The sequence below is a fragment of the Macaca mulatta genome, chromosome 12 (assembly GCF_049350105.2).
Source record: "Macaca mulatta isolate MMU2019108-1 chromosome 12, T2T-MMU8v2.0, whole genome shotgun sequence".
NCBI classification, from domain to species: domain Eukaryota; kingdom Metazoa; phylum Chordata; class Mammalia; order Primates; family Cercopithecidae; genus Macaca; species Macaca mulatta.
Window position 1 is genome coordinate 93,128,838 of NC_133417.1, and position 72,089 is coordinate 93,200,926.

The 72,089-nt window shown below is 36.0% G+C and overlaps 1 long non-coding RNA gene across 1 annotated transcript; it reads right to left on the reverse strand.

The window, feature by feature from the left end:
- Positions 1-14,494: 14,494 nt before the first annotated feature.
- LOC144333319 (uncharacterized) lies at positions 14,495-38,256 on the reverse strand. The gene is made up of 4 exons (XR_013401895.1): positions 38,197-38,256; positions 36,111-36,177; positions 21,651-21,881; positions 14,495-17,017 (listed from the first exon to the last, which is right to left on the reverse strand). It is a non-coding gene; the product is annotated as an uncharacterized LOC144333319 (long non-coding RNA).
- Positions 38,257-72,089: the final 33,833 nt, after the last annotated feature.

Sequence of the window (72,089 nt, forward strand, 5' to 3'; positions counted from 1 at the left end):
AAGGAGAAAAACAATAGATGGGGTCTGTGGAGGTAATCAGGAGGTTCTGGCAATAAGAGAGTGGTAAGAACAGTAGCTCTTAAATCTCAGCTCTACCACTCTCAGCTATATAAATTTGGACATGTTTTTAAAACTTAATAAGCTCCAGTTTCTGATCTGTAAAATGGGGACTAAGAACATTCACTTTATATATGTAAAGTGCCTAACACAGTGTAATGTCAGAGAGAAGGCACTATAATGAGTGGCTAATGTGGGTAACAATAGTAGAATTAATAACACTATTGGATAGACACAGTCAAGAGTCTTTTTACTAGGATATCTTCAATGATAGCTGTAAACAGCATTTTGTGTATGCATTAGTATCTCTTCTCATATGTTTAAACAGATAGCAAATATGGTTCAGTGAGGGAATTGTGACACTTTTAATTGACTGAATCTCATGTCTTTAGTAAGAATTAAATAATAATTCTTACTTATTAAGAATTATTAGGTGAATAAGATTATTATTCACCTAATAATTCTTACTTATTAAGAATTATTATATAAGTTATTACTTATATCAATTAAATGATAAATTAATTTATACCATTTTTCTTACATTCAAATTACTGTTGTCCTATGAAGTTTTGTCTGTAAGGAAGCAAATCTAAGCAAATTTACATATTTCACAGACTTTTCTATTGAGTTTTTAAAATTTGATAAAGTTATAAGTGCCATTGGTCTATCTGTTGTCTGATATGTGGCAAAAATTTTAATTACTGCTGGAAGTTACAAAATATTTTTCAATTTTATTTAATAATTAGACAATAATGACATTTTCAAGTGAGTATATTTTCTATAACACTTTATGCATTTCAATTTATTAAGTGATAAAAGTACAGAGATAAATGTTAATTTATAAAAAGAAAGCTTTATTAAACTACCATCAGGAAAAGAAAAACTAATACAATGGTTTTAGCATTGATACAAGGCAAAAATGATTCCCTTATTTCCTTGTCAATGCACACATATATTTCTTTATGCTTGTGAAAAGAGGGCTTTCCATGTCTCACAGATCTATTAATATTCATTTAATCCTGTGTTCAATTATCAGCTGTAATAAGGATTTTATTTTCAAGTTCTCAAAAGTGATGCCATGCATTGAACATTGAACATTTACAATGTTCAGTACGATAGGAATTATATATTTCGAATCGATACACCAATATGGACCTTAAGAATGGGCTTCAGCGTGTCCTTGAATTATCTGAAAACTGTATTCCAATGGTTGCGCATGTTTGTATTTTTATAAAGAGAATATTAGGATTTTAAAGAGTCTCTTCCTATGGTATTTTAAAGTAATTCTCATTTGAGACGCTTGTAGCTGAGAAGACAAATTATTATGCACTTATGACTCTAACACCCTAGAGGACACTGACAAAAACTATAAGTAAATGAGTGTATAAATATGGCTTGTTAATAATGAAAAAGCAGCTACATTTACTTTATACTCATTTATTCATTAAACATCTATTAAGAATACAACATAGTAGACTCATGTCTACATGCTGAACATGAAGTTGCGAAGAAAAAAAGGGATGAAAATGCTACTCTCGTGCTGCTATCTTCTAGAAGTGGAGACAGACAGTAAACAAAATTAATAAAGTAAATATATCATATATTAGGAATAGATTAGTGCTAAAGAGACAAATTAAATAGAATATCAACCTAGAAACTGTTTGGGATGGCAGTGGAAGGGGTTAGAACTTTAGACTCAATGGCCAGGGAGGATCTCACTGAGGCAAGGCTACCTGAAAAATGAAGAAAGTGTTTTAAAGCAAATTATTAGATATCTGAAGTATAAATCAGAAAAAGATAAAGAAGTCGAAGGTGTATACATGAATATACTCAATTTATATTGCTGCCATGACAAAGTACCAGAAATTTAGCTGTTTTAAAAATGACAGATGTGTTATCTTACAGTTCTGTATTTTAGAAGTCTATCAACAGTCTCACTTGGCTACAATGAAGGTGTCAGCAGGGCCACATTCTTTTGTGAAGGCCCTAGGGAAAATCCATTTCTTTGCATTTTTCCCCTGATTCTTAGAAGCAGTATATATTACTTGGCTCATGGTCCTCTTCCTCCATCTTCAAATTCAGCAATGAGTTTGCATATCTTCATGTCTTTCTTCTACTGGCACATTTCTTTGACCAGAGCCCAGAAAGGTTCTCTACTTTTAGAGACTTGTGATTATGTCGCATAATCTAGGATAATCTCTTCATTTTAGAGTACTTACCTTAATCACATCTACAAAGGCCCTTTTGCCATAGCTTTTTATGAAGTAGGAGCAGAGTTCTGATTCTGACAATTTTGCCAGTATTTTTGTTTCTTTTTGAAATGGATTTATGGAAGTCTTCACTCTTCCACTCAAGGAGTGTCCACGTTGCTGCTGTCTGGAGTATGGAATAGAAGGAGTCATTGATGGAGGGAGCCTACAATCAGGTGGCAAATGCAGTGCTTCTAATGGAGAACAGTGATGCCTTGGATCAGGTAGTTGATAAGTTGTAAAAGGGAGAATTGGAGGGACTTGTGCTACCCTTCTCATAGACTTACTCTATACATCTTATAGCACTTATTTTCTATCTCATTCAATCAAAGATATAAGAGAAAGACATAAAATGTTTATGCTTTCACTTTACCAATATGACTAATTCGAGGAATAACAAGGTCCAAATCTTATGAATGTATCCAAATATTAATAGCTACTTTTAACTCAGTTGATAAACAATAGAAACTTATATTAGCAGCATGTCCGCATGTAAACCGATCCAGATTTTTATTCGGATTTCTCTTTACCTGGACATGGGCTTTCAGTTATTGTATAATACCCAGGCACTTGTTATATTCACACCTTTCTCTCCTCGGTTCAGTTGCACACACAGTGTAGACGATTATCAGCCTCTCTGTAATCCTCAGTCTTTCTGGACTAGGGAAGCCCTGCTTTACATAATCAGCTATATTTATTTTGTTCTTCATGTCCTCTAAAAGTGAAACGAATTTTGACTCAGCTTGAGTCAAAGCATTACTGACAAAAACATTGTCAAATAGATTTCTAAATATAGAGTGACCAACTGAGGGATTTTCCACTCTAGAAACACATTTTGGTACACATTCCCTTGGAAACATATTCTCAAACACTAATATATTATTTTTTAAAACCAATGCCTATTCAAGTATCATGTCATCTGTTCCATTCTCTATATTGTAAACCTTAAACACTGATGACCTCACTCAATATTAAAGACTGACACAATATAGAGAGCAGAAATAATATTAGAATGATTGTATATTTCACTACTTTTCTTCTAATTTGGGATAAAGTTGACCAATACAAGTTTTAGTGGAATTGTACATTTTTTGAATGTATGGAGAAGTCTGTTCTAAGTCAAATCTATAAATGTTCTATATACAAATTATTGTAATAAAACCTATAAGATAATTTGAATAAAAGTTGAGTAAACAATTGTTTTATCTTGTATGACTTTACATTTATCTCTGATCATGACTAGATTTCTTTGCATTAAACAAATGATTTTGACCTTACAATTGAAGACTTTTCTTCAGACAATAGATGTTAAATGAGTTATTTGTTGTAGTATAATTTTTAAAACATAATAGTTATAAATTTAATAACCTAATGCCAGTGTTTAGTAGTATATTCATTCCATTTTATAATTTGGATAAAATATTTATCCAAATATTACAGTACGTTGCTATTCTGGAATGTTCACTGAGTGAGCAGTAGAAAGGTAAAAGCTGAGAGAACAGCTGACACATGGGGCCTAAAGTTCAACCAGAGCTGTGGTGGTAGAAGCCCTACCCAAGAAACTACCCCAAAGAGCCAACATACCAAGAAGTTTTTCTTCATTTTTATACCTTGTGTGTGTCTATGCTTGACCTGACCTTTGCGTCTTCCCCATCACTCATGTCTTTGGTTAAGTTTGGAGTCCCATAGCTGGTGTCTCTCCAGGAAATCCATGAATGCTTCTACCTAATACTTCTAGAACTCAACAGAATCCAAGAGTAAAAAAAAAAAAAAAAAAAAAAAAAAAAAAATCTTCCCACTTCTTTCTACTATAGATTATGTCTAAATCTATCACTTATGATATCCAGTCACTTAAAACGAAAGGGAATTTATTTGTAAAGCAGTGGCATATAGTGTGCTTGTCCATTCACTTCTTTTCTCCTCAGAACAAAGGAAGAATATTTCATAAATTTTTATCATAGTTTTGTGGATAATTTTGTTAACTAATAATCATTATTAGTATGTTGGCAGGTAACATTTTGGGGATTAACTTGTGTGACTAAACATTACCAGGCCCTTAATCATCTTCTCAGAGAAGGCATCGTATGAAGAGCAGTAGTATGTTCTAAGCTGCTGTCTCCTACATGAGCAGAAGAAAATTTTCCAATAATTTCTCCTTTGCTCAGTATTACATACTAATAATCACTGGCCTGTTCTTCATTTATTCTTTGTTAGAAGATCATTACTTATGGACAACTTGTCTCTCTTACTCTCTCTCTCTCTCTTTGTGTGTATGTGTGTGTGTGTGTATGTGCGTATGTGTGTGAGCTTTCTGCAAATTTCCTTGTCCTTACTATTTATCTCGGTGGAGCTTTGGTACTTAGTTAATCTAACACTCATAAACTGGTTAACAAGGGGATTTTTAATTGGCTTTGTTCTTCCTTATGCATTTCCCCTACTCCCTTGAATTTTTATAATCTTTATATAGAATATTTCAAATGTTTCTCCCAACATAGGAGACTTTTATACGTTATTACTGCTCTAAATGACCTCTGAGATACTAGAAGGCAGCTATCCAGAGGTAGCTTGGAGACAAGTTAGGCTCTTTTACAACAAAAATACTTAAACGTGGACAATTGCAGGAACTTGCCCAAGTTTTGAGAGTGTATTAAGGGCAGTAGCAGGCATTGCCCTTACATCTACTTTAAAGCAATTCAGAGTTTATTAGATGACATGCCACTCAAATAACATTTACTCCAATGCCTACTCTTTAGTTAATGTACCAATTTAAAACTGTGCCAACGAACAGCAGGAAAGCATGCAAAATGTCCTCCAACAAAAGCCAGGTCCACTATGGTATGCATATGCACACTGCATGCATGAAGTGTAAAGGAAATGAGAGCAGTGTCAGTGTAACAGACATGATTGTCATAAAACCTATTTAACAAAGGAAGGTATTCCTAGAACTTTGACAAACTGAAAAGTGAAATCAAGAATAATAGCTACCAAACGTAATAAACCACTTACAGAAATGATTCACCCTAAAAGAACAGAGAGAAAATAGGTAAAGATAAAACTTCCATCAGAGTAACTAAAGCAGTCTCAGTTATCACCAGCTTTAGCCTAACCATAACAAAAGAACAATGCTGTAGCTTAATCAATTCTAGAAGTGGATAGAGTTTATAATCAGTAGCAGTTATATTGCAACCTATCTGAAGAAAAAAAATGTTACAATAAGAAGGTTCATCAGAACAGTACTATTATTTGTTTGTACTAAACTTTCTCATTAAAATTCATTACTTTGGCCTCATTCTTTTCCATATAGACTTCTTTATGAACATATCTGCTATGTTCTTTAACAGCATAAGATACTGGGAAGAAGGATCTGGTATAAAGAAGCCAGAGATTGTATGATCTATTATTTTAACCCGTGTCCATAAGAAACGTAAGTCTGTATATCATGAACAAAAATTTATTCTTCTAACAAAGAATAAATGAAGAACATTAAAGAAGAATCTTCTATTCTGAGGCACAAACAATATATAAAGTTTATTTGTTGCCTGGATAAAATATACCTAATGACTGGTCACCTCTCCCTGATATTTCCATATTCACTGTACCTGTTCACCTCATTGCCAAGTTGGCCTTTCAGATGCTTTATTACTGGGAGCACAGTGATTTGAGGGGTAAGAGGGATCATCTAGTATTCTGGTGGCTACAAAAAAAGGTCCTATTATAAGTTAATAGGCATTTTGCTTAATATATTTTTGAATTTTTCTAGCATTAATAACTTTACATCAGTTTTCTTGCAACTCTGAGGTATAGCCCATAAAATGTATTCCACTCTGCATATCCCCACATGTAAAGTCCTACACTGTACCCTTTCAGCTCCTCATAAATGTTTCCATAAAACTGCTGCAGAGTTTTCTCAAGTCAAGAAGTCATGAAATGGATGTAAGAAATTTTTAAGTGCGAGGAAAAAAAAAAAGCATAAAAAAGAAAAAAGAAAGCTGACTCTATTTATTTGTGTCTCTTAAATGCTCTCAAAACTCTTAAACTCTTTCTTTTGGCTTCCTTCTCCCTCATACAGGCTTTATTAACATGCTTTATTAACATGCTTGCCACCTTATTTGAGATGGTAAGTTCCTGGAAGATAAGAATTCAGTATTAATTTTCCTTCTTTTTCTATATTCTGAGATAATGCCTGACATATAATAGCTACAAAATAAATGCTTAATGTTGAGAAAATAAATGAATGAATCTAAGTTCCTGAGAGAATAAAACAATCCACTCTTACTTGCAGAGTTCATTATGCTTACAGAATCTCTGAATAATTGTTATCAATAACAGATTGAATGCCTATTAAATATAATCCTATTTATATAATGAGCAGTTATACTCTCATTCTCTCTGAACTAAAAACACTGTTTTTTATTAGCAAGTGTTGAAGCTTGAAATAACATTTGTGGTAATTTATTAATGAAGATACTAAAGGAGGAAGTATCTTCATTATTTTTATGCATAAATTTAAAAGATATGGGGAGAAGGGAGAAAATCCAGATATTTTTCTTCTTGCATTGGATTGCTCCAGAGTTCTGATTCAAAATGCAGGAGTAATAAATTGGAAGTTGGCCTTGTGTGGTTGATCAGAAATGTCTTGAAATTTTAAACAGCTTGCTTCATAATTAAGGAATATCGATGGTCTTTTCTTCTATTACTCTTGGACATTAGACACAGTATAATCCAATGTTGATCATTTATTGCAACATCTGCGTAATTACATAAGAGGAAACAGTCATTGTTGGACATAATAGTACTACATTATAGTACATTAAAATTGCAGACTATTGAAATTTAGCAGGTGTTTTCCCAGTAGATGTTTGTGATAAGAAAAAGATAATTTCTCTCACATTCAAGTAGGCTAATGCAATAATTAAGAAGATAGTAGTTTAAAAATGTATAAAGCTCCCATTCAGTCAAACTGCATCCTTGACTATGACTCCATAATCATGTCTTAATGGGTTTTGCTGAATGGCTGGATATCAGCTATCTGTGGTTTTCATAATTAATATTGTCTGACCATTAAGGATTTCCCAGTATTTTCATACTGCCTATCAACCTGCTTCTTGTCTTTTTTGTTGTAAAGTGACCAGACTATTCTGAGTATCATGTGTCCATCCTCCCTTTACATTCTACAGAAGGTATAAATGTTCTTTAAAAGTAAACATTCAGGAAAAGTCCTAGAGGAACTGATTGCTGGATCATTTCACTTACATTGAAAAAGTTTTACTACATCTAACAAAATAGCCATTTGAAGCTACCACAATATCAGTCCTCCTAGCTGCCTTTATGATGTACTTTTAAAGAATTTCACCACCATATTTTACATCATTGAGGGAAAATAACATGTTACAATTATTATTTTCTACTCCTTCTAGTCCAGGATCAATATTTTTACCATGACATTCTTGTATCCACCTCCCAGGTATTTTTGAAAATGTAATATAATATTTTAGTGACTTCTGTCTTTAGTAATAATCATGATAATAATAATAATAATAATATAATATCTCCAAAGCAGATATCCAAGAAAGCTCATGTTGATATAATTGAAACTGGTTTGATTTTTAAAGCAAGTTTCCATCTGGCCTAAATCTCTACAGTATCAGATAGTTGGCAGTCGTTTCCCCTACCTGTTTGGCTCAGCTTAAAAATCCAACATCAAAGCCTCAGCTGGAACAGCAGGTGGGAAAGTACAGTCTGGCATCTGTAGGTTTAGCCAACTCCAAATGCCAATGTGAACCCAAGGCCACAGTGCTCTGTTCAGATATGTCACCTACCAAACTTTAAAATTCCCCACACATTTTAAATTTAGTAAATCACTACTGAGAAAGAAAATGTTAGCCCTTATTCCAGGGCAAACTGAAATAGCTCAATTTAAATATTTCTGGTGGCTCTATTCAATTTGTCAAACACTTACTCCACATATACTTTGTGCAATATAATATGGTAGTTATAAAAGCGGTGGAGGTGGCAGGAACACAAAGCAGGAAAACAGAACAAAGCAAAGCACAAACCCTGACTTCAAGGTGCTTTCAATACAGTAGTTTCCTTGGTAGATACAGTAATAAAATACTTTATACAAAGTATAATTTGTATAATTTTCTTATTATTTGACTTTGTTGTTTGTTAGTTGAAGGCGAAATATACTAAACTATAGTGAAGTTTCATGAAAACAATAAGTAATCATAAATGATAGCTGGCTGATGGTAAGCTTTATGAATGAGGTGGCGTTTTAAGAAAAGGTAGAAATCAAGAAATCGAAAGAAGGTAAAAATAACACAGAGTAAGAAGTATAAAGCAGGACCATGAAAAATATGTGAAGGGAACATCAAGATGTCCAGATTGGCAGGAGTGCAGGAGTGCAGCATCCATGGAAAAGAATAATGAGAAATGAATCTGGAGAAGCAGGTGGAGGAATCCAGATCACTGAGTGCCTTAAATTCAGCCTGACAAGTTTGAACTGTAGGCAATGAAGAGTTATTAGCTGTTTCTGTTTTGTTTGTCTTTAGCGGGTGGGTTAAATTATCAGGGTTCTATTTTAGAAAGAATAACTTCACAGTCTTGCACAGGGTGGAATAAATGGGAACGGAAAGAAAACAGGAGGCCATTACTCTATCCTGTGCAGAAACAAGCCCTGAATTGAAATGATGGTCGTAAAAACAGGAAGGGAACTAATGTGAATAAAATTATTTCCTTTTTTCAGACCTTGAAAGAAAATCTTTTCACATTTACATGTGCAACTATTACCTTGTCATATTTTAACAATGAAACTGAGTCACTAACATTCACTGCAGTAATTTATCTTGCAGTGCACTGAAATAGTTTGCTTGCAATGTGAAATTTTATTTTTTATGTAGTCTTTTGATATGTAAAAATGTTCTGAATTTTAAAAAATATTGGAACTTAAGAATGTATTTGGTGGCCAAGCATATTCATACTCAAGGTTTTATGTTTGTTATCTTTCAAATGTATTTTTAAGGACCAGCTTTTTATCCAAAACTAGTAGCTGAAAGGATACAATAACAGAGGCCATATGTAAGTGGGATAGAAAACTACTAGTAAAGAAGAAACTAAATACTGGAGGCAACGCTAACTTAAATGATGGACTGGAGTGCTGGTGTAAACTTGTTAGGAAATTGAGGCCTAAAGATAAAGGCTAGCTATCTGAAGTATAGAACTCAATGAGGTAGAGAGGAGTGCTTCATTCATTCATTTATTCATTTATTCACTATCATCTCATGACTTTGCCATGGCCTGTGCAAGGTATTTAGCACAAAGAAAAGTGACTTTAATATATTTGTGATCAGATGTATTAATTCTCTAACATAAAGATTTTGAAATGTTTTAATATTAGAGTATTTGAGGAGTTTTATTTATTTGATTTTTGTTTTTGGAGGTGGAGTCTCACTTTGTTGCCCAGGCTGGATTGCAGTGGTGCGATCCTGGTTCACTGCAACCTCCGTCTCCCAGGTTCAATGGATTCTCCTACCTCAGCCTTCCATGTAGCTGGGATTATAAGCATGCGCCACCACATCCAGCTAATTTTTGGCTTTTGAAGAGACGGGTTTTCACCATGTTGGCCAGGCTGGTCTCGAACTCCTGACTTTAAATGACCCACCCTCGTCAGCCTCCCAAATTGCTAGGATTAGAGGTGCAAGTCACCATGCCCAGCCTAATATTAGAGTATTTATAAAACATAAGAAAATGCATCAATTCAAAACAATCTTCCAAGTAATTATTTTCACTTATAAATCTATACAATGAATATATAAACAATGGTATGCCTTAGAATAGTCTTTAAAGTAGCAAACACTTGGGTAACATGTAAATTTCTAATTATTTTAGTTATATACATGCTATTTTCATATTAATTACACCCTTAAAAATCACTTTATGCTGGTCTATTTATCAATATCATAAAATATTTAATAATATATTAGTTTTATGTTATAAATATAACATTGTTTATGTTATAAACAATAGTATATTATTAATTATTTAAGACAGGCCTAAATTTTCAAGTATGATATCTATATATTTTGTCTCTACTGTATGTATATATTTATATTTTTAAAATCTCATACATGGATATATGTATGTGTATATATATAAAGTGTGTGTATAAAACACATATATACATATATATAACATATATGTGTAAAACACATATATACATGTGTATATGTAAAACACATATGTGTAAAACACATACAGGGTGTGTGTATATATATACATATGCTATGTATGTATTGTAAAATACATTAAAGTGACCTTTAGAATCTTAACAGAAGTTTTTTCTGAATGAGTGGTTTTAGAGTGATTTTTGTTTACTCTATATTTTCTAAATATAATTTTGCAACTAGAAAAATAAATACCGATTTTAACATTGTAAGTTTAAATAACTTCCTATTTTAAGGGATATTTGAACATGTAAAATTTTTGAAATTAAATAATGTGGGCATTCCTTTAGACCAATTTAAATTTCACCAAAGAGTGAAAAGAAAGTCCGCAATACCTATTCTTACTCTGGCCTGTTTTACAGTGGGGGAAATCCATATCACATGTATAGAACAAATACAAATGAAATGAGAACATAACCATAATACATATATGACTGTCGAGAAATCCATTTCTATCAATGTACCTGGGGGAAAATGGGGTACCCAAAACTTTAACAAGATAAAGAATGAAATCTATTACGATAACAATCAAATACAATAAACTACCTGTGGAGAGCACCCATTTTAAGGAACAATGGATAAAACACTTGGTTTGGTCAGATTTATCAGAGAGGCTATAGCATACTCATGAAAATATAGTTAAGTGATCTCCAGATATAATCTAATCTTAATAATAAATAAGGATATCTCATAGTTCATTCTATAAATAGATGGAGTTTAACATTGCTATAAGAGAATTTGCCCTATTAAAAATACTTTTCCAATATCATCTGCTCTTAGAGGGTCTTTTTCTTTTTCTTTTTTTTTCTTAATTTTTGAAATGGAGTCTCGCTCTGTTGCCCAGGCAGGAGTGCAGTGGCGCGAGCGATCTCGACTCACTGCCAGCTCCGTCCCCCAGGTTCACGCCATTCTACTGCCTCAGCCTCCTGAGTAGCTGGGACTACAGGCGCCCCCCACCACGCTCGGCTAATTTTTTGTATTTTTAGTAGAGACGGGGTTTCACTGTGTTAGCCAGGATGGTCTTGATCTCCTGACCTTGTGATCAGCCTGCCCTGGCCTCCCAAAGTGCTGGGATTACACGCGTGAGCCACCGCACCCGGCCGAGGACCTTTTAACTAAAATATTAAAGGCAAAAAATAGCATCCATGCTGAATCTCCTATTTTACAAAATACATTTCATTAACAATGTTTTATTACTTTTTTTTCTTTTTTGATATGGAGTATTGCTCTGTCGCTCAGGCTGGAACACAATAGTGCGTTCTCGGCCCACTGCAACCTCTGCCTCCCGGGATCAAGGGATTATCCTGCCTCAGCCTCCTGAGTAGCTGAGATTACAGGCGCGCACCACCACGCCTGGCTAATTTTTGAATTTTTGGTAGAGACGGGGTTTCACCATGTTGGCCAGGCTGGTCTCCAACTCTGACCTCGTGATCCACCCGCCTCGGCCTCCCAAAGTGCTGGAATTACAGGTGTGAGCCACCGCGCCCAGTCTCTTTTTAAAAACTTGCTCTTTTCAGAGAATTGTAGGGTTATATGTAGTTATAAGAAATAATACAGAGCATGAGCATACTCTATAGCCTTCATACAGTGTTCCCCAGTGGCAACATCTTGCATAACTATAGTACCATATCACAAGCAGGAAATTAACATTACTAAAACCCACTGAATAGATTCCACTTGTTTTATATACAATCGTTTCTGGGCACATATATATTTAGTTCTATGTAATTTTTCGCATGTGTATATTTGTGTACAGCACCATTACAGTTAAGATACAGGACAGTTCCATCAGAGGGCTCCCTCGGGTTACACTGTTATAGCCACAGTCACCTTCTTCCTCTCTTGATTCTGACCTCTGTCAAGCACTGGTCTCTGTTCCATTTCTATAATATTGGCATTTCAGGAATACTATGTAAATGTAATTTTACAGCATGTTACTTTTGAGACTGGCTCTTTTCACTCAGCATAATTCCTTTGAGATCCATCAAAGGTGTCATGGTGATCAATAGTTTGTCCTTTTGCTGAGTAATATTCAATGGTAGCAGATACAGTGATTTCTCCCACTTCATTAACCTTTTTCAAAACTGTTTTTAACTATTCTAGTTTCTTTGCTTTTCTATATAAATTTTATAATGATTAAATCTATGTCTATGTCTAAATAAAACTCACTAGGATTTTAATAAGGAATGCATTAAGCCTACAGACCAATTTTGGGTGAAGTGACATGTTTAATATGTTCCAATCCATGAATACAGGATGTCTCTTATTATGTCATTTATTTAGATTTTTAAAAATTTCTATCATTATCATTTTTAAATTTTACCATGAGGATTCTTTACATATTTTATTAGACTTGTATCTAAGTTTTCATTTTCAGTGGAGCAATTGTAAATGTTTCACACATACTCATAACCAGTATATAGAAGTGGATTGACTTTGTATGTTGATCTGGTAACATGCACTCTTGCTTAACTCACTTATTAGTTCAAGGAGGCTGGTATTTGTTTGTGTTTTCTTTTTGTAGATTTATTAGGATTATTTGCATAGAAAATTATTCATCTATACATAAAGATGGTTATATTTCTCCCTTTTCAATGTGTATGCCTTTTTTTGTGCTCTGTTTTATTATTTTTTAATGTTTGATATTGTGGATAGGTAAGTAACAATACCAATATTTCTAACAATAATATCTGCAAAATTTAATTTCCTGTTAGAAAACACAATGATCAATTTGAATAAAATGAATTATGTAAAGGAAATAATAGTGTAAACATTCTCTAAACTGTTTTATTTTATAATCACCTAAAATCAGTACCCAAAATAACATTAGTAACATTGGGAATGGAATGGAGTTCAGTTAGCAGGTCCTGCTAAACTGTGGCAAGTGTGTATATATATTAAAAAAAAAAAACCTTTCTTCTCTCAGTGACATTTAATTCCTTAGAAACAAATCCAAATAAATATATCTAGTACTTGAATCTATTAAGACTTATAATCTTAATAAAGAGGATTTTATTTTGATCACTTCAAATAGAAGTGAATATTACTGAAAATTAATTATAATCAAGAATTTGGATCTATTACAAAACTAAAACTCTACAAATTCTTATTTTTAAATGATTAAATGAGAAAAATAAATATTACAAAAAGTTTCAGTCTGTCTTAAAACATAATCTTCAAAAACGAAATTTAATATAATCCCAACTTTGCCTTATATTAGGGAACTCATATATTGCCAAAAACTTGGAATCAGGGCTTCATATAGTGGATTTATTATTAATATGTACAGGACAGCAAGTTCCAAAATGTGGTAGATAAAATATTCATCAACAGAGATGTTCTAAAGGGAAGATTTTCATTAATTAATTTAGTTTGTAATAGATATATAAATCATTTTTCTTAGGATTATTTCTACTACTTTATTAAATTATCTACACAAACCTGCACTACTGAAAACTGTTTAACTTTCTTATAAACTTCCAAGCTACAAGAGGCCTTTACAGTGAATTAATGTCATAATTTTATGTTATTGAGAACTGTTTATTTTGTTTCTATAGAGCTGTATGCCCAATATATTATTCTAAAGTAAACTGCCATCATTAAGGGATTATTTTGAACTACTTTTTCAGTTGTCCCTTCATTCTAATCATTCCTCTGCTATTTAATTAATATTCCAAAAATCAAATTCCCAAATTCCTCTTACCAGAACATTTGCTGCATTTTCTCTTTATACTAATGAAAAGTTAGTTAATGCATCTCTGTTCCAAACAGTATCACACCAATCTTCATGTGAAACTGTCCACGTTATTGTCTTAGCAATAATCAGTTGAGTCATCTTTTAATAAAGTCATATCAAAAAAGTTGACTCAGTTGAATGCAACCCCTGGCTTATATCTCTTTTGGAATGTCTTTGTATTTACGTAGTCATTCCTAAATTTGCTAACTCCGGAACACACTGTTTCTGAATTTTTTTTTTTTTTTTTTTTTTTTTTTTTTTTGAGATGGAGTCTCACCCTGTCGCCCAGGCTGGAGTGCAATGGCAAGATCTCGACTCACTGTAACCTCCACCTCCCAAATTCAAACGATTCTCCTGCCTCAGCCTCCCAAGTAGCTGGGATTACAGGCACTTGCCACTATGCTCAGCTAATTTTTATATTTTTAGTAGAGATGGGGTTTCACCATGTTGGCCAGGCTGCTCTTGAACTCCTGACCTTGTGATCCGCCCCCCTTGGCCTCCCAAAGGACTAGGATTACAGGCATGAGCCACCACGCCCAGCTTTCTGGCTTTTTATGACTAACCAAATCACCATTTGGAATTCTAAAATATAACAAATATTAAAAGCAAAATGAATTTTCCTTTTATACATATGTTTGAGCTTCAAAATTTTTCTTCTAGGGTTTACAAAATTTCACTTTCTGCTTACATACCTCTCAACAAAGAATTAATAAAGCATTGGTGAGACATATTAAAGACATAACAAGGTATAAAGTATTACTAACATTGTTATGAGGCAAAATGCACTTTACTTAAACTGATGTTCTTCAGTTACTTAAAGAAAACTCCTTTAATCATTCTAATACGTTTTGAATTTTATTTACAGATCACATAAGATGCCTTTCCTATTAGCCAAGGAAGTAGCTGTGTTTGCATCTGAGAAATATCTAGACCTCTTAGTACGTACAGACCTAGAGCAGATCATTCCATTAAATATTCAAGAGCAAGCCTGGTAAGATTTTCAAAAATGCAGGTATTGAGACCAATTAAGTATAATGGGGATTTTGCATGAATTTGCTCAAGAAATTAAGGGTTAGGAATTAAATAATGATTAGAGCTATAAGGAAACGTGTAGATAATTCTCTCATTCTGTCATTCTAAGGAAAAAGCTATGATTTTTGCTTGGTTATTTATAAATAAAATTAGCCTAACAAAGTTCATAGAAAAATTATCTAAACATACTAGCCTAGCATTCAGCTACCTCACTTGGAACCAGATATTCAGCCACTCATAATATTCTCTGGAATTCTTGGAATCTTCAAGCTGGAAATGTGATTGGGCAGTTGAGACAATAGGTTGGAGAGGCTCTGGATTTCACAATTCCTTGAAAAATATGAAGGTGTATTATTGCCACCATGTGTAAATGCGTCAAATTTAATGCTGAGGGTAGTTTGACTCTCTTATTTGCAAGGAACAAAAATGTGTCAACTTATCTCAAATAATTTAGAAGTTGTAAGAATCAACATTGTGGTGCATACATACTAAATTCTCTTCCCAGCCAATCTATTCCAAGAACATGTGTGTCACTCCCCAAATCTTTGTTCTTCCCAAAGAATCATCAATGGTACACCTACACAAGGTAGACTAATCAAATATTTTTTCCTATGAATAAATAACTTTAAACTAAATGATAGACTGGTTTTGCACGACCTGTGTTGTATTAATGTTAGCATATAAAGGAAATTTTTATAAAATTTTGCTTTTCCCCTGCCTGGTGGCCCAACCCTTTGATGGAATGGAATATATAACAGGCCCAAGTATACCACGATAAATTCATATTTTTACATAAGTCATTTGTAACCAAAAGAATCTTAAATTACACATATGGACATGCAAATTTATAAAATACTGAACAATCAAAGCTGAACAACATGAACTAAGAAAAATATGAAACCTGAACAAAACTGGAATCTATGGAAATGCTGACTCAAAAATTTTCACTCCACGCTCCACCATTGATGAGGCTCAGCTAAATTTTGTAGTCCTTCTTTGGGTCAATTTATGATAGGATATCTCAACCTCTACTATTTATTTTTCCACTGAAGAAGAATTTCAGCTTTTTAGAAATTATGATTTGTTGTAATCCCTTATAGTCCTGACTTTCTACCTATGACTTCCTCTTAGCTTACATTCTCATTGCTAACTTGTTTTCATTTTCATAAAACTAGTTAAATGTCTAAGAAGGAAAATTGCTATTTCTTGCCTCGGTTGCCACGGATAGGTGGCCAATCAGAGGACTGACGGTCCTTAAGTTAACTGATTGTCCCTTGTAGATTCAACTGTGAGAACTCAGTGTTTGTAGAGTTCACTCATTTCACCATAATCTAGGAAATAACTGGCCTTTTTGAGGCCTGTCTAGTAAAATGGCAAAGAATTATTAACTGCAGAAGTCGTAGAATTAGAAAGAGTTGAGCTTAAAGGAAAATTATTTCAAAGCTAAAATTAATTTTGTTTTAAAGTAGAATGGCGTATAGTTCATTCCTTGATATTAGGGTTATAATAATTTTTGCACTTACCAGATGTTAAGGTTTTGACTTAGCCAATAAATATTGAATATCATCATGGGGATCCAAGATTAGATAATTTCACAGATAAATTATTCTTCTTGTTGGTTTACAGTTGACTAGCCACAATTTTTAGCCTGTTGTCATCAAAACATTTAGGTCACCAGACAACTTCTGCTCCTCTAGATATATTTATATTGTTGGACAAAACTAGGAAAGAAAGTAAAAGAGACCTTATCCTTGTGGAACTTTTGTCTTTTTATTTGAGAATAAAAACCTTTTTTAGGGTTTGTATCTACACAGCATTGGCCAAAACTATGTCATATGGCCATCTATTGCTATGATGGACACTGAGAGGTCAAATACTTTGCTTTCTCAGTCAGAAGTATAAAGGAAGATAAGAGAAAGGAGTTAGAAATGACTTTGGGAAACCTAACCACAGTACCTGCTTCAGCATTATTAAGTTCCTCAGAAAATGGAAGATTCTAGTAGGAAGGTTAATGTCAGTAGACAAATGGAGTGTAATATGAAGAATGTGGTCTAGATGTGTCCAATATTTCTCGTGTAAAAAATACCTGGTATCAAAAAAAATTATTGGGTTGCTTTTCAGCTGCATTTTAGATCTTGTAAGCTGAAGATGCATGTATCCAGGTGTCTCAAAATCACAATAAATATATTTTGTAATGCATATGAAAAGATAAAGCCTCTCACGAATCTTAAATTTATTGTTAGATGTTTGTTTTGCCTTGCTTGAAAAACACATTTATTTATTAAAATGGGTAAATATCAAAGAGTCCCATAGAACAAAGAAACAATAAGCTATAATCCAAATGTGGATTAATCAAACTAAATGTGGATGGTTTGTATACATTACTTAGTCCAATGTTGCATAAAGTGGAACTTCACATCTACACACTTCTTACAATAAATATATCATCGACTAAAATATACTACTATTTTTAAAAATTGTTTTATAGCACAAATGAGCAACTCAACGGCATGTTCCCTCTCTTAAACTTTAGTAAACTGTATAATTTATTGAATTTTTGTGTGAAATAGAATATACCAACAGCCCAAAGCAGGCTCCAAATCCTTTCAAAAATTTTTGTTCTCCAAATTTCTTTGTAACCATGCTGCCACCAAGGATTCTAGCTTCCTTCACCTTACTCATGTAGCATATGGCCTTGCTTTCTTCAGTCTCCTTTTTATATTGGATTTTGTTGGAGGGACTTTGAATTTCTCTCCACTTACTACAAAGAGTTGTTCCCCAGCTCCTATCTAATACTTACATCCCCAGACCAATCATATTGCTCTGGAAACGCTCTCCAATTAACAGTATCTACTCTTCTTAGAAAACAGGGAGAAGTTATAAATAGGATTTCATTTGTTAAACTAGAAAATCAATCTTATTATTTCCCTTTAATAATTTTCTCTTCCACTAACTCACTACCTCATCTGCATGTATCTTGGTCAATTTTCTCTGGAGGGGTAACCAATGAAATCAAAAATAGGAAACAAATAGATGAAACCGAAAGCTGACTCTGAAAAGGCCAACAAAATTGATAAATCTCCTAGCAAAATCACAAACAAAAAAGAGAAATAATATAAATTATGAATATCAGAAATGAAAGAAGGGTATCATAATTAATTCCATGTACATTAAAAAGCTAATAAAGGAAAATTATAAACAATAGTATGCCCACGTAGATAAAACGGACCAATTCCTTGAAGACACAATCTATAAAACTTACACAAGAAGAATAGACTATTGGAATATCCATTACAGAAATTGAATCAATAATGAACAATCTTCCAAAATGGAAAGCACTAGTCTTAGATGACTTAATTGTTAAATTCTATCAAACATTTAAAGAAGAAATGATTTTGAGCACCTTTTCATGTACCTGTTGGCCATGTATATGTTTTCTTTGGAAAAATGTCTATTCAGGTCTTTTAATCATGTTTTTAATTAGGTTATTTGGCTTTTGCTATTGAGTTGTATGTGTTCCTTTTATATTTTGGTTATTAACCGCTTATCAGATACACCATTTGTAAATATTTTCTCTCATTCCATAGGTGGCTTTTTCAATTTTACTGTTTTCTTGGCTGTGCAAAAGTTTTTTAGTTTGAGTTGTTCCACTTCCTTATTTTTGCTTTTTTTTTTTTTTGCCTGTGCTTTTGGTCTCATGTCCAAAATAATAGTTACTGAGACAGTAAGATATCACCTCACACCTGTGTAGGATGGTTATTGTTAGAAGGACAAGAGATATGAAAAGATGTGGAGAAAAGAAAACCCTTATACAATGTTGGTAAAAATGTAAACTGGTATAGCCATTATATAAAGCAGCGTAGCGGCTCCTCAAAACAATTAAACAATTACCATGTAATCCCAATTCTTGGTATACAGGCAAAAATAAATAAGCCAGGGTCTCATATATCTGCACATATTTCCACTCCTATGGTCATTGGCAGCATTTTTCACAATTGCCGAGATATCGAAACAGCCTAAGCATCCATCAATGGAAGAAAGGATAAATAAAATGAGGTACATATAATGCACATTATTCATCCACAAAAAGAAAAAATTCCTCCATTTGTGGCAATATGTATGACCCAGGAAAGCAATATGCTAAATGACATGAACCAGATACAGACAGACAAATACTGTATGATCTCATATATATGTAGAATCTAAAAAATTTGAAATCATGGGAGTAGAAAGAACAGTGGTTGTCAGGGGCTAGGGGGTGGGGAAAATAGAGAAGTGTTTGTCAAAAGGTACAAACTTTCAGATATAAGACGAATACATTCAGGGGAAGCTAATGTACAGCATGAGTTGATGTGTTAACTAATGTGGTTGTGGCAATCATTTCACAATGTCTATGTATATCAAATCTTCACATTATATGCCTTGAATATATACAATTTCTATTTTTCAATGAAAGATTTCAAAATGAAAATATAAATTATGCCAATTCTCTATAATTCACTTTTATGTATGCTTAACATAGAATACTGCTTGTTTCAAAAAATTAAAAGAAAATTGAAATTTTGTTAGTAATTTCTTCTTAATTTTATTAATTTCCTAAGACTTTTTGGGAATATGTATAGTCTCCCTATTAAAGAAACCTATACCAATAAAAATTTAGATATATAAAAGAGAGAAAATGAATTATATATGTATGTATTAGAAATGACATATTTCCTCAGAATACCTCTCTTTTCAAGGTTTTGAGAAACTAATACATATAATGCCTGAAAACAGAGTAAGGAGAGAAATTATTCCTGAAGTAAACATTTCTGACTTTAAAAATAAGTTTTAAAAGAGTTAGATGTTACAAAGAAAACTAAATACACTAATGTTTTGTTAAGTCACATAGAAGCTGAAAAATGTCTCAATGGAATTTTTTTTTTAGTTCTGTTACAGTAAAGTGTTATCACTTCACATTTCTGCTTTTCTCAAAGTTGATTATAGTGTGAATAAATCAATATACAACATTTCGTAACAACGACAATTGATGGAATTGCATATATTACTGCATACCATGAAAGTTCTACCATATTCAAAGTTATTAATGCTTACATAAAATATTATTTAAATAGTAAAAATAATATTTTTAGAAAAATATTGTAAATACATTGTACCTCTCAAACTATTTTTTCTCTGCTATGTGACACACAAACTCTCAGGTTCAAGGCCCTCCCATACAAATTTCAGTTTTGCTAAATATAACAAAACACTTTCTTTACTCACAAAGAATATCTGAGTGCCACTGAAGATGACATTATTGAAGAAATAACTTGAATAAAGAAAAAGGAGCATTAACCTTGACTATGCCTTTAGCTCCAGCCACCTTTTTAGGAGGAAATTGTTGGGCAGGTTGGGGAAGGCTAATAGCAGAACGAAAACTGTAAGCCAGATCGGGTGTCAGGAGGGGAGGTGATAGAAGGATTATAGGGTCGGGGAACGGAGCCTGAGGAAGGATTGGGACCTGGTTCTACCTGGCAAGGAGCAGCCTGGGGAGGAGGGGAGAAGTCAGTTGGGTCCGTAGAAAAGGAGGATTCAAAAGTCTCAGAGCTTGCGGTGGAGACTGAAGGAACAGATAGGAGAGAAAGAAGAAAGATTTGGGACGAGTCGCATTGGGAGCGGAGACTACGGAGGGACCAATGGGTAAAAGAATGCTTGGACATGGACTTCAGGCACCTCAGATCATTTGCCCATTTAATGTCAAGAATTATCTAGATCTTGTAGGATGGAGAAATTGAAAGTGCCGTTTTCTGGCTTTTTGGAACCACTGTCAAGTTTGTACTGGGGTCAAGCAGTATTACAGAAGAAAATAAGGTGTTTAGGTTTTAGGTCAGGTGTGAGTTGAAGAGGTTTTAAGTTCTTGAGAACACAAGCTAAGGGAGAAGAGGGAAGAATGGAGGGTGGGAGTTTGCCCATAGTGAAGGAGGCAAGCCCAGAGAAAAGAGAGGGTAGAGACGCAGAGAAGGGGAGTGGTGAGCAGCCCTGGGTTGCAATGTGGGTGAGCAGCCAAAGTAGGCATCCCCACAATTGACTTGCCACCAAGGGAACATGGGTGAATGATGAAGGAAGGCATCCCTGTGGTGATCAGACACCAATGGAGTGTGGGTGAATAAATCAGGCAGGCATCACTGCAGTGATTAAACACCAAGGGAAGACTGTCTTCCCGAGTCCGTGACCAGTGCCGGAGTTTTGGGTTCACGGATAAAATGTGTCTCCTTTGTCTTTACTAGAGAGGAAAAAGAACTGGAATTGGAAGGACAGGGAGATTGAAGGGTAGCAAGAGAGGCTGGAGAAGAGAGTGAAAAGACCGCTTACCTGATACAAAATTGGTGAGATGTTCCTTGGGCTGGTTGGTCTGAGGACCTAAGGTCATAGGTGGATCTCCTCATGGAGTGACGATGAGGACAGGGGACCAATCTCCTGAAGGAGTCCTCCTGTTCTGGGTTTCGGCACCAAATGTCATGGACATCCATGTGAAGAGACCATCAAACAGGCTTTGTGTGAGCAATAAAACTTTTTAATCACCTGGGTGCAGGTGGGCTGAGTCTGAAAAGAGAGTCAGCAAAAGGAGATAGAGGTGAGGCTGTTTTATAGGATTTGGGTAGGTGGTGGAAAATTACAGTCAAAGGGGGTTGTTCTTTGGTGGGCAGGGGCAGGGGTGGGAGTCACGAGGTGCTCAGTGGGGGAGCTTCTGAGCCAGGACAAGGAATTTCACAAGGTAATGTCATCAGTTAAGGCAGGAACCAGTCATTTTCACTTCTTTTGTGATTCTTCAGTTGCTTCAGGCCATCTGGATATATATGTGCAGGCTTGGGCTCAGAGGTCTGACATCGACGGGCGTTGTTTTTTTTTTTTTTTTGAGTTCTGTTACAGTAAAGTGTTTTCACTTTACATTTGTGCTTTTCTCAAAGTTAATTATAGTGTGAATAAATCAATATACAACATTTCTTAACAATGATAATTGATGGAATTGCATATATTACTGCATACCATGAAAGTTCTATAGTATTCAGTTATTAACATTTACATAAAATATTATTTAAATAGTATAGATAATATTTTTAGAAAAATATTGTAAAAATATTGCATTTCTCAAACTATTTTTTCTCTGCTGTGTGACACACAAACTCTCAGGTTTAAGGCCCTGCCATACAAATTTCAGTTTTGCTAAATATAACAAAACACTTTCTTTACTCACAAAGAATATCGAGTGTCACTGAAGATGACATTTTTGAAGAAGTAACTTGAATCCACTTAAATATGTTTAAAATACAAATTATTCACTGTATTATTTATTTTTTGAGAAAGAAGAAAATTGCTTTCAACACAATTCACAACTGATTGAGCAAAAACCTGTAACACTTAATAAAAAGATTAATTGTAATGACACTGTCTAAAGTATTATATTTTTAAAGAAAAGTGAGTTCAAATAAGACATACCTATTTTTAAAACACATATTAATTATGCATATAGAATGTATGAAAAACTGCATTGATACCAACTCATATTCCTTTCACTTTTAATTTTAATTTCAATGGCATAAGTTCTTATATTTTATTATTTCATAGCCTCTCTGATTCTATAGTCTAGGGTAGAATCTAGGAATTTGTACTAGTCCAGATTTATTGTAGGACATAGAAACCACTCTAACCATTTTAAACAGAGAGGCATTTTAATAAAATTATATTTCCAAAATACTTAGAATTAATTGAGGAGTGATAATCAGGGGGCTGCCACTGGACATGTGATTTCAAGAATAGACTATTGCAGTGGCAATCCAGTGGTTCAAATGCTGCCACTCCACACCACAGTTACCATCATTGAAAGGGGTTATTAACTAGCAGAATGTAGGGCCCAGCCACTAGCAAAATGTTTGATCTTCACAGCATGTGTGTCAATTGGCAACAACACAACTCAACAGAAATATCACTTGTCCCTCTGTTATACAGGTACACTTCATTAGCAGAGCCCAAATCATATTCAGGACCTTAGACCTTAGCTACAAGGTAGAGAGAGAGATGCAGTTAGACTTAGAGCCATAAGGTGCCACAGAAAAGGAGAGAGATCGCCTAGATTCTGCACAGCACCTTAAGTGGTTCTAAAATAGCTGACCCTGAAGACCATACTGAAAAGATCTCAATGTTCACTCATTTAAAACAAGGCTAAACCAAAGTTTGAGTTTACTGGTAACAAATGTTTCTTTTTTATATTAGAATTAATAAAGTAACATCTATGGCGGGGTGCAGTGGTTCACGCATATAATCCCAGCACTTTGGGAGGCTGAGACAGGCAGATCACTTGAGGTCAACAGTTAGAAATCAGCCTGGCCAGTATGGTGAAACCCTGTCCCTACTAAAAACACAAAAATTAGCTGGGCGTGGTGAGGCATGCCTGTAATCCCAGCTACTTGGAAGGCTGAGGCAGGAGATTTGCTTGAACCTGTGAGGTGGAAGTTGCAGTGAGCCGATATCATACCACTGCACTCCAGCCTGGGCGACAGAATGAGACTCCATCTCAAAAAAAAAAAAAAAAAAGGAAAGTAACATCTAAGCTGAGTTTAAATTTCAAAAAATTTAAATGGAAAAAAGAGATGTTGTAAACAAAAGCACTATCATGAATAAATAGTTTGGGCCCACCCTAAGAATATATGCTATTGTTATTCAATAGAAGATAGTTCTAAATGATACTTGGTGCCCATATTGTGAAGAACTTTGCATTTCCAGGCTAAATAATTTAAGTTTCATACCTTTATCTATTGGGGTTGTGCTAGCTGGTAAAACAAATAGAATCGAAAAATACAACAGCTCGAACAAAATAGAAATTCATTTCTCATTCTCATAACCATCTAAGATGGAAGTTTCTGGTTGGAAAGCAGCTTTCCTCCACATAGTGACTTGGAGACTGTGGCTTCTTATTTTGTAGTGCAATTGTCCTCTAGGGCCCCACCATTATCCATATACTACCAACCAAGGGGAAAAACACTGTGGAGATTGCACCATTCTTAAAAATCATGGCTCAGAAATGGCACATATACCTCCTTCACATTCTATTGGCTAGAACTCAGTCACATGACTTTATACAAATAAAAGGAATGCTGGGAAATACAGTTTAACCGTGCACTCTGGAAAAAATATTGTCGTTAAAAATCTGCTACAATTCTGTAGACACACATCCTCTCGTGGGTTCTCCAAGAAACATTAGTATTACGAGTTACTCTACAATAATTAAAACAAAACAAAACAACAACCAGTACCCAGCGAATAAAAGGCTCTGAGAAGTTTTCTAATAAAGAAACCTTGTAATTGTATTTATACAAAGATTTTATACTTGTTTAACTATTGAAACCCATTTTGAAAGAATGCTTCAGAAAACAATATTATAAGCAAAGAGCAATTAGTGATAATCTCTGAGTAGGGGAGTATTACTGTATGATCAGAGCTATTCCTTTGAATTATTAAGCTGGATAGTATTTGCAGGGTACATAGAAGAGAATTAGTTTGAGGAAGGCATGCCATGAGGGATGACATTTAATCATAAGTGATGACATAATAAAAGTAAAACATTATATAGCCTGGTTTAGGCTGATGACAGAATGGAAATGAGAGAATTTTTTAAAAAAAATCATTGATACTGAAATAAACAGACCTGACAACTAATTAGATGTAAGGCTACAGAAAAGAGTCACATATGTATCTACTTTGATGTGAACTAAGGATGAGGGAGAAATTATAGATGTCTCCAAGGTTTTATTTTCAAGGAACTAGAAACATGGTAATCAAAAAGAGTTGTTTTGGCAATTATTAACAGAAATAAATCAGAGAAATATAGGTAACAGTTGGTTTTGTTATGAGGCATTAAAAAGCCTTAAATTAGTGTAAATCTTGGAAATTTGAAGTTGCCAAAGATAAAGTAAGCAACAAGAAATAAGGAGGATTAAAGCCTAGTTATTGAGGGTTACTGCATTTAGATGGGAAGAAAAAAAGATTAAAAAAATAATAATAATAAGGAAGACACAATACCTAATGCTATGTATCAAAACCAAGGGAGGAAGAATTTGCAACCAGTCAGTGGTCATCCACCACAAATAGCATAGAAGTGACCAGTATTACTACATCACCAAGAGTGTGATACAAATAAGGTCACATTCCATTTAACACTCAAATTAAATGCTCCAGGCAAAATTAGCAGGACAAGCAATTTTCTTTAGAACTCTTTTTTCACTTCAAAGGCTAAAAGAACCCTGGGTCTATACTCAAACAAAACTTACAGGCCAGCTTTTTTAAATACCAGGTGAAATGAAAATTAGAAATCCATCTCAGTACCCTGGGCACACCAGTTTTAGGTTACCTTTCTTTTTTTTGCTGAAATAGAATGCTGCCATTGAAAACAAACCTTAACCAATATTGCAGTGATCACTTTGCTGGTGCAGGTCTCCATGTAGGCCACAGTTATTCTTTGAGCTAGAAAATGATTTCTTCACACTCTAATACCAAATTATATTTTTGAAAATACATAGTAATATATCAGCTAAAATTCACACAGAAGCAGACTAAGGAAAAGACTAAACCCTCACACCCTAAAACATGAAAATTAGTAACTCAGAAAAGAAAGGGAAGAATCTGGTATAATATTTCTGGGCTGTTAATGCTGAAACTATCATTTCGGAATTAGTGTTCAGACAAGAGATTGATGTAATCAAATGCTAAGAATTCTCAATAACATCCTTAAATTGGAGAGTGGTGGACAGAAGAATGCATTAGGAGTCCATAGCACATAAAGAAAAACAAAACAAAAACACTGAACTTTTGAATCTAGAAGTCCTACTTAGCCAGGACAGGATCTCACCAGAAATAGAAAGGTCAGTCAGGGGTGGCCTGCTCTTTTCCAAGGTTTTATGTGATCTGGCAGAATAGGTAAATTTAAGATTCCACATAATTGATTTGGCCTTGGTAGAGAACTTTTAGTAGGACCTCAGAGCACAGAACAGCTCCTGGATTTTCCAGAAGAGACTCAATGCTCTTAACTAGAAAAAGTATATGGACATTAACACCAAACCTACTATCTGTATCTCTGAAGGGAAGGTAAATTCCTAAATGAGGCAGATAAACATAAAACAGAATTTAAGCAAGGATATGGCCTTGAAAGTATCCAAACATGCTAAAGAAAAGACAGAAAAATACCGCCTGAATTATTGAGGTGTTGAAAGTGTAAAGAAGGAAATGTAATCAGCAAGAAACTAGGTTTTTATGAAGAGCCATATAAATGTATATTAATGTTAGTAATGTGGTTAATAGATTTCTCAACTTTTAGTATATACCTAAATACAATTATTGAACAGTTAATTATCTTACAGAATACAGAATAGATGTTACCAATGTGGTGTATTGCCCATATTGGCAAGAAGAAAAATGGGAAGAGACATGGAGGAAGCAGAAGGTCTCTAAAACCTCAAAAACAAGAAACACAAAACAAAACCAAGATGTAGAGTCAAAAGTTGATGGGAAAAGAAACAGAAGCATGAACGTATTATTTAAATTTTCAAATGTAACAAATTGTTAAAACAAAAAACTGATATACCTATCAAATTTGAGAGGGAGGAGAGGAAGTAAAGATGTATTGTATATTGCTAATAAATTATGGGAAAGGGGCATAAGAATTCTATTTAGCGCTCTAGCAGGAACTAGGAAAAGAACCAAAATAAAAATTGTTTTAAAGTGATGCCTCTGCAATACAGTGCTGATGTGGGAAAAAATAAAATGTAAGCCAATTGATTTCTATTTTAACCATTTAATCAGATTTCATCATTTACACATTTTATCATTATAATTTTGAAAGTCAATATTCCACTTGTTGTCCAGGTATTAATTGCCTGCCAAGGAATTTAAGGTAGGCAAAAAATTTCAGCAAACTTTTCCCTGAGCAATAGGCACACTAATAGTACTAATACTAATATTAATAAATACTAATACTAAAAGAGGAACACCTTAAGTTCCTCTTTGGATAACAAACAATCTGATAAAAAGTGAGTTTCTACTTCACTTTTACAGGGAGAGATCTAGAAGACTTGTATAGCTGGGTTTTTTTGTTGTTTGTTTTTGGATTTTTTGGTTGTGTGTGTGTGTGTTTCTTTTCTTTTCTTTTTTTTTTTTTTCTTTTCTTTTCTTTTCTTTTCTTTTTTTTTGAGACAGAGTCTCGCTCTGTTGCCCAGGCTGGTTCATTGCAACTTCTGCCTGCCAAGTTCAAGCAATTCTTCTGCCTTGGCCCCTGGAGTAGCTGGGACTACAGGCGTGTGCCACCATGCCCCGCTAATTTTTTGTATTTATAGTAGAGATGGGGTTTCGCCATGCTGGCCAGGCTGGTCTTGAACTCCTACCTTCATGATCCACCCGCCTCAGCCTCCTAAATTACAGGCATTAGCCACCACGCCCAGCCAGCTGTTTCTTTTAATCAAGTTTTACACACCAGGCACTCTGCTGTACAGATCACATTAAAGGAAGAAGCATGGGAGACAATACTATTGAAATTCAATATTTTGTGGGCACAGATAACTTTTGTGTTTACTTAAGCAGAGTGTTGGTACTGGAAGACAGACTGAAAGAATTTATGGAATAAGTTAAACATAAAAAATTGTTACAATATAGAGTTTGTTTACAAGAATAAGGAAGGAATAAATGTATAATGAAATATGCTTATTCAGCTCCTCCGGCATGTCATTGTACCCTCAATCCCACTCTGCTCTTTATTCCTCAAATCTTCCTTTCACACAGCCCTTACTCCCAATTTCATTTGCTTTCATTTACTCATCCTGCATGACTCATTTTAAATGTCACTTCCATTCAGAAGTCTTCTCAAATGAACCTGGATATGATTGCATTGCATGTGCGTATGTGGTACCATATGCTTCCTGTCTTAGAGGAATAATCAGACTTTAGATTAATTATTTACTTAATTGTCTGTCTCCTCTAGTTTATTCAAAAATCTTTTAAAGAAAAGCCTATGTCTACTCTGCTCTCCACTGCATTTCCAGGGCACAGAGAATGTCTGACACAGTCAATACTTACTAGAGAATAATTTTTTAATGAATAAATAAGTAAATGAATGTATGAATATATTACATTGTTTGTTTATCTGTTTGTTTGAGGGGAGAGAAGGAAGGCATTGAGGATGCTATTTCAGGATAAGAATTTTTATTTATTATTTTTTAGTGAAACAGAGTCAGCCAAGGGAGAGAATAGAGGTGCAACTAATAACTATTTAGTAGAGTAATGCCTTCAAGAAATGCTTCTCAAACCTTAAGTGCATACAAATGGCTTGAATAATCTGTTAAAAACACAGATCGGATTCAGGAGGTCTACATGGTGCATGCGACTCTACATTTTTTAAAAGCTCCCAAGTGATACTGATCCTGGGAACCAAATTCTAGGTAACACTGTGTTAGAAACAGTAGGGAAAGATGAGTCTAATTCCAAACAACAATAAGTGTGTTTAGCCTGCAAGGAAGAGAATTCCAATTTACATAGATGGGTATATAGACAGATGGAGACAGAGAAACCTAAAGGCAAAAAAGAAGACAAACAAAGGTACTCTCATTGAAAATCCTCTCTTCCCCCAGTAACTAGATGGCATACTACTTAAGTATTAAAAATTTGAGAGTGGGCTGGGCATGGTGGCTCACACCTGTAATCCCAGCACTTTGGGAGGCCAAGGCAAGTGGATCACTTGAGGTCAGGAGTTTGAGACCAGCCTGGCCAACATGGCGAAAACCCATCTCTCCCAAAAGTACAAAAAATTAGCCGGGTGTTGCGGGCGCCTGTAATCCCAGCTACTCTGGAGGCTGAGGCGGGAGAATTGCTTGAACCTGGGAGGCGGAGATTGCAGTGAGCTGAGATCCCGCCACTGCACTCTAGCCTCAGTGACAGAGAAAGACTCTGTTTCAAACAAACAAACAAAAAAGGAAAAGAAAAGAAAAGAAAGGAAAGGAAAGGAAAGGAAAAGAAAAGAAAAGTAAAGAAAGGAAAAGGAAAAGAAAAAGAAAAGAGAAAAGAAAAGAAAAGAAAAGAAAAGAAAAGGAAAAGGAAAAGGAAAAGAAAAAGAAAAGGAAAGAAAAAGTGACCTGGGCTTGCACAAATAGGAAAATGTTTTCAATCAGGTGATGTGGGAAAGGAGAGCAGTTCTTAACTTTCACCACTAAAATCACCTGGGGAGTTTTCAAAAGTTCAATGCTCAGACTACACACCAGGACAACTAATCAGAATCCCTTGGGTCTTTCAGTATCAATATACTTTAGAGCTTCTTAGGTGAATCCACTGGACATCCAACGGTGAGAACTGTACCCCTATCAATTTGACAGCAGCTAACAACTTGAAGCCAGTGGGACCTGTAGTTCTCCTCTCCTAGAACCTCACTACTGGGAGGTATGCTACCATCATAGTAAGACTCAGGCTGAATTATTACATGTTTAGAAGGTTCAAAAATAATTAAAGTCATACTAATGTAAACTAGATGAAGTCTTAGCTATTTAACCTCTTAGGCAGTCCAACTGTTGTTGACTTCACCACACAGAAGAATTTGAGAGCAAGCCCAAAGTAAGAGTAGGCAAAGTTTATTTCAAAGCAAAAGTACACTCTGAGAGGCAGAGCAGGCTGCTCAGAGGGAGAGACAGCAGCTAGTTCCTTAAGAGGAATTCCTTTTATGGCTATTGTTTTATGGGAGTTGTTTATGCATATTCATTCATAAAATACTAATGTAGTCAAGTTATGCAAAGGTGGACCTGTGGTTGGTGGAGGGCCTTAGCATCTACATATGCTAACACACATCTCATGCCTCGTTAGCATAAAAAATCTCACCTAGGGGTGTGTTTTCTACTATCAAAATGAGGAAAAGTTCACTGTAAGCTAAACCTTGAGCCTAGCTGCATGTGTGGACAAAGTCCTAGCTTCCACCCACCTCCAGGCAGGAACTTGTGGTTTCTTGGGCTTTGGGTGTTGACTGGCTGGAGAATGGGGAAGCTACATCTAGAATAAAAGGCTTTTGTTCTCTTTCCATGGCTGTACTAGGTATCAGGAACTTGTAACCACCTGGCGGTCTTGTAGGATTGTTTATCTTGCAGAAAAGTTGCTGAAGCAGGTGGGTACAAGAGAAAGGAGCCTGCTGTGAAAGGGGCTTCATACAAGGGGACAAGTTAGGATCATCTAACTTTGTAGTTGGATCAAGAGACAAACTCTCCTAGCAAGTGAAAGGGACAAGTCTTAACGGGTCACTGGAACTAGTGTGCTTGCTGAGCTCCTCAGACTTTTAGATCTCATTAATGATAACTGTACTTTTTATTTTTAACCCATCATATATGTTGTACAACACTCATTTAGATAATGAAAATTTATTTTTACCATTCCTTATGTTAATTAACAAATTCTCTAGTGTAGATTAAGATAACACTAATTGAATGGCTTGCTATACTTGTGGCTGGTATGGGCCTTTGATTAAAATCTTTCAAATGCTAATCAAACACCCTTGAATTGTAAACAACTCATTCTGTTACTTAAAATTTAAACACTCCCTAAAGTGTTGATTGAAGTCAGTCGCAGCAAGTATCATTGTTGAGTGCTCAGTGATTGAGGGCCAGAGTTGCAAGACTTAGGACAGTATCTTACAAAGCAGAATCAGATTGAATCCCACACAATTCCAAATGATCTATCAGACAGACAATTCTCGTGAGAGATTATCTTATTTATACATATCTGAACCCAGGTTTCATCCTTGCTTTACATAAAAATATAAAGTGTTTCTGCATTGTGTTAGGGAACTCTTAATTTTTCAATATTGCAAGTGACATGTGAGTCAATGGACAATACTTTGTATTGTTCAAATATTTATCAAGAATTGCTTATAATTTCAGAAACAATGTCACCAACAGCAATATTATTTGTACTAATTGAATCATTAATACAGCATCCCTGTATCAGTCTACATTTGGGACTGTTGCCATCACAGTAATATTAAACATTGGTGAAACATTTAGCTATTTCATTATGCTTTCCAGCACAAATTGTACATGATCGTTTTTTTTTAAAAAAAAATGCACTTAGCTGTATTATAACTTTTCTTTTATCTCTTTTTTATGTCACAGCTATGTTTCATTCTATGTTGCAATAATTCAATTTTTAAAACATTCTTTGTATAAGTAGGTCATACATTTATGAATTCTATTTCATAATAGTAAAGGGAGAGTTAAAATATTGTGCTGTTTGTTCATACTGAGCTATTTTAAGTATAGATAATATGAAAGTTTTAAACAAAGTTACTGAACAGAGGTGTGCACACTGTGAGAACTCAATAAAAAAAATAGAGAGCGTCCTTTCAAAGTGGAACTAATTACATTGTTTCCTGATGTTTTTCATCAATGCTCATTACTTGCTCCATAAATACAGTGTTTCCTGAAGAATATGACAGAAAAATAAAAGATGAGAATGATTTTGAATAAGCTCCCAAACTCATCTAACAAGTTTAAGAAGTATGTTAGAAATAATAGATGGGTAGGTAAGTACGGAGAGAATGAATTTAAAAATTTTTCCTCTGTGAAAGCAACACCAAACTTAAACAGGCAAGAAAGATTTCATTGAACGCGATTGCAATAAAATAGAGAGAGACCAGAATACAGTACAAAAGCCTTCCCCCCACCTTATCCACAGAGGATAGGTTCCAAGACTCACAGTGGATGCTGAACCTCAGGATCGAGCCCTTTAGGTAAATACAGTCGTGTATTGCTTAATGTGGAGGACATACTCTGAGAAAAGTATCAATCGGCAATTTTGTTGTAGGAACATCATAGAGAGTACTTACACAAGCCTAAATGGAATAGCCAACTACCACCCAGGCTATATGGTGTAGTCTACTGCTTCTAGGCTACAAATCTGTACAATATGTTAATACTGTATAACATGTTAAAACTGTAACACAATGGTATTTGTGTATTTAAACATAGGAAAGGTAATGTGTTGTGCTGCAACATTACACAGCTTGAGCCTAGCTGCATGTGTGGACAAAGTCCTAGCTTCCACCCACCTCTAGGCAATAGGAATTTTTCACCTCCATAATAATGTTTTTTTTAAGAGACAAGGTCTTTCTCTGTCACTTAGGCTGAAGTGCAGTGGTGTGATCATCACTCACTGTGACTTGCAACTCCTGGGCTCAAGCTATCCTCCCACCTCACCATCCCAAATAGCTGGGACCACAGGCATGCACTACCATGCCCAGCTAATTTTTAAATTATTTTTGGTAGAAACAGGGTTATGTTTCCCAGGCTGTTCTCAAACTGCTGGCCTCAAATGACCTTCCCACCTTGACCTCCAAAATGTTGGGATTACAGGTGTGAGCTACCTCACCAGGTCTCCATTATAATCTTATGGGACCACCATTGTGCATGTGACCTTTCATTAACTAAAACTTCATTATGTGGTACATGACTACTGTTTTCCCCTATACATACATACCAATGATACAGCTTAATTTATACATTGGGCACTATAAGAGATTAACATCAATAACTAACAATAATATACAACAATTATAACAATATGCCAGCATCACTACTCTGCTGCTTTGGGGTCATTATTAAGTAACATAGGGTTACTTCAACACAAACATTGGGGTACCTCGACAGTCGATCAGATAACCTAGATGGTTTCTAGGTGACTAATGGGTGAGTAGCACATACAACGTGCATATGCTGGGCAAAGGAATGATTCATGTGGTGGGTTGGATGAAGCTGGGTGACACTGTTATGGGTGGGTCTTTGTTCTTAGAGCTCCCAAGATGGTGGCACCTACTCCCAAGATGACAGCAAGCCTTTTGTTCTCTGACCTGGGGTTCTGGGCCTCAGGGATTCGAAGGAATGGAACCTTGGGCCATGTGGTGAGTGTTACAGCTCTATTAGAAGCCGTGGATCACAGAAGAGAACTGTGGAACCCAGCGACTAGTGTTCAGCTTAATTAGGATGAACCTGGGCACTTAGCCACACAGGAACAATGGTGAGCCTCCAGCCCGAATGGGAGCAGCAATGGGTACCTGGCTGGGTCAGAAAGACCACAGATACCCTGCGGGATCCAGAAGGGTGGAAGTCAATGGTGGGTCTGCAACAGCGGCAATCGGCAGTGGTGGATGGCAAGCAAAACCTCAGCTCGAGCCGGAACAAACACAGACCAGAAGAGTGTGCAGCTGCAAGATTTAATAGAGTGAAAACAGAGCTCCCATGCAACGGGAGGGGACCCAAAGGGGGTTGCCCACTCCCAGGTCGAATGCCTGGGATTTGTATCCCAGTCACTGTCCCTCCCCCTGTGCTTTCAGATGATAGATGATTTGATTGTTTCTTTACCTCCTGCTTTTAGCCTAATTGGTATTTTAGTGAGCCCTCTTTACGACCTGATTGGTTGGGTGTGAGCTGCATTACAAGCCCCATGTTTCAAAGTGGGCGTAGTCACCTTCACCAGCTAGGCTTAGGAATTCTTAGTCCGCCTAGGACATCCAGTTAGTCCTGTCTCTCAGCACGAGATTTTTATCATACTACCCAGAACACTATGTAATTTAAAACTAACAAATTCTTTATTTCTGGAATTTTCATTTAATATTTTTGGACTGCAGTTGACTGTGCGTGGGTAACTGAAACTACGGGAAGTCAAACTATGGATAAAGGGTACCTATAGTATGAACTCAACTGCATTGAAAGCGACGGCAGGAGAGTTTTGGAAAAGCCAGGCATGAAGATCATAGACAACGTGTGTTGCCAACTGATCTTACCCAAAAGAAAAGTAAACTATCTCATATTTTCATGAAAAGAGGTAGTTTTATAACTTTGAGCAAGGCAGTCACCTAAGTTAGGCTACTACCCTCCCACAGAAAGTAGGAGATGGGGTGCTATCTCTCTTAATGTTTACATTTTAAAGACATGGCAAACAGATCCTTCAGACATTCCTGAGTTGTAAAACTGACCAGAGGCTTTTAAAAGGATTTACTTCTCAAAGAGGCAGAGAAATAATTAACAATTACAGATTTTCTAAGTGAAATGCTCTAAGGAAAGGGAGATCAGGACCTGGAGTCAGAAGGAAGGCTGCCTAAAGTTTAGTCAGGCAGAGGGAACTACAAGGCCACCTGTAAATTAGTCACCCTGGAAACCATAAACTTATTCCACTCATCCCCAATACCTTCTTCTCAGCCCCAAGGTATTGAGAATTTGTTTTTGGATGAGGACAAAATTGTGTTTTGAATAATTGATCCATTTTTTGTTGTTATTCTTGTATTTATTAAAATTTAGAAAAAATAAAATAAAATAAAACTTAGAAGATAAGACAAAGTGTTTCCCATAAAATTTTTGTCAACTGTGAAGAAAATACCATGACTAATGAAAATGTATGCATGGATAAGTTTGGATATGTCTGTTAAAAATTTTTGTTGTGTGTGTGTATATATATATATATGTTAACATACAGGATAAATGTCACATTTTATTGATACGTAAGTATTGTCCTAAATGCTACAATTTTATCACAATTTGCCCTGTTATCATAAACAATATAAATAATCATTTAAATGACTGAGCAATACAATTAATTTTCCATTATAAAATTTATATTCAACAGGCAGCATGAACATTTTATATACTCCCTTAAGCTAAATATATTTCTGCTGTGCTTTCATTTAAAGTAGATTTTCATTTATACAATACTCTATTGCTAAAGCACTGAGGGCTTACTTCAGAAATGTGCATTTCATTTTTTTTTTTTTTTTTTGAGAGGGAGTCTGGCTCTGTCGCCCAGGCTGGAGTGCAGTGGCCGGATCTCAGCTCACTGCAAGCTCCGCCTCCCGGGTTTACGCCATTCTCCTGCCTCAGCCTCCCGAGTAGCTGGGACTACAGGCGCCCGCCACCTCGCCCGGCTAGTTTTTTTGTATTTTTTAGTAGAGATGGGGTTTCACCGTGTTAGCCAGGATGGTCTTGATCTCCTGACCTCGTGATCCGCCCGTCTCGGCCTCCCAAAGTGCTGGGATTACAGGCTTGAGCCACTGCGCCCGGCCTGCATTTCATTTTTTAAGTACATGAAAGTATATTAAAAATCTCCCATTATTATCTCTACTTATGAATATCTGTTTGTACAAGACTTGAAGTTGAACAAAATGATTTTTTATGAAACCATTAAGCAAAGATTCATTTAGCCCTAAGGATAGAAATAATTGTATCTGTGTAGATCTGGTTTTGTAATAGATCTAATATTTCTAAATTTGCAAATAAGTTCTATTAGAGTTTTCCCCAAGCATATCCCTAGACACTAATAACAAATATTTGAAAAAGATACTGCTATTTTTTTTCTCTCTGCATTTCTTATTACTTATGTGCATCATCTACCCTTCATATTTTCCAGTAAGTGATTGGTTTAAACACAATTCTTACAATATAGCGTTTGTGACACAGAGTGCATTTTATGAATAAAGGAACAAAAATGTTTGTTTTCCCTTTCAAATGTTTTTGCTAATCTTTCTTATTTAGTCTTTTGAGTAAACATCATTCTATAGGTTGCAATAATCTTTAATGAATCATAATGTATAAATTTAAAAATTATAATGCATATAAATAAGTTGATATTATTTATGTCCTATAAGAATCTGTTAAATTATGAAAAGCAAGATCTCCTTGTGCATTTGATCATTCTTAAAAATTCAATTTATTCACTCTCAAACTTTCAGAAATAATAAAACAAAAAAACATTGTTTAACGTGAAGCAAATCACCTGTTCTTGAAGTGGAGGTCTGAGCAACCAAGGGCAGTAAGAGTGACTTCAGCAAATCTGAGGCAACCTGTGGAGCGGCAAAAGCAGTAGATTTAGAGGCAGGAAGACCTGGATAGGAATTTCAGCTATATCATTTTTTTGGCACATATTGGAAACAAAGAATAACTTATTCTCTTTCTTGCCTATGTTAAAATATCTACATATGATTATTAAATTGCTCTTTGTAGTTCTCTTAGTATTAATTATATCAGAAATTTTCATTGTGTAACCCTATTTATTCTTTGGCAGTCATTTTCCTATTTACATCTGTCAATTTTCATTTTTTAATGTCCCCTTTCAACTTTGTAGTTCACATCAGAAAAGGAGCAATGTGTAAAACACTTTTAAATCAGAAATGGATGATCTCACAGATCACCTTTAAAAATATGATATAGCAGCAACTGCATGGTTCTGATGTTTCCCTTGATCCAAATCTATTTTCTCCATTAAATGTCCAAAGATTAGAACTATGTGATAGCAGACAGCTTTTTTGTGGCCTTACCTCTTTTTTGTATTTTCCAAATTTTCTATATGTAATTATATCAAGTCAGTAGCTTCATTGTGTTTAAGCAGATGACACCAACCCAGGCATATTCATAGAATCATAATAGCGTTTTTGAACAAACAAAGACGATTTCTCTTGCTTTGTTTCTCTCATTTCTGCAGGAATGGCAGCTCCCCCAAATTCCACCCTGATAGTTTTTTTTTAATCTTTAGGACAGTGTCTCCTACCTACTCACCAAGTGTTTATCAGAGTTATCTCCTTCTGTGTCTGTGGTTTTTCACATTCCTGCTCTATTTTCATGTGGTATCTACTGCCACATCATCAAGACCTGCACCAAAGGCAGCACCACTCATGCTCAAAGTGCCAAGACCCAGTTCCTGTTTTCTATTCTGAAAGTAAATGGGTCTAAATAGACACTATGTGTTGCACTTGTACTACAAAAATTGTTCTCAGTTATAAAAGAACAAGTAGTGCTTTCATTGTCTCACGTAAAATTTAAAGTAACTGCCACTAAAGCTTTTCTTTTGCTTTCATTGCAGCTTTCTCTTTCTGGAGTTTAAACATAAGTTCAGAGATGTGGGCACAGGCACAGGATAATCTAATGAGAGTCAACAGCTTTACAGAAGAAGCAATCTGTCTTTTTCCAATACAGATGCCATGTTTTTAAATCAATTGTACTTCTTTACTCTTTTATTTTAGGTTACTTTTCCCCCAAGGAATGTATTTATTCTTGAGTATACAGATATTCAAGGAGATTAATTTCTCCTATGTGACTTCGCCTCTCACAGCCCCTTCCATGAGAGGTTAGACAAAGAGACAGGTCCAAGTTCTATTCTGAGCTGCTTTAGGGCATGTATAGCACCCTTCAATAAAAGGACAAAGTAAGCCCCATATAGCAGTTTATTGTCTGTTGGTTGGTTTTGTTTTTCCCCCAGGTAGACATAGCAGCAGTCAGCAGGGAAAGAAAATAATATCTACTTTTTGATTCCTGGGAATTCTCCATCTGTGATGGACTAGAGGCAAGATCAGATCACCTCTGGTGCACTACAAATAGAAAGGATTAGAGAGCTCCACTCTCAAGGAAGCAAAGGACATCTATCCTGAAGTGAAAGTAAATTAAACCTAGTAAATTAAACAAATTGACATCAAAATTGCAAAGACAAACTGAGTTTATACTGTTGTATTTTATTTCATATTCTAATTATTACTACAGCTATGATAACTCTATACTTACATAATTACCATTTTCATAATTTTCATATTTTAAAGATATGAACATAAAGTCTAAAATTACCCCAAATAATGAAAAATCGATTGAATTAGTGGGTTACTAAAATTATTTTAATTTAATAATATGCAAAAACCTTTGTTTCTTGGGTAAAGACACCATAGATTCAATCGAACTACTTATCTAGAATTGATATGTAACTTTATTGTCTAGTAGATGAGGGCTATAATGTGGCCATAAATTATCAAAACTACCCTACCAATGCTAAGGGAATAAATTAACCTAATGGATGATTTTGTGGAAGGATGACTTACTTCGGGGTGAGTATATTCTACTGTGGCTCCTCATTTCACCTTTTTAAAGCAATTATTCCTGAAATGAAATAAAGTATAACTTTAATTTGTATACCTACTCATATATACCTAAAATATCCCACTAGAAACCATCTCTGATGGTTTTACCTTTCCCGTCTTTGATCAATATCCTGGAGAGAACCTACAGCAGCTATCTAGTCACCTGTGGGTACTGCAACTGTCTTTTGTCAGATATTAAAAACTCTAGTCCAGTTTACTATTAGTTAACATCAAATCTGGCTTTTTCTCTTGCAGGACACTTTCTTAGGCTCTTTGGAGCATCTCCTTGTGTCAATTAGTTATTGTTGTATTACAGGACAGCCTAAAACTCGATGGTTTAAAACAACAACCAATTATGATCTCTTAGAAGTCTGTGGTTTGACTGGTATAGTTCACTAATCTAGATTGGTTTACCTAGGAGTGACTCAGCTCCACCCCTCTTTCATCTTCATCCTGTCTTTGGGATGAGTGGGCTTTCTGAGTAACATTCTTCTCTTGATAATGCAAAGGCATAAGGAAGGATGGGTTAATGTGAGTGTACAAGCATATTTAAAATATATGTTATAGCATATCTACTGTCATTTCAAAGGTGAAAGCAAATCACATGGGTAAGCCCAACATCAATGGAGAACATATTCTTTCCTTGAAAGTGAGGACAAGAGAGTGTGAATATTTCTGGGTAATAATTTAATCTACCACATTCTCTTTAATTCCTATATCCTGTCCTAACACCCCCAACCACCACCGCTCCATAACACTATTCCCTGAATTAGTGATGAAAACACTGGGCCTTACTACTTTTTCCTCCATCTTTTTGTGCAGAAGTGTCACACTTGCAAGGCAGTCCTTTCAGAATGATTCAAACCTGTTACCTTCTATAGGGTCTTTATGACCCACAGGGAAACTCAGCATCTTTGGGCCACCAAACTTTAAGAGTCATGGTCATTTCTACAATAATCCTGTTTCTTTGCCTCACACTAAAAGGCACTTCTAGGGAGTATTGTGTCATCATGATTTCCAGGTAACATGTGGTCATCGATTTCTGTATCTTTCCCAAACCCCAGGGCACATGAATCAAGATTCATTAACATAGTCTCACCATGTTGGCACGAGGGAACCTGGGGCTCTTTTATGTAGCTCGATCACTGAGGTAGGGAAGAAAAAGTCCAAGTATCACAACTTATGCTAAAGGTTTAAATATCCTTAGTTTCTACTGTCTTGATGGTCACCAAGCAGCAATGTACCATCTTCAGAGCTCCATTGCCCTTGTGTGCTGCATTGTGAGTTTTCAATTTAGGGTGTCAAACTGTGGTTGAATAAATAAAAATGGGAAAGTTTCCATGTTCATGATTATGCTAGTATTTTCTCCTTTGACCCATTATCCAGTACTGATTTATATAGGTAGAAGCCTACTTGTTATAACTTAAACAGTTCATAGAATGCCTCAGCACCTAAGCATATTTTTCCTATCTGGATGCCGTAATAAATAAAACAACACTATTAAACATGATTTCTTCAAGTCAGCATCTCATCTGTAGGAAGCTCATACTTTAGACTTATGTACTTTGGGAAGATTACTGGACATTGGTTAGGAGTACAGATAAAGTAGGAGTAGATATGTTGTGAAAGGAAATCAGGGATCAGAAAAAGACTTCCCTTTTTTATTTAAAGCTACTCCCAGTTAATAGAATTGTTCACATTGTCAGTACTGCCATATTGGTGCATAGAGTTTCTTAAAATTAGACACTTTAAACATGAACATATTTGCAAAAAACGAGATGAAAATCCTTGTGTTTAGCTTTTCCCCTAAGAAACTATGATACTCAGAGCAAAGTTTAGTACCCTCATTATTTTATTTATGCTTGTTTTACATGTATAGGGTATTATAAGCCAGACATTACAGAGGGCATGCAAAATTGCTTTAAACAGCAAAGTACTATGTGATGAATTGATTATATCACTGTAATTACTTCTAATGTATATATTTAATCAAAATGTATATTTCTAACTTCAAAGGCTAAAGAATTATAAGGCATTTTGGAATGTAGTACTTCGGACTTATTACTAATGAAGTACTATTAAGTGGATACTACATTGTAACTTCCATTATTTTATACTTATTTTGAACACTAATTTCATATAAGGGACCTTTTAGGACATGTTTTAGGTGTTATGAGAATAATGTAATTTCCAAATCACTCTGACAACCTTGGAAACATGATGACAAAACTATTCTATTTTTTATTAAAAAATATTATACTTGGGGATTTTGGGGGTCTGATTCCTTGTTAAAGATCCCCAAACATTATATATAAAATCTCCAAACGTTACATATTTGTAATATCCAAAGTATTGTTACATATATTTTAGTCAGTATATTTACAGTTAACTGCTTTATGAGGATCACATGTTAAAAGAATAATTATAATGCTCAGTTTGACAAGAGTACATTTCCTTTTACTACCTTCAGTAGCAGCCCAGAGATTATCAGAACAAAACTGTTGGCCTTTATGTTTATTTCAAATTATTCTGATATCATTTTTAAAATAATATTAATACGTACATGTATAGAAGACCTAAATATAGTATATTTTTAATTTTGCAGTACGTGCATTAATATAATAAATTTTATAATGTACTATTTTAGCTTCATAGGACTGACAAAGTCTCATACATTGGGTGGTTTAAAACAATAGAACTTCATTATCTCACAGTCCTGGAGACTAAAAGTCAAAAATCTATTTTTGTAGACAAAGCTATTCCTACTCTGAAACCTGTAGAGAATCTTTCCTTGCCTCCTTGTAGCTGCTGGTGGTTTGCTGATAATTTTTCGTGCTTCCTGGCTTGTAGATGCATTCCCTCAATCTTATCGTCACATCATGTTCTTTCTGCCTTCAAAGAGCCTCCGCTGTGTGTATCTGTCTCTGTATCCAGATTTCTCCTTTCTATAAAAACATTAGTCATATTGAATTAGAGCTTATTCTAATAACTTCATTTCAACTTGATTAGCTCTGTAGAGTCTTTGTAAAGACTCTGCTTCCAAATATTATGAACTACTTGGGATAGGACTTCATTATTATTTTTTTTTTTTTGTAGGGAGAGCGTTAATTCAACCAATAACATGCACATTAGTCTTCTTAAAATTATACATGACAAAAAAATGGTAACAAATGTGGTAAATCTGTGTATAGATTTGCAGTACAAAATTAAATGCTAATTGAAATGGTTTGGCTGGGTCCCCACCCAAATCTCATCTTAAATTGTAGCTTCCATAATTCCCATGTGTCATGGAAGAGACCCAGTAGTAGATAAATGAATCTCAGGAGTAGGTCTTTCTTGTGCTGTTCTCGTGATAGTGAATAAGTCTCAAGAGATCTGATGATTTTATAAAGGGGAGTTCTGCTGCACAAGCTCTCTTTTACCTGCCGTGATGTAAGACATGACTTTGCTCCTTCTTTGCCTCCTGCCATGATTTGTGAGGCTTCCCCAGCCACGTGAAACTGTGAGTCCATTCAACCTCTTTTTCTTTATAAATTACCCAGTCTTGGGTATGTCTTTATTCACAGCAAGAGAACAGACTAATACACTAATGAATATGTTAATAATTCATGATTTCTCATAAGGAATTTGTTATATTAACACAGTCATGATTTATTTGAAAACTATGACTCGTCTTGAAGAAAATAAGCACAGAGGTACAAGACAATGAGTAAATTTGAATTGGTAGATAATATACAAAGCTTACACACCAAGATAAAAATGATAGTCTTGCACATTTACCTTTCATATTTAGTTATTTAATTCATTTGGAATTTTCTAGGACTTACAGTTTCAATTTCTCTTTTCTTTATATACCAAGGTGGCTTCCCCAACACCGTCTATTAAATAATCCATCTTTCTACTGCTTGTGTGTGATGTCATGTATATCATACACCAAGTTTCTAAATATGCATGCTTCTGTTCTGAATTCTTTATTATATTCCATCATGATATGTTATTATATTATAGTCTCAGGACTATTGTTAATGTTACATGACTTTTATTGATGTTATTATTATTATGGTTTGGTAGACTGTTTTAACATCTTCCCACTCTATTCCTTTTTCTTTTTAAAAGGTGTCTTTGGTGGTTATATCATGTTTCAACTCGGTTAGGCTGAACTGTTTCCCAAAATTTGCTTCCTTGTATTTGTCCAGTAAGGTTGGGCCACAAGAGAAATTTTTGTTTAAGATTTGGTGGATGGAACTGAAAGGGCTTCCATTGTACAGTTTATGCTTAATATAGCTTACTTGCTGACTCATCTCATTGTTGTGGGACAGCCATGCAACTGATTCACCTTCCCCTCTATCCTCCTGCTTCTGCATGTATTAGGAATTATGTGTGTTTTTAGCTTCATGACAAAAGGCATGAGCTTTCCCTGCAGGCTATCCGTACAACCCAAGTCAAGGACAAGAAAAGCCAACACAGGCTTCAGACCATCTTCATGGGTACAGCTTATGTTGTGGGTTGCAATTTATCCTTGCTCTTCCTTACTTTATTCATCTTCCCATCCTGAGAGCATATCCTGTGGAATTCAAAACCCACCGGTTACAAAAACTACCTAAATAGGGCCTACAATTGCTTGAGGTTTGCTCACTCTAACAAATATATTCACCTTAGGCCCTGGCAGCAATCTAATTCCTGTCTCTATGAATTTGCCTATTCTATATATTTCACATAGATGGCAGTCATATAATATGTGGCATTTTGTTATTGATTCTTTGACTCTATATTGTGTTTTCAAGGTTCAGTCATGCTATATATTGGTACTTCATTCTTTTTTATTGCTGAATAATATTCCATTGTATGGGTATGATACATTTTGTTCAGCAATCCATTCATCAATTTATTGATGTCCAACACCATTCATTGAAAAGGCTATTTTCTCTCATTGAATGAAAATGAAATGATCACAAATGTGAGGGTTGCTTTCTTGATTTAAAATTTTATTGCACTGATCTATATGCTTATTTTTATGCCATTACTACATTGTCTTAATTACTATCACTTTGTAGGAAGATTTGAAATTAGGTGTGGGAATCCTTTAATTTTGTTCTCCTTTCTCAAAGTTGCTTTGTTTATTAAGAGTTTCTTGTGGCTGGGTGCTGTGGCTCACGCCTGTAATCCCAGCACTTTGGGAGGCCAAGGTGGGTGGATCACCTGAGGTCAGGAGTTCAAGACCAGCCTGGCCAACATGGTGAAATCCTGTCTCTATTAAAAATGCAAAATTAGCTAGGCGTGGTGGTGGGTGCCTGTAATCCCAGCTACTCGGGAGGCTGATGGAGGAGAAATGCTTGAACCTAGGAGACAGAGGTTGTAGTGAACTCAGATTGCACACTGCACTCCAGCCTGGGTGACAGAGCAAGACTCCATCTCAAAAAAAAAAAAAAAAAGAAAAGAAAAGAAAAAAAAGAATCTCTTGCATTTTTACTTGAATTTTAAGGTCAGTTTGTCAATATCTGGAAAAAAACAGCTTGAATATAGATACATATTAAATATGGATTTAAATAAGGATAGTACTGAACTATATATACGTTTAGAGAGTACTGATGTCTTAAACAATATTAAGTTTTCTATTCATTTATTCGTCTTTAATTTTTAAGTTATAATTTATAGTTTTCAGTAAAAAAGGCTTACACTTCTTTCTTTATTTATTTATTTTTTATTTATATTTTGAGACAGGATCTCAGTCTTTCACCCAGGTTGGAGCGCAGTGCCATGATCATGGCTCACTATGGTCTCTATCTCTTGGGCTCAACTAATTCTTCTTAGCTTCTCAAGAAGCTGAGACTGCAGGTGTTCTCCATAATGCTGGGCTAATTAAAAAAAAATTTTTTTTTTGTAGAAACGGGGTCTCGTGATGCTACCCAGGCTGGTCTCAAACTCCTGGGCTCAAGTGATCCTTCCATGTTGGATTCCCAAAGTGCTGGGATTACCTGCATGAGCCACTGTGCCTGGTCTATTGAACTTTTAAAAATATATATATTCATAAATATTTTTATTTCTTGATGATACTATACATAGAATTATTTATTTGTTTTTTTTTAGATTGTTCATTGCTAGTGTATAGAAATACTATTGATTTTTGTCTATGGATCTTATATCCTACAATGTTCTTAAACTTCTATAATTCTTGAGTTTAGTAATTCGAGTCTTTTTGCTTGTTTCTTGGTGTCTAGATAAAGGTCTGTCAATTGTGTTGATCTTTTCAAATAACCAACTTCTGATTTTATTTCCTTTTATTGTTTTTCTGTACTCTATGTCATTTATTTCTGCTCTAATCTTTATTATTTTCTTTCTTCTGCTTCCTTTAGGTTTAATTTGCTCCTTTTTTCCAGTGTTTTAAAGTGGAAGTTTGAGTTATTGATTTGAGTTTTTTCTTCTTTTTAAATATAGGTATTTACAGCTATAAGTTTTCTTCTAAACACTGCTTTAGTTAAATCCTATAAATTTTGATTTTTTTTTAAGACAGAATCTTGCTCTGTTGACCAGGCTGGAGTGCAGTGGCGTGATCTCAGCTCACTGCAACCTCCACCTCCTGGGTTCAAGCAGTTCTCCTGCCTCAGCCTCCTGAGTAGCTGGGATTACAGGTGCACACCACCACTCCCAGCAAATTTTCTTTTTTTCTTTTTTTGTATTTTTAGTAAAGACAGAGTCTCATCATATTGACCAGGCTGGTCTCAATCTCCTGACCTTGTGATCCACCTGCCTCGGCCTCCCAAAGTGCTGGGATTACAGGTGTGAGCTACCGCCCCCGGCCTTGGATCACATTGTTAAAAAATAAGCAGCCTGACCCAAAACTTCTATATATAAAAAGTATATAAGATATATATGTTTCAGCCGGGCGCTGTGGCTCACGCCTGTAATCCCAACACTTTGGGAGGCCGAGGTGGGCGGATCACAAGGTCAGGAGTTCGAGACCATCCTGGCTAACACGGTGAAACCCTGTCTCTACTAAAAATGCAAAAAATTAGCGGGGCGTGGTGGCGGGCGCCTGTAGTCCCAGCTACTTGGGAGGCTGAGGCAGGAGAATGGCGTGAACCCAGGAGGCGGAGCTTGCAGTGGGCCGAGATTGTGCCACTGCACTCCATTCTGGGAGACAGAGCGAGACTCCGTTTCAAAAAAAAAAAAAAAGATGTATGTATCTTTCTCTTTCTCTCTTTCCACATATGCACATGCACACATACACGCATACATGTATTTTTAAGACATTACAGAGTTATTATGGTTAGGCTTGGAATTAGAGTGGGAATAAGGATTAAGAAACAAATAATAACAAAATAAAATAATGGCTTCTCATGACCTTTTATGTTAGTATGTCAGAAAGTGAAAAATGTGATTAACTGAAACTTATGTACTAAAGTAAAATAATTTAATTGCTAGATTTTTTTTTATGATTTTGACAATTTTTAGATGCTAACAAATTTTCATTATACCCAACTGGTAACAAATAGAAAGAATCAGTTTCCTCTGACTAATTCGACATGTTAACCCCTTTAAAGGATTAAATGATAACAAACAATAGCAGCTTTAAAACTAAAAAGAAAATGTTCCTTATTGAAGGAGCAGTAGGAGAAGCATAGAAAAAAATATATTTTTCTACTTTGGTTCTGCAATGCTCAGTAGCAACATTTCTTAGTTTTAACTAACATTCAGACACTTATGTCACACTTTCATAGCAGTCTAGTAAGAAGAGTTTAGGTCAGGAACCACGCTTCCAGAAAGAAAGCACATCCTTTTCCATGGTAGTTTTTTTCACAACAGTCTCTGCAGCAATTCATTCATAAGCTATTTCTTTTTCTTTTGAGCTGATATAGTTCAGGTAAAAAGGAATGAGATTCACATAAAGTAGGCGTGGGAGTTGCTCTGGCTTCAACGTCTCAGGATAACATACCTCTTGTAATATCTTCCGTTGCATAGCTTCCAGATTCTTTACGAGTGATATACCCACTTCCAGAAATCACTGTTACTGGAGCAATGTCAAATGACACAATCCCTTAGATTACCAAGGGAACAAAGACGGAGAATAAATTTGGTAACTGTTCAACAGGCAGAATAGAGTACAAAATAAGCAACAAATGATGCAATGTTGCATTCAAGCTGAAGACGATATTTTTTATTCCCTGTGTTCTGCTTCTTGCCTTCTTATTGGCCTTTTTCTTACCGAGGCTTCACCTTTTGTTCCTAGGCTGTAGTTACCCAAATCAGACCAGAGTGCTCATGTGTGCTTCACTCAGTTTAGAAGCAATCACATTTATGCTAATATAAAAATGGATACAGCTAAGTCTCACTACAAAAAATAATCAAATTATTCATTAAAGACATAAAAAGATTGACCACTAAATATTTATTTGAATAACTCCTAATTCTTAAAAAAAATTACTTTAGTTTTAACTTAACATTGCTTTGTTCTTCCTTGAATGAGAGCATTGCTGCAATACTCTCTTGTTCCCTAAGTAGCTTTTTCCTCAATTTTCAGTTTATTGTCACCTACACCTTCTAAGCCACCTATATCTGGCATCATTGCTAATTTCTCTCTTCCCTGGATCTTTCTTTTTTTTTTTTTTTTTTGAGACGGAGTCTCGCTCTGTCGCCCAGGCTGGAGTGCAGTGGCGCGATCTCGGCTCACTGCAAGCTCCGCCTCCCGGGTTCACGCCATTCTCCTGCCTCAGCCTCCCCGAGTAGCTGGGACTACAGGCGCCCACAACCGCGCCCGGCTAATTTTTTGTATTTTTAGTAGAGACGGGGTTTCACCGTGGTCTCCATCTCCTGACCTTGTGATCCGCCCGCCTCGGCCTCCCAAAGTGCTGAGATTACAGGCGTGAGCCACCGCGCCCGGCGGATCTTTCATTTTTAATTAATCAACAAATATTGCCAATTTGTACCTCACATTTTCATCCACTATATTAGTTTGTTTTCACACTGCTATGATGAACTGCCCAAGACTGGCTAATTTATAAAGGAAATAGGTTTAACTGACTCACAGTTCAGCATGGCTGGGGAGACCTCAGGAAACTTAAAATCATTTTGGAAGGTGAAGAGGAAGTAAGGCACCTTCTTCACAAGGTGGCAGGGAGGAGAAGAGCTGAGCAAAGGGGGAAGAGCCCCTTATAAAACCACTGGATCTCATGAGAACTCATTCGATATCGGGAGAACAGCATGGGGGAACCATCCCCAGGATTCAATTACTCCTACCTGGTCTCTCCCTTGACACAGGGATTACAATTCAAGATGAAATTTGGGTAGAGACACAAAGGCTAACCATATCATCCACATACTCCCTTTATTTTCCATTCACTCATTTCTTACTATCTAAAGCTAATATATATGTTATTTTTGTTGTTTCAAGAAACTGCATTATGTAAAGAAGGGTTTCTAGATAGTGGTGTGAACCCAGAAAATCTGAGACAGGTCTCAGTTAATTTAGAAAGTTTATTTTGTCAAGGTTGAGGACGTGCCTGTGACACAGTCTTAGGAAGTCCTAACAAAATCTGCCCAAGGTGGTTGGGGCACAGATTGGTTTTATACATTTTAGGGAGACCTGAGACATCAATCAATATATGTAAGTAGTACATTGGCTTGGTCTGGAAAGGCAGAACAACTTGAAGCAAGGGCAGGAAGACTTGAAGATTCCAGGGAGGGAGATTCCAGATCTCCTAGGTAGGTGAGACATAACTATTGCATTCTTTTGAGTTTCTGATTAGCCTTTCCAAAGGAGGCAATCAGATGCACATCTATCTCAGTGAGCAGAGGGATAACTTTGAATAGAATAGGAAGCAGGTTTGCTCTAAGCAGTTTCCAGCTTGAGTTTTCCTTAGTGATTTTGGGGGCCCAAGATATTTTCCTTTCACAGTGGTATATAAATTTTTAAAGGGGAAGGAAAGAATAACTCTAGTATTATCTGGTGGAAAAACCAACCTACCAACACTGACTCTTCAATGAGGTGCTGAAGTTATAGTCAGTATGTTCACTCTTCACCCCTCTAGACGCTTCTTCTATGCTGTCCTTCACCCTCCGGGTCAGCAAGAGGTATGCTCTGGGATTCTTTTGCTATTAAGATGGTGAGTTTCAATAAGTAATTGATATTGTTTTTTTGTGCCTTACATTGTGGCCCCTTTAAAAGGATGTCATTGTAGCTTAGGTATTTAACTCACTGGTTGAATCTCAGCCACTGGAACCTATGACCACAATGGCATCAATAAGGCCTTAAGAATAATCTAGTTTTCATAGGTCAAAAAGGATAATTAACTAAAATTAGAGCAGTATCTTCTAACTTATGAGTCATCTACATAATATAATATTTTTACTTCAGGACTTAGATTATTCAGTGATAAATTATGCATAAAATTATGGTTGAAAATAAGAAATTAAAAAGTCCTTCTTGAACTTAACATTGAAAACCCAGCCCAAGTTATACATTAACTCATATGTGAACATGGTTTCTAAATTTCTGAAATGTAGTCAAGAGTCGCGGCATACACCTGTAGTGCCAGCTACTTGGGAGGCAGAGGTGGGAGGATCACTTGAGTGCAGGAGTTCAGGCTGCAGTGAGCTATGATTGTGTCTATGAAGAGCCACTGCACTCCAACCTGGGCAACATAGCAAGATCCTATCTAAAAAAAGAAAACATTCTGAAATGTAGATCATAAACTATTTTAATATGTTAAGATGGAGAAATTAAGTAACTATTTGTTTGTTTTCTATTTAAAAAGTTAAGCTTTTGCCCACAGAAATTATATGCATATGCCCTTTATAGAGGATGATGAACCTTTGTGAGCAAAGAGCTCAGAAGTCAAGCTGAAAAACTAGCCAGAGGAATAGGCCTTCTCTCAGAAACAAAGAAATGAACAGAGAAAACTGTTATTTTATAGGATTTGCCAAAAGTTTAAAAAATAAGAATAAACCTGGCTTTCTGGGCCCTCTAAAAATAGTAAGTATTTATAGCACTAGGTTGAACTCACCACTTGGCCTTGAATTGAATATTGAAAGCTTACATAACATCTAGAAAACATCTCTTCATTTCAAAGGAGAAACAAACAAACAAAAAACAAAAACAGATATTTAAAATTTAGTAGTCCTAGATAACTCAGCTAGTTAGGGGCAGAACAGAAACAAGAAACAAACTTCTTGACTCCAAATTCAAGTCCTTTCTGCCCATTTTACTTTCTAAAAATAGGAAAATCAGGTTAAATATTCCATAGACTGAATTCCTGTCCTTGGAAAGGGTGAATTCCTAGTCTACTACTTAAACTTGCATGTGGATCTTCAGTATGTTGATCAAGAGATAATGACTCATTCCCTATTAAACATGGTTATTCTCCCTCCCCACTCTTTGAACAGCCCACAGTCATTTCTGTTATTACAGATTTGACTCTCTGCTATCTCTGTAAATCTCATTTTTAAAATTCTCTTTTCCTTGGTCACTGTATCCTGGAATACCTCCTTGTTGTCCCTTGAACCTCAGGGGCATTATGCTTCTCAGTTGAAATGTTCTTCCTCCAGATACTCTCACAGCTCACTCCCTTGCCTCTATCAAGTTTCTATGCAAATGTCAGCCTGTGAGGACTGTCTCAACCATTCTATGTAACGTAGGTCTACCCTAACTCTAAAAATCCTCCTCTCTTTTCTGTGAGACATAAAAATATTTTTTAAATCTTTTATATATTTGTATAGCCCCATCATTTGACATACTACACTTTCTGCATATTTATTTCTTAATTATCTTATTCACTAGTAACACAACTTCCATTAGGGTAGATTTTTGTTTGCTTTGTGTACTGCTGTATGTGCAGGACCTAGAACAGTGCTTGGCGTACAGTTTGTGTTCAATACATTTGTATGACTAAATTAATCAACACTTAATGCTTCTTCCCCAGGTGCCCATTTCTCCAACTTCCTTCACTCCTCGACATATATCACCACTGCCTTTCATCTAGGACTGTTAGGCCTTCCAACCATAAAGAAATATAAAAAATGAAAACTTTAAATTATTCAGGGGAAATTGCACCAGGAAAATGGCAACAAGGCAATGGGTCTCTTTTGGATGTGCACACATCGGAGGGAACGAACCACTTATGTCAAATGTAGTAATAAGCATTCCTCTTTCTCTACCTTGTTCTCAATGGTATAGAATCCGATCTTTTCTCAAAACTCCCATAACAAGTTAAAAAAAACATTTATCTTAACATTTAACACACTTTACTTTATGTTTGTAAATATTGCTCTCTCTAATCTGATTATGAATTTCTTAAGATCAGAGACAGTTCTCCATCTTTCTTTTCCTCAGGATGATTAAAACATAAGAAATGCTAGTAAATTTTTACTTAATTGACTTAAATTAAATATTACAGTGAAATTAAGACAAGAGGATCTCCATGAAGCCAGTGATTGCCTTGTATCTCTAGAATTCCAATGCTTGGAGCAATGCTTATAGATAGCAGGAAATCTGTAAAGGTGAAATTAATGAATAAAATAATGAGACAGAGTTGGAAAAAAGCAAAAGTTCAGAGTAACAGGAAGACTGATTAAGTGATTCATGCCAGAAAGCAAAGTAAAAATATTTTTAAGCCTAAGACAAAGAGACAGAAAGAGACTACCAGAAAGTCATCCAGAAGGAGACTACTTCACCAAAAAAGGTGTGACTCACTTTATTACGCTATTTGATTTACTGTGATGCTTTCGAACCAAACTCACAATATCTATGAGGTATGTCTCTACTTAAGTACCTATTGGTAAAGTTTAATTCATAAATTAGGCACAGTAAGAGATTAAAACAATCACTAACAATAAAATAGAACAATTATAATAATATACTGTAATAAAAGTTGTATAAATATTATCTCTGTCTCAAATTACTGTAATATTTTTGGACTGTGGAAAGATAAACCATGGATAAGGGGAGACTATTGTATTCCAAATTTTATTTCACTTATTTTTTATTTTCCTAAACACTCTCACTGCAACTTTACTTCACAAATAAGTTCAAAGGGCCTAACTTCCCTACATGGTTATTAATATTTTAATAACTCATATTTATATACTTTTGCTTCCAATAATATTCACCTAAAGGAAGCTCTCCATAAGTCTTTAAATCTAAACACTTATAATTTATTAAGCATGTTATACTAACAGATTACTATTAATTTGCCTATGTAACAGAAGCTTCAAGTTCCAAATATTTTTTTTTGTTAAGAAATCCAAATATTTGTGTAGACTGGCCCTGGAAATCTGTTATTCTATTTGGGGACTGTTAACCACTGTGAAAGAAGATAAATGTGTATAGGCATTGAAATAGCTACTTATCCTGAGAAGCCAAATCCCATTAACCCAGCTAAATTGACTCTACTCAAACTGATTTGATCAGAGAATCACTTACCAGAAATCAGAGGCATTTGACACTATGGGCGAAAATAGTATCCTAAACTGCTTTCAAATTTGAATCAAGGACAGCAATAGGATATAAAGGAAAGTATCAACAGTGAATAATTCTGGGTCATTCTTCCCACTGCTTCTGAAGGAATGTAGGCTGACTTTATTTAAGCTATTGTAGGTATAATTGTTAAATAGCATTGCCCAGTAAAAAAAAAAAATCAATAGTAAACACCAAATGTTTAATTAGTACACATGCAACTTGAGTGTTAGAAATTTTTAGAGTTGCATTATTACATGCATATATACCATAAAAATTACATATTACAAATTCCCCAGAGTTTAGATGATTATTCTATAATTTTAAAAGTTTGTATTTGTTTCATTTTATTGTTTTCATTATCACTAGTAACATTTGTTAGTCTTTCTTGGTGAGAGTCGCTATGGTAAATACTTTAAACAGATCATCACATTCAATCCTTTTAAGAATCTTTAGAAGCAAATTACCAAATTATCATTATTTCCCTATAAAATTAAAGAAAGAGGCACGACACAACTAAGAAAAGGTTTCTGCTCACCACACATTTACAGTTTTAAAACAGGTTAATAGGTTGATAGGTTTAAGTTATACAAATACTAAGCAAGTGCTGGGCACAGTGGCTCATGCCTGTACTCCCAACACTTTGGAAGGCCAGAGCAGCCAGATTGCCTGAGCCCAGGATATTGAGACCAGCCTGGGCAACATGGTGAAGCATCTCTACAAAAATACAAAAAATTAGCCAGGCAATGTGGAATGCTCCTTTATTCCCAGCTATTCAGGAGGCTGAGGTGGGAGGATCACTTGAACCAGGGAGGTTGAGGCTGCAATAGGCCATGATTTTGCCACTGCACTCCAGCCTAGCAACAGAGAGAGACCTGTCTAAAAACAAATAAATAATAAAAATATTAAACAAAGCAAGGCATAATTTAGTACTAACTTGATTGATGCAGAACCTCTAGGAGTCAAAGTATTTAGTATCCCCAAATCTTGTATCATTATCCAAAATATTTGTTTATGTAAGTCCCTTTATGAAATGTGCTTCTTTGGATTGTAGCAGTTTGTATTCTTCGTTAGTTGTATGAATAAAATGCATTCTTTTCACTCAATAAACTAATTTTGAACCATGACTTTTGTTTTGTATGACCTTGTAGTTTCATAATCTTTGTAAAGAAAATAAGCAAGTTTTTAAAGCAGTTTTAAAGTACACATTTTTTAACAGAGAAAAAGAATATTTATTTACAACGTGTACTCTTAGTTCATATACTAAGAACTTCTATCTACTGGACAAATGGGTAACATAATGAAGAAAGACAAATAAGTTTTTGTCTAAGGATTGCTAATTGTTTGAAAAGCTTCTTTTCCTTCTTTGGTTATCTTACCTGTTTTAAAAGAACATAGTCTGCCCATAAAAACAGTATTTTATGCTCCGTTTAGAGAACAAAGCCACAAATCTTTCTGGGTGGCTGAAGACTGTCTCTGGGATATATAACAATAAGTCATTTTTTGAAGCATAACCATTTTGAGTTCACTCAGCTATGCTCCTACACTTTTTTTTTTTCCGCTAGGAGAGGGTTCTAGAAACTAATCCCATCCACAGCACAGCTGACCAAGGATGAACAAGGATTTCTTCAGATTTTCCATAACAATCTCCTCATATATTTCTGTATAGAAGAAAAAACAGAACTGTTTGCTAGTATCTTTATGCCCCTGAGCACAACCAAACCCTCAGCTTACACTGAAATGGCAGTGTTACATAATATTACAAAGTCAGCTATTCTCGTCATGCCTCATATCCCTTTAATGTCTGCTAGTGTTCCCCACTGACTATCTGTTCTTCGTTAAATATATGAATATTTAGGATAGATAGAGAGAGGAAGAGAGAGCGAGAGATTTGGATGAAGTTCCTCCCCTCTTTTTCTCTTTTTCTTTGACTTATCTAAGCCCTGTCTTTCCTGAAAGTATTTTTCACTCTGCTCTCTGGAAATCAAATGTCATGTTTCCTAAGCTTCCCTATGAGCTCAAACTTTTCACAATAATTCTCTGTCTCCAATTTTTGTGTCAACTTAAATCTTTTATAGGAATAATGTTTTTACTTAAACTTTTTCCAAAAGAAGTTATTTTTGTTTTGTGTCTCATAAGCCATTTGGCAATATCAATCACTCACTCATTGTCCAGCTCTGCCATTAACCTACATCCTTATCAGCCTCCCAAGGTCACTTGAAAATTTTCAACTAGGCAAAACAATTTCTCTATACCTAAAATGCCAGCATTGTCTTGACACCTTGACCACCTTAATCCATTAAACTGGGCTTCTATCTCCTTAAGCCACTTATATTCGCAATCACAGCCTTTCGTTTTAGTGCCCAGAACCACTTAACTTCCACTGTACATTTTTACAACTTGATGGTAGCATTCTTGCTGTTCCCTAAATATGACAAGCTTATTCTCACCACTGTGCCTTTGTACAAGCTCTCTTTTCTCTGGAATATATGTGTCAGTCAGAATGATTTTAGTTGCAAGTAATGGAAAAATGCAAATTGTCTTAAACAATAGAACACATAATATAATGTAAATGAAAGTTGAGGGAGATCAGGCTTTAAGGTTTATTGACCCAGAGCTCAACAATGTAATAAAGTTATTAAGTTCTTTCCATTGTTTAGTTCAATCATCCTTTATGCTGGCTGCATTCTAAATTCAGTCTTCATGTTCTGAGAATGTCTGCCAGTTGGAATTATGATAAGATGCTTTCTCGTTGACATCTAGAGTTGGATTCTTTCACCCTCCAGAAGAGTGATTGACTTCCCTTCCAAGAAACCTTCATAAAGCTGCCTTTTCATCTTATTCTCCAAGTAGTGACAGGGGGAGACATATAGCCATCCCTCAATCAGTAACTGTGGAAAGGCAGAAGGGATTACTTTACTTGGTCAACAATAATTAGACTCTAACTTTAAATCTAGGGATGGGTGTTGGTAAGATATTTATGTATACAGCTAAATGAGTGTTCCCTGTTCATCTAACATGACACAGGGACTGAGTTCAAAGAATCTACAGAAAAGAATATTTCCTAAGATCCTTATAGCAATGATTTGTAAACCTCATTTTTGTTTGAGAAATATGTTCTCCAAATAAATGCTATGCAGGGGAAAGTAGTTGATATTAAAGCAGAGCTCTCCTTCTTGCAGAAGATAGGAGTTAGTGATGTTTCCACACCCACCTAGGAAGTTTCTAAATGTAAACTTGAATCTCTGAAGAAATCCTGGACTTCTCCAGGGGCATAATTTGAAAACTGCTATCTTAGATTGTTTCTTGAGTGATGTTCAGTATGTCAGCCAGGTTAGTAAATGTAGCTAATTGCTAATATGAAAATTATGGGCCAGATATGGTGGCTCATGCCTATAATCCCAGCACACTGGGAGACTGAAATAGAAGGATTGCTTGCGGCCAGGAGTTCAAGATCAGCCTGGACAATAAAGCAAGACATTGTCTCTACAGAAATTGTTTTAAAAATCAGTCAGGCATGGTGGTGTGCACCTGTAGTCCTAGCTACTCTGGAGGCTATGGAGGTAAGATCACTTGAGCCCAAGAGTCCAAGGCCGTAGTGAGCTACTACCGCACCATTGCACTCCAGTCTGGCGAATGTGGTGATGTTGTCTCTTAAAAAAAAAAGAAAAGAAAAGAAAGAAAAGAAAATTGTATCTAAAGTTCCTTGTTCCCTTGTTATTGATTGAATAAAATCTATTATTCTAAATATCAGGAATGCTTCATCATTGTTGATATTTAATTATGAAAATGAAGAAGCTAATTGTGATTCTACTTCACATACAGCACTTTTTAACTCTACAAAAGACAAATATCAGGACTGCATATAGATAAAGTCCATATATTTTTCATGAAGATGTAGTCATCTACATAAAAATCAAACCTAGAGTTAGTTTGCTTATGCTAGGAAGTGGCTTAACATACAAAAAAAATCTTCATTAAACTATTTCATTTAGAACCACTATCTAGACCTTGTTGGAGTATGTCTAATACTACTAGGTTTTTTTTTTTTTTTTCTATAGCCAAATCCATTACTATATTGAGCCTGAAAGACTCATTTACATGTTGAGTTATTTACATTCTGGATTCTTGACATTTTGATTAAAAGTTTAAAGACCAAATCTGCGAGCACCTACATTTATCTGAACCATGCATTTCCACTATTCCCTTATTGATTGAGTTATGGGAAAAAGGGATAATAAATGTCATGTATTTTTAGTAATCAGGTCATACTCCCTACAAGGACATTGCTTTTCTAGAAGAATAGTCAGAGCTCAGCCACATGGAGGGTTTCATAAAGTGCATTTCATAAAGTGAATTTCATAAACTCAGATATCTGAATTGACTTTTTGTGAGCTAGCATGTCTTGGTACTGCCTGCTAACCTCTTATCATGAGCAACCACTGTGATGTAAGAATAAAGTAAGCAGTAGATTTGTTATACTTTTGAAAACAACTGGTTTCCATTTCTTAGACTTCAAAAGCTGTGCAAAACTTCTGCTCTGCTCAAGTTACTTCAGAGTCCCTGGATAGAAGTAAATCCAGGATTATATTTCAGAGGACCAAACTCTCAATTTGGTTGTTGTTAGTGGTGCACATTTTTTATTGTTGCTCATCATAAACAAAGTCAATAAGAAGAAGAATAAAATTCTGGGTGTGTGCGCCACATTTCTCATCTTTTTGTTCATAGCAGCCATCATTAATCAGAGCTGGCCCCTCTGTTACATCTATTTTCCTGATTTAATACATTAAACATAAATTTAAAAGTGAGATGATTTTGAAAGATATAATGCATAAGACAGACAAAACAGTAACTGTATAAACCAAATAGAATAAAAGAGAATAGATTGCCATTAAAATAAATAAGCATTTAAAAACTGAAGAAAGATACATAAGGAAAGCATGAGAGAAGAATAAAAGTTCATAAAGGTATTAAGATATTGCTTCCCTTAAGAAACTAAGGTTTAGTTTGGGTGCAGTGGCTCAGGTCTGTAATCCCTTCACTTTAGGAGGCTGAGGTGGGAGGATTGCTTGAGGCCAGGAGTTAGAGACCAGCCTAGGCATCATAGCTAAACCCCCATCACTCCATAAAAAAAGGAACTAAGGTTTAAATGAATGTATAATACAAAAATAAATAAATGTGAAGAAAAATGGGAAAAAAACAAGAGTGGATATTAAGGAAAAAGTAGAATCTTGAACAAGTTTATCAAATGACATAGAATAAGCAAAATAAACAGCTGAAAATAAATTAGATAACTGATGAAATGATAAAGTTTTAGAAGTCAAATGTAGTTCAGAGAGTGGAGAGTAGGAATGCAATTTAATTACTAATGAATGATAGATTAGCTGATATATCACAAATTCAGGCTGACAACTACAATTGGCCCTTACGTTTCACAGTAACATAGGTGTCTCTCTAGTCAGTTTCCACTATACTAGTACACTCTGCAAATGTCAATGCCTCCACTGAACCTTGTGATTATTTAGCCTAGAATTCTAGAGAGCACTGTTCTACTGTTCTCATGATAACTTGCTTAAATGGCAACCCCTAGAGGTCAGCAGGCACAACCTGCTCATCTGTGCGTGGCTGGGCTGCCCTGCCTTCCATGATGTTTTCAAATCCCCTCCGCTCTCCTTTGCAGTCTGACTACTGCTGCCATCTCTTAAGTCATTTTCAGCAGCAGATAACTTTACCTTTTTCTTTTCTTTTTTTGAGACAGCTGGAGGGCAGTGGCACGATCTCGGCTCACTCTGCCTCCTGTGTTCAAGCGATTCTCCTTCCTTAGCCTCCTGAGTAGCTGGAACTACAGGCATACGCCACCACCCCCAGGTAATTTTTTTTAGTAGAAACGGGGTTTCACCATCTTGGCCAGGCTGGTCTCAAACTCCTGACCTCAAGTGATTCACCCGCCTTGGCCTCTCAAACTGCTGGGATTACAGGCATGAGCCACTGCACCTGGCCTTACCTTCTTTTTATGACAGATAAAAAACAGCAAATGGAACTACATCAAAATTCTGCCCCCAAGTCCACAAATATTTCTGCACCTGTCTCCATCTTTTCCTATCATTCTACAGATGAAAATATTCTCTTAATTCTTGTCTAGAGACAGTTACTCCACTATCAAGTATCCCCTTTTTCTCAATGTCTTCATATTGTATCCATTTATGGTTTATATTATGAGAACTTAATTACATCAAAATCCTCCCTCTTCACCCTTATCATCCTCCAGCTTCTGTCCCACGCTCCACATCTTCATGGCAATGTTTCTCAAAAAGGCTTGCCATTTCTACTCACAGTAAATGCCCTTCAATCTGCTGTAAGTTAGGTTGATAGGGAATTCTATGTTACTAAACACAGGGAGTACTTTTCTTGCCTAAGCTAAGTGAGTGTAAGTGACATGTCTAGGTTCCAATATCCTTAAAAAGAAAGAAGCAACCTCTTCACTTCCCTTTAATTCAGGCTGAAATGCATTCATGATGCCACAGGCTGGAGTAGCCACTGTAATAAAACTTTGCCCAGAGATAAAACCTTGAGTTGAAATTAACAGACTTGCCTGGCCAGCCCTGTACCACCTTTTTCTGTATTGCCAGAGAAGATAGAAATGGTTTTCTGTCTTGTTTAAACTATTGTGTTTGGAATTCTTTTCATTGTATCAGCTGAAACTAAACCTTGACTAATATACTATATTGTTGATGAGGACTCTCCAACCTATTTCTCCAGTTTAATCTATAAATTCTTATATTTAATGACTTAATTGATGTGTCTCAGAGACACAAAAATAAATAAATCCAAACTTTTAAACTTTTGATCTCCATCTGCAAACTTGATTTTTCTCTGGTTTCCTGGTCTCTGATACTGACACCATCAACTACTGCTCTTGGAGTCATTCTGACCCCTCCCAATTCCTCATGTACTTGCTCTCACCCACATCCAATCCCTTTCTGTTGATCTGCCTTACAAATGTATCAGTCGTCTATTTCTTTTTATTTTCACCACCATCAGCATAGTCAATCCTCTCTCACCTGACTCTTCCAAAGTCCTTACCATGATCTACAAGGGCCTACATAATGCAATGCTTCATGTTACTGAGTCTTTTCAGAGGACACTCTATGTTCTCTCCATGCCAGCTCTCCTGAGCTTTTCTTATTTACTCACTACTATTGGACTGTTTGTCCTCTCAAAGCCTTTGCACACGCTTCTGCCTAGAACACTCTTTTCTTCTTGTGTGAGTAAGTGCTACTCCTAGGTAGGTGCTACACTTCATGACCCAACATCACTTTATAAGGGGAAACACTTCCTGAACTCCCAGGTGAGGGGCTGGGATGGGTTTTCCTGTTCTATACTCCTGTGGTCTACTGAAAATCTAGGTGTTTGATGATTTGTTTGTTTGAGATGGAATCTCACTCTGTCGCCCAGGCTGGAGTGCAGTGGCGTGATTTTGGCTCACTGCAATCTCCACCTCCCGGGTTCAAGCGATTCTCTTGCCTCAGCCTCCTGTGTAGCTGGGATTACAGGCGCACGCCACCATGTCTGGCTAACTTTTTTGCATTTTCACTAGAGACGGGGTTTCACCATGTTGGTCAGGCTGGTCTCCAGCTCCTGACCTAGTGATCCTCCTGCCTTGGCCTCCCAAAGTGCTGAGTTTACAGGCATAAGCCACTGCACCTGGCCTGAAAGACTAGTTTTAAACATTAAACTTGTCATAATTTAATTCTTTATTTACTTGAAGTAATTGCATATCCCACTTTCCTACCTAGAGTGACAGAACCATGTCTCTAAGCCCGCACTTGAGATCAGGCACAGTTGCTTGTACATACTTTAGGTACTCAATGACAAGTTTTGACTTCTGATTTTAAAAATAATAAAGGATGGAAAATTCTAAAGTATTTTAAATTGTAGGGTTTGTTTCAAGTATGTTTCACTGGGGCTTAAGAGACCTTATTAATTATTATGTACTGATACAATGAATTGCATTCACTCCCCCACTTGTTTAGTAAAAGGAAATATCCTGGTTTATACATTTGAGAATATGGAACAACAAATTATTTTTAGAATTTCTCTTCTAAGAGTAAAAATGCTGATGCAAACTTTGTCATCAAAAACACAACAAATGAGTTACAAGTAAGAATGAAAAATACCAGATAAGAGAGAATGCAGCAGGGACAAATCTATGTAAGACTAGCATTTGCTCTTTCAGTGACCTGATAGTTTTCCTCCAATCACTTAATTTGGCAAGGCAAGTAACCGCAGTGTGATTTTTTAAAAAATCCTATCTATTTCTCCAGTTTGGTTTTTCAAATAAGGGTATCAGCTGCTATTTTGTTGTTGTTTTTGTAGTTGTTTATCTCATCTACTTTGCACAACTGGATGTCTGGGCTCAATGCCAAACTCTGAAATCTAAAATGGCTGTTGTGTGACTCTTTTATATTCAGAATTCTCTACTCTACAATTTTTAATATATTTGTGTCAGCCTGGCCATCTAATAAATTAAAAAATCCCATTATACTCTTGGTGAGCCCCTGTTTTTTGATCTAATTACTTTGTGCTGAATAGTTAAGACATATTCTCATTTGAGAATAACCCTTTAAAATTTTTTTGTATTAAAGAAGTATCTGTCTAATTTTTGTTGTTGTTGTTGTTGTTTTTGTAGAGACAGAGTCTCACTCTGTTGCCTAGACTGGAGTGCAATGGTATGATCTCGGCTCACCGCAACTCCACCTCCAGGGCTCAAGTGATTCTCCTGCCTCAGCTTCCCAAGTAGCTGAGATTACAGGTGCATGCCACTACCACCTGGATAACTTTTTGTATTTTTAGTAGAGATGAGGTTTCACCGTCTTGGCCAGGCTGGTCCTGAACTCCTGACCTCAAATGATCCACCCGCCTCAGCCTTCCAAAGTGCTGGAATTACAGGCGTGAGCCACCGCACCTGGTCTGTCTAAATATTTTATAACAATCCTACAAAAAGAACTCTACCACCGTGGCTCCCACAATTAAGTTTATGTGTATGTATACTGAATATACTTAATTATATTTATTCATTTAACTTAAAGAAGCAACAACTTCAAAGGTCACTAAAAATCACACGAAAATCTAAAATGTCATAGGAAAATTTCCTTTTAAAAGAAGAGTGCTGACTCTGAAAGAACAGTGAAAGTGGTTTAAATTATTTATCTTCCAAGAAGAGGACCTTTGGATATCCCAAGATAAAAGTTATATTAATAGTTGTTTCATTCGATCAATATCTCAAAGTCATCGGCAGTTTGTTCTGTAACAGAAAACAAAAAAAGTCTATTTCTTAAAGGACAGCAGCACAGAACAACTAAATAGAAAAAATCTGTGATAACTAAACACTTTAGGATTCAGACAACTGATTGAGAGAACATAAATAAGAAGGTTTGTAAACTATACACATACACACATGCACACATGCAGATCTTCATCCATAAAAAGATAGCATCATCCACATTTATCTGACCATGCCGTTACACAGATTGAAAACTGAGGTGAGGGTAGTACAACAGATAATTCTTTAAAAATGTAAACGTTAGTTGAGTCTGAAGAATAAATGGTCTTTTATGATACTTCTGCTTCATGGTTCTGTTTCAGGTTTCATCTTGAGAGATATAGGGGAAATGAAACAGAAAATCCAGTCATTGACATTCAAAACAAGGTCTTCACTTCAGGGACTTACTCCTCCATACAGCAGCTTTTTAAATTTCAAACTATTCAAGTTCATTTGAGTTTTCTATATAGTAAATGGTGGATTAAACAAATGCACAGAGAGCAAAACTTTCTAAAATGTCTGTCAACAAAATACAAGTCATAGTTGAGTATCAAAGTAATTGTAGGAAAGATAACTGAAGTGAAAGTCAATCAAATCTGCATTGCTCTTCTCTGAGGTTTAGTCAGGAACATTCTAGACCTCAGAAGGTGGTGCTTTTCAGCCAACCCAACTCCACTTATATAAAAAGAAAAAAAAGTATGTATATATAATGATCCAGGGTAATGTAAGATGGTGGGGGCCACTTAAAAGTACGAAACTCAAGCTCATTTTTTAAAATAACTTCATTTTTCCTCTTATCCATACATCTTCTTTACTGAGATGTCAACAAATATAAATTGGCTTACATAAGTTCATATCCTACAGCTTTCTCTAAGCACTCTGGATAGACTGATGTTAAGAAAACTTTTGAGATTAATTAAACTTTTGTCTGACCTTGACCAAAGGTAAAAATTGCAAAAACAAAATTAATTTACTCCAAGCCAAAAGAAGAAATTGTGGGTTTCCACTCTGTATCTATGAAATAGAAACGCTAAAAACTATCTCCTATTCCCTGTGCCTCAGAATGAAGCTTGATAAATCAGGAGAAAAAAAATGGATGCAAAAATCTTCACAAGCATAAGGAACAAAATAAATTCTAAGTGTTAGTATTGCTCCTCTTTTCAGAGACTTCATCCAACTTTAAGCATCATGATAAATGAAGGATAAAAAAATGTGGTGTTATTGTTATTTATATGAACAATTTCACCAGCACAACTTGATTAATCAAAACTTCAAGGAAATGTATTATTTTAATCATTTAATTAGATTTTTAAAATAAATTTTATGTTTTAGAGCAGTTTTAGGTCCACAACAAAATTGAGCAAAAGGTACAGAGATTTTACATATACAGCCTGGTCCGACACATGAATAGCCCACCTCACCTCTTATTGTCAACATCTCTCACCAAAGTGGTGCAACTGTTACAATTAATCAAACTACATTGGCATTTCACCCTCATCCATAGTTCATAGTTTACATCAGGGTTTGCCTTTGGTGTTGTATGAGTTTGGACAAATTTATGACACATATACACTGTTATAGTACCATACAGAGCAATTTAACTTCCCTAAAAATCCTCTGTGCTTCACTTTTTTATTCCTCTCTTCCCCTTAATCCCTAGCAATAATTGATCTTTTTACAGTTTCCATATCTTTGCCTTTTCCAGAATGTAATATAGTTGGAATCACACATTAAGTAGCTTTTACAGTCTGGCTTCCTTCATTTAGTAATACGTATTTAAGTTTCCTCCATTTCTTTTCGTGGCTTGATAGCTATAATTTCTTTTCTTTCCCTTCCTTCCTTCCTTCCTTCCTTCCTTCCTTCCTTCCTTCCTTCCTTCCTTCCTTCCTTCCTTCCTTCCTTCCTTTCTTTCTTTCTTTCTTTCTTTCTTTCTTTCTTTCTTTCTTTCTTTCTTTCTTTCTTTTTTGACACTGAGTCTAGCTCTGTCACCCAGCTTGGAGTACAATGGCACAATCTCGGCTCACTGCAACCTCTGCCTCCTGGGTTCAAGAGATTCTCCTGCTTCAGCCTCCTGAGTAGCTGGGATTACAGGCATACACCACTACACCCAGCTAATTTTTGTATTTTTAGTAGAGATGGAGTTTCACTGTGTTGGCCAGGCTGGTCTTGAACTCCTGACCTTGTGATCCACCTACCTCGGCCTCCCAAAGTGCTGGGATTACAAGCATGAACCACCATGCCCAGTGATAGCTAATTTCTTTTATAGCATTGAATAATATTCCATTATAAACTGGATATATTTCAGTTTATCTACTCACCTACTGAAGGACATCTTGGTTGTTTCAAAGTTTTAGCAATTGCAAATATAGTTGCTATAAAGATCCATATGCAAATTTTTCAGTGGACATACGTTTTCAGCTTTTGTGGGTAAATATCAAGGAACGTGATTGCTGAATCATATGGTAAGAGTATGTTTTTTTTTTGTTTTTTTTTTTAAATTTATTTATTATTATTATACTTTAAGTTGTAGGGTACATGTGCATAACGTGCAGGTTTGTTACATATGTATACTTGTGCCATGTTGGTGTGCTGCACCCATCAACTCGTCATTTACATCAGGTATAACTCCCAATGCAATCCCTCCCCCCGCCCCCCTCCCCATGATAGGCCCCGGTGTGTGATGTTCCCCGTCCTGAGTCCAAGTGATCTCATTGTTCAGTTCCCACCTATGAGTGAGAACATGCGGTGTTTGGTTTTCTGTTCTTGTGATAGTTTGCTAAGAATGATGGTTTCCAGCTGCATCCATGTCCCTACAAAGGACACAAACTCATCCTTTTTGATGGCTGCATAGTATTCCATGGTGTATATGTGCCACATTTTCTTAATCCAATCTGTCACTGATGGACATTTGGGTTGATTCCAAGTCTTTGCTATTGTGAACAGTGCTGCAATAAACATACGTGTGCATGTGTCTTTATAGCAGCATAATTTATAATCCTTTGGGTATATACCCAGTAATGGGATGGCTGGGTCATATGGTACATCTAGTTCTAGATCCTTGAGGAATCGCCATACTGTTTTCCATAATGGTTGAACTAGTTTACAATCCCACCAACAGTGTAAAAGTGTTCCTATTTCTCCACATCCTCTCCAGCACCTGTTGTTTCCTGACTTTTGAATGATCGCCATTCTAACTGGTGTGAGATGGTATCTCATTGTGGTTTTGATTTGCATTTCTCTGATGGCCAGTGATGATGAGCATTTTTTCATGTGTCTGTTGGCTGTATGAATGTCTTCTTTTGAGAAATGTCTGTTCATATCCTTTGCCCACTTTTTGATGGGGTTGTTTGTTTTTTTCTTGTAAATTTGTTGGAGTTCTTTGTAGGTTCTGGATGTGAGCCCTTTGTCAGATGAGTAGATTGCAAAAATTTTCTCCCATTCTGTAGGTTACCTGTTCACTCTGATGGTAGTTTCTTTTGCTGTGCAGAAGCTCTTTAGTTTAATGAGATCCCATTTGTCAATTTTGGCTTTTGCTGCCGTTGCTTTTGGTGTTTTAGACATGAAGTCTTTGCCCATGCCTATGTCCTGAATGGTACTACCTAGGTTTTCCTCTAGGATTTTTATGGTATTAGGTCTAACATTTAAGTCTCTAATCCATCTTGAATTAATTTTCGTATAAGGAGTAAGGAAAGGATCCAGTTTCAGCTTTCTACTTATGGCTAGCCAATTTTCCCAGCACCATTTATTAAATAGGGAATCCTTTCCCCATTTCTTGTTTCTCTCAGGTTTGTCAAAGATCAGATGGCTGTAGATGTGTGGTATTATTTCTGAGGACTCTGTTCTGTTCCATTGGTCTATATCTCTGTTTTGGTACCAGTACCATGCTGTTTTGGTTACTGTAGCCTTGTAGTATAGTTTGAAGTCAGGTAGCGTGATGCCTCCAGCTTTGTTCTTTTGACTTAGGATTCTCTTGGAGATGCGGGCTCTTTTTTGGTTCCATATGAACTTTAAAGCAGTTTTTTCCAATTCTGTGAAGAAACTCATTGGTAGCTTGATGGGGATGGCATTGAATCTATAAATTACCTTGGGCAGTATGGCCATTTTCACTATATTGATTCTTCCTATCCATGAGCATGGTATGTTCTTCCATTTGTTTGTGTCCTCTTTGATTTCACTGAGCAGTGGTTTGTAGTTCTCCTTGAAGAGGTCCTTTACATCCCTTGTAAGTTGGATTCCTAGGTATTTGATTCTCTTTGAAGCAATTGTGAATGGAAGTTCATTCCTGATTTGGCTCTCTGTTTGTCTGTTACTGGTGTATAAGAATGCTTGTGATTTTTGCACATTAATTTTGTATCCTGAGACTTTGCTGAAGTTGCTTATCAGCTTAAGGAGATTTTGGGCTGAGACAATGGGGTTTTCTAAATATACAATCATGTCATCTGCAAACAGGGACAATTTGACTTCTTCTTTTCCTAACTGAATACCCTTGATTTCTTTCTCTTGCCTGATTGCCCTAGCCAGAACTTCCAACACTATGTGGAATAGGAGTGGTGAGAGAGGGCATCCCTGTCTTGTGCCAGTTTTCAAAGGGAATTTTTCCAGTTTTTGCCCATTCAGTATGATATTGGCTGTGGGTTTGTCATAAATAGCTCTTATTATTTTGAGGTACGTTCCATCAATACCGAATTTATTGAGTGTTTTTAGCATGAAGGGCTGTTGAATTTTGTCAGAAGCCTTTTCTGCATCTATTGAGATAATCATGTGGTTCTTGTCTTTGGTTCTGTTTATATGCTGGATTATGTTTATTGATTTGCGAATGTTGAACCAGCCTTGCATCCCAGCGATGAAGCCCACTTGATCATGGTGGATAAGCTTTTTGATGTGTTGCTGAATCCGGTTTGCCAGTATTTCATTGAGGATTTTTGCATTGATGTTCATCAGGGATATTGGTCTAAAATTCTCTTTTTTTGTTGTGTCTCTGCCAGGCTTTGGTATCAGGATGATGTTGGCCTCATCAAATGAGTTAGGGAGGATTCCCTCTTTTTCTATTGATTGGAATAGTTTCAGAAGGAATGGTACCAACTCCTCCTTGTACCTCTGGTAGAATTCAGCTGTGAATCCATCTGGTCCTGGACTTTTTTTGGTTGGTAGGCTATTAATTATTGCCTCAATTTCAGAGCCTGCTATTGGTCTCTTCAGGGATTCAACTTCTTCCTGGTTTAGTCTTGGAAGAGTGTAAGTGTCCATGAAATTATCCATTTCTTCTAGATTTTCCAGTTTATTTGCGTAGAGGTGTTTATAGTATTCTCTGATGGTAGTTTGTATTTCTGTGGGGTCGGTGGTGATATCCCCTTTATCATTTTTAATTGCGTCAATTTGATTCTTCTCTCTTTTCTTCTTTATTAGTCTTGCTAGTGGTCTGTCAATTTTGTTGATCTTTTCAAAAAACCAACTCCTGGATTCATTGATTTTTTGGAGAGTCTTTTGTGTCTCTATCTCCTTCAGTTCTGCTCTGATCTTAGTTATTTCTTGCCTTCTGCTAACTTTCGAATGTGTTTGCTCTTGCTTCTCTAGTTCTTTTAATTGTGATGTTAGAGTGTCAATTTTAGATCTTTCCTGCTTTCTCTTGTGGGCATTTAGTGCTATAAATTTCCCTCTACACACTGCTTTAAATGTGTCCCAGAGATTCTGGTATGTTGTATCTTTGTTCTCATTGGTTTCAAAGAACATCTTTATTTCTGCCTTCATTTCGTTATGTACCCAGTAGTCATTCAGGAGCAGGTTGTTCAGTTTCCATGTAGTTGAGCGGTTTTGATTGAGTTTCTTAGTCCTGAGTTCTAGTTTGATTGCACTGTGGTCTGAGAGACAGTTTGTTATAATTTCTGTTCTTGTACATTTGCTGAGGAGTGCTTTACTTCCAATTACATGGTCGATTTTGGAGTAAGTACGATGTGGTGCTGAGAAGAATGTATATTCTGTTGATTTGGGGTGGAGAGTTCTATAGATGTCTATTAGGTCTGCTTGCTGCAGAGATGAGTTCAATTCCTGGATATCCTTGTTAACTTTCTGTCTCGTTGATCTGTCTAATGTTGACAGTGGAGTGTTGAAGTCTCCCATTATTATTGTATGGGAGTCTAAGTCTCTTTGTAAGTCTCTAAGGACTTGCTTTATGAATCTGGGTGCTCCTGTATTGGGTGCATATATATTTAGGATAGTTAGCTCTTCCTGTTGAATTGATCCCTTTACCATTATGTAATGGCCTTCTTTGTCTCTTTTGATCTTTGATGGTTTAAAGTCTGTTTTATCAGAGACTAGGATTGCAACCCCTGCTTTATTTTGTTCTCCATTTGCTTGGTAAATCTTCCTCCATCCCTTTATTTTGAGCCTATGTATGTCTCTGCGTGTGAGATGGGTCTCCTGAATACAGCAGACTGATGGGTCATGACTCTTTATCCAGTTTGCCAGTCTGTGTCTTTTAATTGGAGCATTTAGTCCATTTACATTTAAGGTTAAGATTGTTATGTGTGAACTTGATCCTGCCATTATGATATTAACTGGTTATTTTGCTCATTAGTTGATGCAGTTTCTTCCTAGCCTCGATGGTCTTTACATTTTGGCATGTTTTTGCAATGGCTGGTACTGGTTGTTCCTTTCCATGTTGAGTGCTTCCTTCAGGGTCTCTTGTAAGGCAGGCCTAGTGGTGACAAAATCTCTAAGCATTTGCTTATCTGTAAAGGATTTTATTTCTCCTTCACTTATGAAACTTAGTTTGGCTGGATATGAAATTCTGGGTTTAAAATTCTTTTCTTTAAGAATGTTGAATATTGGCCCCCACTCTCTTCTGGCTTGGAGAGTTTCTGCCGAGAGATCTGCTGTTAGTCTGATGGGCTTCCCTTTGTGGGTAACCCGACCTTTCTCTCTGGCTGCCCTTAAGATTTTTTCCTTCATTTCAACTTTGGTGAATCTGGCAATCATGTGTCTTGGAGTTGCTCTTCTCGAGGAGTATCTTTGTGGCGTTCTCTGTATTTCCTGGATTTGAATGTTGGCCTGCCCTACTAGGTTGGGGAAGTTCTCCTGGATGATATCCTGAAGAGTGTTTTCCAACTTGGTTCCATTTTCCCCCTCACTTTCAGGCACCCCAATCAGACGTAGATTTGGTCTTTTTACATAATCCCATACTTCTTGCAGGCTTTGTTCATTTCTTTTTCTTCTTTGTTCTTTTGGTTTCTCTTCTCACTTCATTTCATTCATTTGATCCTCAATCGCTGATACTCTTTCTTCCAGTTGATCGAGTCGGTTACTGAAGCATTTGTCACGTATTTCTCATGTCATGGTTTTCATCTCTTTCATTTCGTTTATGACCTTCTCTGCATTAATTACTCTAGCCATCAATTCTTCCACTTTTTTTTCAAGATTTTCAGTTTCTTTGCGCTGGGTACGTAATTCCTCCTTTAGCTCTGAGAAATTTGATGGACTGAAGCCTTCTTCTCTCATCTCGTCAAAGTCATTCTCCGTCCAGCTTTGATCCGTTGCTGGCGATGAGCTGCGCTCCTTTGCCGGGGGAGATGCGCTCTTATTTTTTGAATTTCCAGCTTTTCTGCCCTGCTTTTTCCCCATCTTTGTGGTTTTATCTGCCTCTGGTCTTTGATGATGGTGATGTACTGATGGGGTTTTGGTGTAGGTGTCCTTCCTGTTTGATAGTTTTCCTTCTAACAGTCAGGACCCTCAGCTGTAGGTCTTTTGGAGATTGCTTGAGGTCCACTCCAGACCCTGTTTGCCTGGGTATCAGCAGCAGAGGTTGCAGAAGATAGAATATTTCTGAACAGCGAGTGTACCTGTCTGATTCTTGCTTTGGAAGCTTCCTCTCAGGGGTGTACTCCACCCTGTGAGGTGTGGGGTGTCAGACTGCCCCTAGTGGGGGATGTCTCCCAGTTAGGCTACTCAGGGGTCAGGGACCCACTTGAGCAGGGAGTCTGTCCCTTCTCAGATCTCAACCTCCGTGTTGGGAGATCCACTGCTCTCTTCAAAGCTGTCAGACAGAGTCGTTTGCGTCTGCAGAGGTTTCGGCTGCGTTTGTTATTGCCCTGTCCCCAGAGGTGGAGTCTACAGAGACAGGCAGGTTTCCTCGAGCTGCTGTGAGCTCCACCCAGTTCGAGCTTCCCAGCAGCTTTGTTTACCTACTTAAGCCTCAGCAATGGCGGGCGCCCCTCCCCCAGCCTCGCTGCTGCCTTGCCGCGAGATCGCAGACTGCTGTGCTAGCAATGAGGAAGGCTCCGTGGGTGTGGGACCCTCCCGGCCAGGTGTGGGATATGATCTCCTGGTGTGCCTGTTTGCTTAAAGCGCAGTATTGGGGTGGGAGTTACCCGATTTTCCAGGTGTTGTGTGTCTCAGTTCCCCTGGCTAGGAAAAGGGATTCCCTTCCCCCTTGCGCTTCCCAGGTGAGGCAATGCCTCGCCCTGCTTCAGCTCTCGCTGGTCGGGCTGCAGCAGCTGACCAGCACCGATCGTCCGGCACTCCCCAGTGAGATGAAACCAGTACCTCAGTTGAAAATGCAGAAATCACCGGTCTTCTGTGTCGCTCGTGCTGGGAGTTGGAGACTGGAGCTGTTCCTATTTGGCCATCTTGCTCCGCCCCCAAGAGTATGTTTTTTTAATAATAAATTGCCAAGCTGTCAAATCAAAATGTCTGTAGAATTTTGCATTTGCACCAGCAGTGAATAAGAGTTCCTGTTGCTCCACATCTTTGTCAACACTTGTTACTGTCATATTTTGGCCATTCTAACAGGTACATAGTAGTATCCCAGTGTTGTTTTAATGTACATTTCCTGATGATATATCATAATGTAGAGCATCTTTTCAAATGCATATACATCTATAAGTCTGTTAAAAAATCTGGCCTATATTTTAATTGGGTTGTTTTCTTTTTGTTGAATTTTAAGCATTCTTTACATATTTTGGATAATAATCCACTATCAGAAATGTCTTTTGCAAATATTTTTCTCCCAGTCCCAGGTTTATCTTTTGATTCTCTTGACAGTGTCTTTCTCAGAGCAGAAATTTTAATTTTAATGAAATCCAGCTTATCCATTTTTTTAAAGTTGATAGTGCCATTGGTATTGTACCTAAAAAGTCATCAGCAACCCTAAGGTTGAAGAAGAGTTGACTATATTTTGGGGAGTCTATTTCTGAGTTTTCATTCTGTTCCATTGATCTATTTGTCTATTATTTAGCCAATTCTAGACTGTTTTTATTACTATAACCTTAAAGTAAGACATAAGGTATTTTGTGTAGCATCTGTCCTCCAACTTTGTTTTCCAATATTGTGTTGGCCATTCTTGATCTTTTTCCTCTCCATATAAATTTTAGAATTAGTTGCCAATTTTCACAAAATAACCTGGTAGAATTTTGGTTGGGATGGCAATAAACCTATAGATTGAGTTGGGAAGAACTAATATCTTGGCAATATTGAGTTTGTTGCCATAAACATGGAATATCTCTCCATTTACTTAGTTCTTCGATTTCTTTCATCAGAGTTTTATAATTTCCATGTACAGATTGGATACATGTTTTGTTAGATTTATACCTAAGCACAGTTGACTCTCTGTATCTATAATTCTGCATTCACAGATTCAAACAACTAAGGAAACTAGCCAGAAAAAATAAATACATAAAAAGAATAAACACTAAAAATGTAAATAATATGACAACCATTTAAGTAGCATTTACATCACATTGTGTATTATAAATAATCTAGAGATGTTTTAAAGTATATGATAAAATATATGGAGATTATATAAAGGACTTGAGCATCCATGAATTTTGGTACCCACAGAGGGACCTGAAACCAATCTCCCATGGATAGATATCAAGAGATGACTGTATTTCTTTTTGGGGATAAGGGGTGCTAATATAATTGATATTGTGTTTTTAATTTCAAATTTTACTTGTTCATTTGTGATGTATAGGAAAGCAATGGACTTTTGTATATTAACTTTGTATTCTGCAATTTCGTTATAATCACTGATTAGTTCCAGAAATTTCTTGGTTGATTCTTTTAGATTTTCTACAGAGAGACTCATGACATCTGTGAACAAAGGCAGCTTTATTTTTCTTTCCAATCTGTATATCTTTTATTTATTTTCATCTTACTGCATAAGTTAGAGCTGCCATAGTGAAGCTAAAAAGCAGTTGTGAGAGGAGACATCCTTGACTTGTTCCTGATCTTAGTGGGAAAGTACTGACTTTCTCACCATGAACTATGACGATAACCATTAAGTATAACGTTTTGGGTAAATATTCTTTATTGAATTAAGAAAGTTCACCTCTATTACTAGTTTATGGAGAGCTTTTATATGAATTAGTTTGATTTTGGCAAATCCTTTTTCCACATCTATTGATACGATCACATAATTTTTCTTCATTAGCCTATTAATGTAATGGATTACATTAATTGGTTTTCAAATGTTGAACCAGTCTTCAACACCTGAGATAAATCCCATCTGGTTGTGGTTTATTACTCTTTTTATGCATGGTTGGATTTGATTTGCTAATACTGCATTAAGGATTATTACATCTATGTTCATGTGAGGTATTTATCTGTTGTTTTCTTTTTTTGTAATGTGTGTCTGGCTTTTTGCATTAGGGTGTGCTGGTCCCATAGGCTGAGTTAGGAAGCTTTCCACTGCTTCAATTGTCAGAACAAGACTATACACCATCAGTATAATTTCTATTTGAATAAGATTTTAATTTAATAGCTACAGTATTCATAATTTTATCATGCATAATTAATGATCAATATTTTCTTGTAACTAATTTAGTACAAGTATTCTGATTCTGATAGTTTCTCCTAAAAAAGTAAATTATAGAGATGGATTATTTAAGTTGAAATATTCCTCCATCCATGGCAGTCATCAATTTCTTTAAATCTTATTTTAAGCATAATTTAAAACTTTGTATGGTTCATTTTGGCACTAGTCAATGTTTGGCTACCGAGCATTTGAATTGTTTTTTGCTGTATTTAAAAAATGCCCCATCATATGAGTCTTGCTGGAGTGCAGAGCCTACCCCAAACTATTGGACCTGATAT